The sequence below is a fragment of the Acartia tonsa genome, chromosome 1, assembly GCF_053477335.1.
Source record: "Acartia tonsa isolate MP-2025a chromosome 1, ASM5347733v1, whole genome shotgun sequence".
In the NCBI taxonomy this organism is placed as follows: domain Eukaryota; kingdom Metazoa; phylum Arthropoda; class Copepoda; order Calanoida; family Acartiidae; genus Acartia; species Acartia tonsa.
Genome location: NC_137260.1, coordinates 58,011,571 through 58,083,375, shown reverse-complemented (window position 1 = coordinate 58,083,375; position 71,805 = coordinate 58,011,571). Strand labels below are relative to the sequence as shown.

The 71,805-nt window shown below is 34.5% G+C and overlaps 1 protein-coding gene across 1 annotated transcript; it reads left to right on the top strand.

Moving 5' to 3' along the window:
* The first annotated feature begins 22,879 nt into the window (after positions 1–22,879).
* On the top strand, positions 22,880–58,001 carry LOC145324771 (neo-calmodulin-like). Its single transcript, XM_080167402.1, has 6 exons — positions 22,880–22,997; positions 47,149–47,220; positions 49,505–49,684; positions 50,264–50,341; positions 51,685–51,753; positions 57,828–58,001. The coding sequence occupies exons 1-6, from the start codon at positions 22,989–22,991 to the stop codon at positions 57,882–57,884; spliced, it is 465 nt and encodes a 154-aa protein (XP_080023528.1). The 5' UTR covers positions 22,880–22,988; the 3' UTR covers positions 57,885–58,001.
* Positions 58,002–71,805: the final 13,804 nt, after the last annotated feature.

The following is a 71,805-nucleotide window of genomic DNA, read 5'->3' as shown; positions in this document are numbered from 1 at the left end:
AGATTATTTATCAAATTAGATATTTGAAATAAAAAAGCATATTTTAGAAAAGTGCTCTAGAGGCCTCTAGGGGTCATAGCCGCCAGTAACTCACGTTAAGTAAATTAATTGAGCGGGACCTTCTCCCAATTTTGTATTGGGTCTTTGAAATTAGCTAACAGCATTGGAAATAAAAACACAGCCCTACAAAAGCACAGAAAGCAATTTGCTAGCAGACGCTAAGGATCTCCACCACTTGGGCCATATAGTTATCTGGATTATACATCTATGCGTAACCTTTGTGTAGTTTGGATGTCTTAATGACGCAAAAAGGGTGAAATAATATTCCTATTGTTGTTGACTTATTTGTCTATGCATTGTGCGTTGACCCAAGAATAACAACTTTATTTAACATGCGTAGCTAATGAGAATTTCTCATTTTAATGCTCTATATCTGTTTGGGATATATTTACTGGGTTGAAGGGATGGGACACTGAGAAATATAGAATTAACAAAAAAGACTTTAGACAACAGATCTATTGTATAGATGTATATACAGACAACTACCCCCTTTCCTTTTTCAAAGACCTTTTTTTTTGTATGCTTCTAAATTAATATCTGCTACTTGGCTGTGTTAATATAAGCGACACCATTGGTTGATTTTCAATGATCCAATAGAAAGGTTGCACAAGTTGGTTGCGATGGGGACAGTTATTTAACCCTTTCTCCCTCTAGTGTTTTACTCGAATATTACGCCTGTCCGACCAAGTGAATTAACTCATTTGAATAAAATATGTTGTATGGCTGTTTGTCATAAAATACAGCGCTTTCAAGCAAAGTGCCTGTTGTAAACTGATAATCCCTCCTTTCAAAAACAATAAATTAAAAACTAGGGTTGTGCCGGATACCGGATATTGAAACTGGCCAAAAAAGTATCTGGCCCAACCCTATTAAAAATACACATGAGTACCCCTGATCCTTAGAGGCTAGTACCCAATATAACCTAACCTATTCAGACCTAAATCCACACCCCTTCCATATTTTTTTTCCAAAACAAGGGGGTTGACATTGTGTAGTATTCAATCTTACCCCATTAACCACTCCTTTTATCCCTGGCGATTCGAAAGGGCGTGTATCTTTAGTCAAGGATCTAAAGGGTAAGGCAATGGCCGTTAAAATGATGTACATGCGTAGTGATTATATACAAAATTACCCCTTCTGTAGATTACAATTAGTAGTTGAAACGTTTGGACACTCAACTTAATGACCAACCAGTCAAGATTCAATAAAAGTATCCAAAGTTGTTAATCCAAAGAATAAGAAAACATAATTAGAAAATTTTGGGGACTAGTGTAATAAATATCCCAATGTCCCATCCCTCCCTGAACTTTAGTGCATAAGAAACAGGCAAGCAGAACAATAAAAAGAAAAATAATAATCTATTTACAGGGAAAATTAAATAGAATGTTTGGGAAGCGAACTTTTAAACTTAGGGTGCATTATAATGACACAGATGAAAACAGATTGCAACTAGCATAAAACCTGCAACCTAGTCTGTAGCTAATAAGGATAATTATCAATAGCTATGTAGTTTAAATGAAGCATATAGACTGACCGACCGGTCTCGCAGGCTATACACATAAAAATGTTTATACAATGCGGTAAATTTGTAAATTAATAGAAATATAAAGATATTCTAATCAGCAGCTGCCAAGTTTTAAGTTCACAGACAGCAGCTACAAAAGTATGAATCAGTGGCGTGCAGAGTGTTTTCATAGTGGGATTGTGCGAAGCGCACCCAAATTTTTTTACACCCTCCTTAAACCAGTCAAGGGTGGTGTAATAAAGAAAACCGGAGGGTGGACAGGACATCTAGAGTCGTGTTGAAAATTTCCACATTCTTTAATTTTTCCTAGGGTTGAAAATCTGCTTCCCGATGAGAAGAAAGACAATCACCTAAAAAAACAGGTGGACTAACTCATGTCATCACTCAGCTGCCAGATTTGCAAATTGGTCTGCAATTTTTCATAAAAAAAAGGTTTACTCGGCTGCAGAATATTGAAGGATGACAACATCCATAAAAGAAAAGCTATTAAATCAGACGGTAGGTTCCAGGTAGTTGTCTATAAATTTATTTGTTGGTTGTTGTCTTTCAATTCTGCAAATATGGGAAGGCTATTTTTGTGCTTTATCTCACTTTATTGTGTGTACACCCAACAAAAACTACAATACAGGTATTTAAAATCAAGATTTATCGCCCCATATGTTAAACATTTCATTGAGCAGGAATGCAACGAAAATGTAACCGTACAAAGTGTCTAAAAAATCACCATGTGACGTCATAAAAATGAGGAATTATCCATCTCTTTTTTAGGGGTTTTCTTACCAACTTCTCCTCTCATCTCCCTCATTTTTATGACGTCACGTGGCTGATTTTTGAGACACTTTGTCCGGTTACAACAAAAATTATCACACAAAGATTATTTTTTCATTGCACTTTTTGTTCTAGTATTTAAAATATAATTTAAGTTTTCAACTTTTGTTAAACCCCAAATATTCTTTATTTAGGATTTAAAAAGAAAAAGTAAAAACTTTTTTGAGTGGGAACGTTTTTTACTAGGGATGATTTCTCTTTAGAGGGTGGTGGTGGTGCCATTCTCCAAAACAGTTATAAACCCTCCCAGGACATCTGCGGAGCTACCCCGTAAAAGAGAACCATATTAGTTTAGTGGTTAGCGAGGTCCTTTTGTTACCGACAAAACAAACAGACAGACAAACATCCTGTTACTTTATTATGATGATTTCTATATAATTTCAATCATGTTATCCACAAGTAGCGCAGCATTTTTTAACAAACCTTCTTTGATAGACATATCTTACATGATTTAAAAATTGAAAATAAAATTTAGAATTTTTTTTGTTAATTTGCCTTTTTCTTGACAAACGATACTAATAAATTATAATGCAAATACACCTTTCTAAATTAAATATGCCAAAAAATCATTAAATTCAAAAAAGATGAGCTAATTTACAAGACATTTATGAATAAAATATTGTTTATAATGTATTTATGGCTTTTTTACCTTGTAAAGCTGTAACTTTTATTTATTGCTATGCTGTTTTCGCAAAATTGTAAAATTTTTAATCAAATCATAATTTTATTCTTGGTATTGTTTTTTTTTATGAGTTTATAGTTTTAACGACATTAAATGATTTAAGTTATGTATGTTTTGATACAAATATCATAAGTATTTGCTCTGAAAGGAGAGGGCATAGCTATGTTTTATTACCATTTATTAATACTTCATTCACTATTCTTGTTAGACATAATGTTGACAAAAAATAGGCGTGTCTTTGAACAATAACATGTCGGTTTTATGACCAAGATTACTTACCAGTTTTTTTAGCGTTTACAAAGGGTGTGTTAGGAGGTGTTATCACTATCCTTTAAATAAAAATAAGGAAGATAATGCGTCTTCTTTTTTCATCTCCTCATGGTTTATACCCCTGGCAAAACTCTGCACGCCTATGTGGTAATACGGAAGCAGACGGACGGGTAGTTTACAGAGTTGCTACGCAGTGGCTTATCAAGTCAAGCCTTCTGCACTAATCCTATTATATCACCATTCACCTCATGACCGCAGATGACCCCGTCGCGCAGCGGTCAGATTGGACTGGCTAAATAGGGGAGGGGCACGGACACTTAGCAACCCCGCGCCCCTCAGGCAACTATACAACCGGGAGATGGTGCCTTCCCTTTTACTACAGCTTACCCCACAGATGTCTACTGCCGCGGGCTACGCCCTTGTCTCCCACACCCCCTTCAAACCTAACTTATTGTTATAATCTATTTTGTATATATATAGTAACCACCCATTGTAAATGTATTCAGTTAAATATAATTTCTGTATGAGTAAATCCTGCTAGTTTGTTTTGGTAGAATACTTCAAGGCTAAGGGCTCGTTGGATTCGAACTCGCAACCGGTGAGCTGAAACGCTTCGGCTTACCACAACTTGGTGTCAGCGTGTTTCAATCGAGCCCTGCAGAAACTAGCCAATTCTACCTCTGATTGGACCCTTTTGCAAGTAAGGGGACAGTCAGCTGCCAACTGAGAAGCCAACTGACCCGCGAGATGGCCTTTTTAGGTCAATTTTCCATCATTTTGAACGCATTATGTAGGCCTCTGGCCTACGGCAAGCAGATTTAGCCTGCTAAAAGCGCCAGTTTACGGCGTTTTTCCGTACCGTGTAGGAGTAGCGCTAGGTGCGCAGCCACGGTAATCGGATAATTTAGCTCAGACGGCTACAGAACTGAGTCTAAATTGGCAAGTGTAGCTGGGACAAGCCCCAGGACACCCAGGCCAAACCTACGAGACGGACAGCTAAGTGCTGGTCTCCCTGAGAAGGCAATGTGTGGCTGCGAAGCTTCAGCACACAAGTAAGGCCTACCACTGCGACGGATAGCAGAATTTGAGCCAAAGGCACGGCAGGACGGGACATTCCCTGCCGTTGCCTCCCAGGATTCGAACCCGAGGCGCTGCAGGAAGGGCCATTCCCTGCCGCCATCTGTCTGGATTCGAACCAGCGGCGCTGCAGGACGGGACATTCCCTGCCGCCGCCATCCATCGACCCTTGCAGGACGGACATTCCCTGCTGCCATTGCTTCCAGAATCACACCTAGAGCTCCTAGTGATAACTACACATAAGTGTTTATAAATGTCAACCAAGTGATAAAAAGAAATATAAAATTGTTGACCCAGTGATAATTGATAAGCTCTAGTGATTCGAAGCTACAGTATAAGCCATCACCAGCGGTCTACACACACCATGGTAAGCGATACTACCATAGCTGCGGTTCGGCCACCGCCAAAGTTTCTGCCGACCCCAGCCGAGCGGGAGGCCCCCTTGTCTCAAGGGCAGGACCTCCACTTCCCCTGCCACATCAGGGTGAGGTTCCCTACTCCTGACCCTGCCCAGCACGTACAGGTTGATGCCATGGTAGATTCTGGCAACCGTATACCAGGGTCTGCTGTCATTTCTGAACACCTCATGCACGCAATGGGCGTGCAGCGGATGTTGGTTCCAGACAACACCCAAATCCTGACTGCTAATGAGGAAGGGCAACCCCTTCAGGTAATTGGAAAATTATATGAATTATATATGGCAGTCTCACACACTCTTATACTCCATCTGTACCACGTGACTGTGGTACGGAATCTCTCACACCCTCTGAACCTAGGAGGGTACTTTCTCAAGGAGTTCGGAACTAGGCTCTGTTTCGACATGCAACCCCCCTGCTTGTGGGTGCATGGGGAGTTTATCCCACTCCGTGGCGTCCCCATAGACTGGGAGACAGCCGAGAGAGAGCTGAGTTACGAGGGGCCTCTGCAAGGCCCACTGCGAGAGCAGCCGCGTGTAGTCGAGAAAGGCACGCACTGGGTGGATGCTGCGCTGAACGCCCACAGGGGGACCAACCTGCTAGCCATGGGAGTGCCCCCAGTACCCAAGGTGCCTCTGGAGAGCCTGCCAACGACGTTTCCCTAGATTTCCAGCCCTCCAGAGCCTATCTTCTCCGCCGACACCTTTATCAACGGCCAGCCGTGTCCACCTGGCCCCCTCTATCTGGGGCCCCCAGCAATCCAACCGGCCAAGTCCGAGCCCAGGCCCGTCAAGTCACGGTCTGATGCACTCGGAGCCGCGCCCAGCCCCCAGGAATCAGCCTCTCCCGGCGCCGTGCCCGTCAAGTCGTGGCCGGACGCCCTCGGAGCCACGCATGGCTCCGATGCCTCAGCCTCTCCCGGCGCCGAGCCCGTCAAGTAGCGGCCGAACGCCCACGGAGCCAAGGCTGGCCCCGGCAACCCGGCCTCTTCCAGCGCCGAGCCCGTCAAATCGTGGCCGAGCGCCCTCGGAGCCACGCATGGCTCCAACACCTCAGCCCCTCCCGGCGCCGAGCCCGTCAAATCGCGGCCGGTGGCTCCCGGAGCAGAAGCTGACCCAGTGCCAGCCACTTACAGGCTAAGTGCTGTCACTCCAACCAATGGCCAACCACCCCAACTCCGTACGGCCAAGAGGGTGGTCTTGCCTGGCCGCGGTGTCATGGCTGTCCCTGTTGAGCTAGTGGGACACCGCACCAAGGATGCCATCCAGCTATCTGCCCCAGAGCAGAGGTTTGGGGAGTATCTTGTCATACCAGAAGGCCTGTATGCGCACAGGCCTGGCTCCGCCAGCGTGTTCCGAGTGCTGGTGGTAAATGAGGGGGAGATGCCTCTCCTGCTGAACACCGGCCTCCCCGTGGCTGGGGAGCTGGTAAAGCCCGACATTCTGGAGGTCTCCGACAAGCCTCCCCCTCTCATCCATTCGTTCCAAGAGCCTGTTGAGCCCCCAGATATGCAGCAGCTGTAGGCAGCCCTTGAGATGGAGGAGAACGAATTTCTGCGCAAGGACCCCCTGCTCAAGAAGGAGGTCTGGACCCTGCTGTCGGAGTACAGGGATGTCTTCTCAAACTCTACCCCCGGCTGCACCGATGTAGTAGAGTTACAGCTGCGCCTCAAGCCAGGGACCCAGCCGATCCACCAGAGATTTCGGGATCTGAACCCGCGGCAGGAGGCTGAGCTGGAAAAACAACTGGACACATGGTTGCAAGAAGGAGTCATAGAGCCTTCAGACTCAGCCTGGAGCAGCCCCCTGGTGCCTATCAAGAAGAAGGACAGGAGCACCCGCTGGGCTGTCGACTACAGGGCCCTCAACAAGTGTCTTGAGCTGGACAGCTACCCCTTGCCCAGGATCCAGCAGCTGGTAGAACGAGCTGGGGGACACCGCATCTACAGTGCCTTAGACGCGGTGGCTGCGTACTACACCATCCAAGTGTCCGAGGACAGCCGGCCCTGCACCGCCTTCACCACCCCCAGAGGCTTGTACCAATGGAAAAGGATGCCCTTTGGCCTAGCTACCGCACCATCTGTCTACTCCAGATTTATTGCAGGGGTCCTGAACCCATTGGGCACGGCCAACCTCCAGTCATATCTTGATGACGTCCTGACCTTCCACCAAGACACCTGGGCCCACCTGGCTAGGCTCCGGGAGGTCTTGGAAGCCCACCGCAGGGGAGGAATCCGCCTCAAGCCAGCCAAGACCAAGCTGTTCCGAGCCAAAGTAGACTATCTGGGCCACACCCTCAGCCGTGAGGGGATAGCCATGCAAGAGGATTATATTGACCGCATCCTTGACTGGCCGGCCCCCATCACCCCCAAGGACCTGCTGGCGCTCCTGGGGTTCTTCGGCTACTACCGCTTGTTCATCCCCAAGTATGCTGACCTCACCTATGAGATGAATCGGCAGAAAACGGCCAAGACCCTGACCTGGACAGCCGAGATGGAAGCCCAGCTGGTACAGCTCAAGGACAAGTTTCGCCAAGCCCCCATCCGAGCGCCACCCAGGTTTGACTTACAAGCCGTGTTCCAGCTCACCACAGACTTCAGCAGCCGTGCCATCTCTGCCATACTCAGCCAATGCCAGGACGGCAAGGAGAGGCTCATTGCCGCCGTGGGGCGCAAGACAACCGACCCCGAGACTCGCTACCCGTCCTGGAAGGGAGAGATGGCCGCCATCATGTTTGGAATTCGGAAATTTCACGGCATCTTGTCCTACCGTAGTTTCCAGATCAACACTGATTCCTCAGCCTTGCTACAGATGAAGTCACTGAACACATCCACAGGGATGGTGGCCCGCTGGCAGGAGGAGCTAGCGGCCCTAGATTTCACTGTCTGCCATCGTCCTGGTACCCAGAACACCAATGCTGACGCCCTCAGCCGCCGGGAGGATGATAATATGCCGACAGCCACTGCCGAAGAATTAGCAGAACAGGCTGAATACCTCCACACCCTTTGCCAGCTAGGGGAGCCCGCAGCTGGCAGACCCTCCGCAGCACGGCTGGATCCGGCCCGAGTGTTAGAAGCGCAGACCCAGGATCCCCTCCTGCTCCGTGTCCGCCAGTGGGTGGCCGACGGAAAGGCCCCAACTAAGGCTGAGCTACGAGGCAAGGACCGGAACGAGCAGCAGTATGCCAGCTGCTTCGCAGCCCTGGGACTCGACGAGCATGGCTGCCTCACCACCACCGACCAGACCCTGACAGGGGAGAGGACAAGATACCTGCTGCCTTCGGCCCTCCAGCAGGACGCGTTTTTCCTGGCCCATGGAGCCCCCATGGCTGGGCACTTTGGGATGGACGCCACTATTGCCCCCGTCGCCATGCATTTCTGGTGGCCCAACCTGTCCCGTGACGTCCGCCTGATGGTTCAGACTTGCCCTGAGTGTGTACAGAAGGTCACCAAGGAGAGGCTGAAGTTAGGAATACACGTGCCCTCCCGACAGGGGTATCCACAGCAAGTCCTGTTCATTGACCTGGTGGGGCCCCTACCAGAGACGCCAGCAGGGAACCGCTACATCCTCACCTGTCAGGATGGGTTCAGCCGGTTTGTCAGCCTCTACGCCATCCCCAACAAGCGCACTCTCACGGTGGCTGAAACCCTACTGCACCGCCACCTGGCCACGTTCGGATGTCCCCTGAAGATCCACTCCGACAATGGGATGGAGTTCACTGGCCAGGTATTCAAGGAACTGGCCTCCAAGCTTGAGATTGGCCTGACACATCCACCGCCCTACAACCCGCAGTCCAACCGGGTGGAGAGGTTCCATCAGATGCTCAACACAGGCATGCGGCTGTTCCTGGATAGAGATGACAACAACTGGGAGCCACACTTGCCTGCCATCGCCTTCGCCTACAATACCAAGGCCTGCAGATCCACGGGCGTGACCCCTTTCCTGGCCTACTTTGGGAGAGAGGCCAAGCTCCCGGTGGACTTGGTACTCCGGCTGCCAGACACTGAATATGCCTCAGTCCCAGCCAACGTCCAAACCCTCCTGCAACGATACAACGCCGTGTACGACGCGATCCAGCAGCAAGAGGAGGGAACCATCCGAAGGAGCGCTGCCACTTACGAAGGAACGGCCAAGTACAAAGTTGGAGACCTGGTCTGGTATCTGGCCCCCCGCCTGGTGCCAGGGAAGTCAGCCAAGATTACCAAGAGGTGGACTGGCCCTTGGAAGGTAGTGAGACGGGCCACGGACGTCCATTACGTCATCAAACCTGCCTCTCCAACAGCCTAGATCTCGGAAATCACCGCGCATGTCGGCCGACTGCGCAAATACACAGGAGATGTCACTGCCCAGCAGATTCCAACAGACATCAAAGGCGACCTGGACGGTGACGAGGAAGCCACTGAGCTGCCAGCCGGAGCTGCGGCGTTGCCAGCTAGTGAACCAGGACAGTTTCCAGTGTACCAGCCGGCAGCCGCCGCCCCACAGCCTAGCGGCCAGGATCGTGACCCGGTAGAAGAGAACCTGCAGCACCAACCCAACGAACCACCGCTGGCGCCGCCAGCCCCAGAACCGCCTAGGGATGCAGTCTGGAACCCTGATGCTGACATGGAGCCCCTGCCTGCCAGCAGCGAGCCTACAGGAGAAGAAGCGGCCACTGAGATGGAAGTGGCGGCCCCAGAGGGTGAAGCTGAAGTGATGTGTCCCCTACAGATGACAGCCGTCCCCATCCGGGTGGGAGCTAAGAGACCGAGCAACCTGGACAAGGCAGGCGCCCCCATGGAATTCTACGCGCCTTCCTCCATCGTTGTTCCCCCCTTGGGAGCCTCTAGAGTGAGCCTAGGCCTCCGTGTTCAGTTACCAGCCGAGACAGAGCTAGTCCTGCAAACAAGGCCAAACTTCCAACGACGGGGCCTGGCTGTCGCCAACCCTCAGCTGGAAGCCAACCGGGAGTTGACAATGCTGATATCCAACCACAGTCAGACCGAGCAGCGAGTGTCTCGCGGAGCCTGTATAGCCAGGGCTGTCCTGCACCGAGCCGTGCCCCAGGAAGATGTTGTCGTTCGCAGACAGAGGCTGCCATATCCCCAGGTTCAAGGCCTGGTGGCTCGGGAGCCCCGCAGCCCTTGAAGGGGAGGTTGTGGTAATACGGCAGCAGACGGACGGCTAGTTTACAGAGTTGCTACGCAGTGGCTTATCAAGTCAAGCCTTCTGCACTAATCCTATTATATCACCATTCACCTCATGACCGCAGATGACCCCGTCGCGCAGCGGTCAGATTGGACTGGCTAAATAGGGGAGGGGCACGGACACTTAGCAACCCTGCACCCCTCAGGCAACTATACAACCGGGAGATGGTGCCTTCCCTTTTACTACAGCTTACCCCACAGATGTCTACCGCCGCGGGCTACGCCCTTGTCTCCCACACCCCCTTCAAACCTAACTTATTGTTATAATCTATTTTGTATATATATAGTAACCACCCATTGTAAATGTATTCAGTTAAATATAATTTCTGTATGAGTAAATCCTGCTAGTTTGTTTTGGTAGAATACTTCAAGGCTAAGGGCTCGTTGGATTCGAACTCGCAACCGGTGAGCTGAAACGCTTCGGCTTACCACACCTACATTAATTATCAAGGTCAAGCAGGTTGAAAAAAAAATTATATGGAAGTTTGACTTTAGAAAAGCATTTGTTCAAAATACAAATATTTTAAGTTTAATCAGACGTAGATTCTTAAAAAACTTTTGCCTCACTAAAAAATCTTTGCCTCACTACAATTAGTGAGGCCCGCTAAAAATATAGAGGGGATAATTTTGCCCCACTATACTATTTTGCCTCACTATTTTAGTTAAGCAGTGAGCCACAAAAGTTTTTTAAGAATTTACCTCAGGAGTAAGGTACAACATAAACATTCTAAAATTACTTTTGGGGTCGGATTATTTAATGGGTTGACAATCAGATAGCTGATTTTGAGTATTTTTAATGGGATAATGTATTTTTTTGTGTTTATAGCGCTTTCAACAATTTCTCTTTCTAACTAAAACCTGAAAAATGAAATAATAGTTATTTCTCGCATCGTATTATAAACGGCTTTCCGCAGATATAGCATGTACAATTATAAGATTAATTCTAGTTTTTTAGCCCCGAGGTGCCGAAGGCACCGGCTAGAAAAACTGGTTTTAATCTTATGATTGTACATTTTTATACATATTCGTAGAAAGCTGGATATAATACGATGCTAGACATAGTTTTTTTCGTATAGAGGGGAACGGGTTCCTATCCACCGGATTCGAATGAATACGAGAAAAAAGATTTCCCTCATTTGCTTTATTTAATAATGCATGAAAAATATGTAAATGTATTTTGAAAGAAATCTGATACACAGAAAAAGTAAAAACTACACCTAATTTCTAGCATTTTTCTACCTTCTTAAATAGTTTTTAATTGTTTGGAGGAAAATTATTTATTATCATATATAAAATTAGCGGCTACGCCCCCAGAGGCCTCTAGGGGCCATTGAGGAGGGGGTAGTTAAATCCCAGGGACGATTTCTCTTGAGAGGGTGGTGGTACCCTCCCCCAAAATAGTTATAAACCTTCCCGGGACCTATGAAATATTCTGTTAATGAAAACCTGATCGGTTCAGTGGTTAGCGAGATCCTTCGGTACAAACAAATAGACAGACACACATACAAACACACATCCTGTTACTTTAATATAAGAATTTAATATTTTCTTCTTAATTTTACGTTAGAAAAATGGCATAAAACATGGTGTCAGTTTCAGACAAATCGTTTTCTTTTTTTATCATTAAAAAAGCATCACTATTTAATGAAAATCTTTGGAACATTAGAATGTTAACAATTTTGAACATTTTTAGGTAAAGTTTTCGTATAAATTTATGCAATGCACATGTTTGAAAATGTTTGTTCTAATTTAGTTTGAAAAAGAAGCAACTAATGGGAATAATGTCCCTAAAAACAAGGACAATTATGTTCTATTAGAATATATAAAGAGATATGCACAAAAAGAATAATATGTTAAATATTTAATATAAAAATATGTAAAAAGGGTTCCAGGACAAACACATAAGTCCCAAACGTCGGAGTGGAAAAACACAAAGTATTTCTCTACAGATTAGGTTAGGTTAAGATATTAATTTACAAATAAGACCCCCCCGGGGTTAGGCATGAAAAAAATCTAAAAGATGGTCTAAAATAGGTTAGGTTAAGTGTCCACTCCGACGTTTTGGACTCCTGCGTTTGTCCTAGAACCGTAAAAAGGATTAGAATGGGTGGGTAAAAAAGGATATAAGTAAAGGTTAACTATTTCGGCTAGATTAAAGGTATTAAAAGAGACATACAGACTAACGTCACATATAAAGAAGCTTCTATACAAAGTATTCCTCCTATACATGCATTGCACTCATGCTCTAAATATTTAAGCTTCTAAAATCTTAGCATTCTCTTTTTGTTTTGTAAAAATTTTATGTATGATTTACCTAAAATTTAGCATATTTTAACATTTTGTTTATTATTGTTTTTTAACTTTCATATTTCAGACTAAAATATTATTTTCCAGAAATTATTAATAGTTATTTAACGCATCGTATTATAAACAGCTTTCCGCGGATATACAATGTACATAAATTTTAAAACCAAATTTTTTAGCCCCGAGATGCCGAATGCACGAGCTAAAAAAATGGTTTTAATCTTATGATTGTACATTTTTATATTCGTAGAAAACTGGATATAATACGATGCTAGCATAGGCGTCCAAGGGGGGGGGTAATGGGCCATTTGGCACCCCCAAACGATTTTGGGGGTGCCGTAGGCACCCCCAAAATTTTTTGAACAATACCCCCCCCAAAAAAAATTACCCCTACCTTGGGGGTGCCGTAGGCACCCCCAACGATTTTGGGGGGGGTATTTACCCCCCCCAAACCATTTTGGGGGGGGGTAATTACCCCCCCCAAAATAAATGTTCTTTAAAAAAAATTTTTTGGGGGGGGTATTTACCCCCCCCCCAAATTGAATGTTCTTAAAAAAAAAATTTTACTGAAAATTTTTTTTTTGGGGGGGGATCTATGATGTAATTGTAAAGCACTGAAGATTCCATAAAATAGATACCTAACTAAATTAAATATTTCATTAAATAATGAAAAAGAATTTCTATAGGCGATTTCTTTTGGGAGGATGTCAGGGTGTCTCAAAACTAGTTATAAAACTTACCAGGACCTATAAGACGCTTCACTTTAAAGTATAATCATATTGGTTCATTGGTTAGTGAGTTAATTATTGTATTTTTATGTTCTAAAGAATGAGATACTACTATATATTTGAACTAGCGGCTACGCCCCTATAAGCCTCTAGGGGCACTGGTAGGAGGGGGAAAAGTAGACATCATACCTTTTTAAATATTAGTTTCAAAAGAGTTCTAAAAAATAATTATTTAGGGGGGAGGGGGGTGAAGACACCCTCTCCAAAAATAGTTTAAAACCTTCCAAGGACCTATAAGAAACTTCACTGTAAAGGAGAACAATATTGGTTTAGCGGTTAGCGAGATCCTTCGGGACAGACAAAAAACGCTTACTACTTTATATAATAGGATAGTAGTGGCGCCCTTAGCATCTAAGAACTCGTGTTTTCTAAAGGGTAAAAAGGGAGGAGAAAAATAGCCTAAAACCACTCAAAGGATTGACCTATAATAGTGTGGAACCATCATGGGATCTATGTGAAGCTTTCCTAAAAAGGAGAACTCAGTATTAAAAGTAATGAAATCTGAAGCTATAGTCAAATAAACCTTACTTACTACTTAATTTATGTTATAGGATAGTACTTATTAACTTAATAGATTAGGTAGGTGCTTTTTTTACATAATTAAATTACCCCCCCCAAAAATTTTACCCCCGGGGTAAATTAGTTTGGGGGGGGTAATTACCCCCCCCCAACAGATTTGGGGGGAGTATTTACCCCCCCCAACAGACTTTAGGGGGGGTAATTACCCCCCCCAATCAAATTTTACCCCCGGGGTAAAAATTTTGGGGGGGGTAAAAAAAAATTTCGGCGCGCTTCGCGCGCCATTTTACCCCCCCCAAACACGAATTACCCCCCCCCTAAAATTTTTTACCCCCCCCCAAAAAAAAAGCTTGGACGCCCCTGGATGCTAGACATAGTTTTTTTCGGATAGGTGAGAACCGGTTCTAATCCACTGGATATTATTCGGTTTCGAATGACTACGAGAACAAAATAATCTAAAAAGTTGTGGGGGAAAAAAGTAAAATTTGTCATGTCAGACATATCATTAACTGTTGGAAAAACAACTAATATAGAGTTCAGGTTATTATGAAAAATAAGACTAGAAGGAAAATCTGACACATGGGAGAATAACAAGGACATAACACAATATAAAGTTCAGGTTATTATAAAAAATAAAACTAGAAGGAAAATCTGACACATATGCATGGGAGAATAACAAGGACATAACACTAGTTACTTATCCTTATATAAAAGTAATACGATATCTGTCTGTAGCACAAGATCTCGCTAACCACTTAATCTATAAGGTTACTTTTTACAGTGAAGCTTTTTTTTTGTCTAGGAAAATTTTTTTATTTCCATTTTTGAAATTGAAAAGTGGAAAACGACTTAACCCCTAGGATAGGACACTAGGATAAAAGACTTAAATAACATCAAAAATTGGGCAATAGTGCAATAAATTAAAGTACTTTTCAATTACATATCATCTTTTGTTTTTTTTGCACTACTTATTTATCAAATTATATTAGTCTCTCTCACGAAAAGTTTATCTTCTTGTTTCAAAAGCGACACTACTAAAGTTTTAAAAACGAGCTTGCATTTGCCTTTTAAATTACAAATTACTAGCAAAAAGAACAGAAGTAAATCTAAAGAAACTTATAAAACACGCCTTGCGCGTCAAAAATATAAGAAAGTACGGAATTTCCGAGACACAATTTTTTTTGTCTAAAAAGCAAACACCTTTTCTTATCCACTCTTGTTATCAGCAAAAAGTTCAATTGTTTGTTTAAAATGCTTTAATAGCAAAAAGATACTACGCTTAAAGTTAAGAGTTTAAACAATGCATATTTGATAAAATTTAATTTTTTCTACAGGTCCAAAATTACTTACATTAGGTGTTAAACAAAAGAAAATTTTCTCCAAATGAATTAAGAACTAAACAAGGATGACAACATACATAAAAGCGAACGAAACAAAATTGTAAGTAAATCTGCTGAAAAACTGCGTAAATACAGGATATTGTTTATAGACATACTTACATTTTAGGACTTGGTTATAGAGTTGCTTTGTTATAACAATGTACTTTGTTGTCCTAGGAATCAGTATTATAAAAATTAGACCAATCGGATAATGTTATCACATGATGTTAAAAAAGGTAAAAAAGCATTAGTTTAAATGGACGTACGGAATTTCTGATAACGATTATAGAGTTGCTTCGCTTTCCAACTCGTACCTAACTCCTATAGGAATCATCATGCAAAGTTTGAAATTGATAGGACAATTTTAACATGCCTAAATTAACGAGAAGAGCTACCGTTACGTACAGACGGACGGACCAACCCTAATTATAGAAAAGCTTCGCTTTTAACAATTGGGTGGAGTATAAAGAATGGGTGGAAAGTGGGGAGTATGGGTGTAGGTAAAGTGGGTGTGGAATGTATGTGTAAGCGCCTCGGGAAGCGGGTCAACACATACCTTTGCAGAGAGAGATACCTGACACACACAGAAACAAAAAAAACACTTCAGTTACAATTTAACTACAGTGAACACAAAACTCTTTGTAGTGCACACAAAATCAAACAATATTTTGCAGTTTTTAGTTTTGTGAAAAATATTGTACAGTTATGTAAGCTGTAATATAAGGGTGTTTACACACTTTTCGATTTTATGAATGAATCGTAATATAAAATTCAGTGCTTTTGTTTTTGAATATAAATAAATCATTTAGTAAAACTCATCTAATTACAAATTTTACAACAAAAAAATTTGAAACAACTAAATTTATTTAGCCAAAAAGTTTGAAAAAAGTAGCCTAATGAAAATTAAAAGTCAATGATTTCATTAATAAGAAATAACTAACAAGCGAAATAGATTTAAAATAATATTTTGGTGGCAGATAAAAAGGTCGTCAAATCACCTAAGTTTTGTCTCCCAACGACTGCTGAAAATTACGTATAGGTTTCATGATTTTTTTCCCGAATTAATTTCGTTGTTGTTATAAGCTAAACGAATTTAAACTAAATTCCAACATTAAAATTAATATACGTCAGATCAAAAGAAAAATCAATTAATACTTATTCTGCCTTAAAAGTCGGGCCCTTTCTGCACCTTCAGTTTATCTCAGCTCCTATCAGAGATAGAGGGCTAAAAGATTTTGTCCCCTGTTTGTAAATTGAATAAGTCATATTTCGCTTCCTTCACCCTTTAACTTAACAACCTTTGTTTTTGGGTCCTTTTTTACTTAAAATTTAAAACTGCTGCAAATTCCTTATTTTTTAAGCTAGAAGATCAATTTTTCATGTAGACATGTTAGAAAAGCTTAAATCTAAGGTAATTGTTAAAATTGTCTAAATTAATCAAAAATAAAGACAATTTCTTTTTTTTAAAATACAAAATAAATTTATGAAACATGCATTCTATCGATCAAAAAAAAACAAGGATCCGGAAAGAACAAAAGTATTTGGGAAGATACCTTTGAAAATTTGGGCCGATACACTTGATTGAGCAGATAAATACTATTTAGCCATTGTACTTCAATTATTTATGAAAGAATTTGCTGTCTCTGGTATTTTTAGTGTATATCTTATTTATTGTAGGTCTTAATAAAACAAGAATGTTAACAGTACAAAAAAAGTAAATGCAATGAGGGCCTATTTTCGGATCAATAAAATCCCCTCCCCCCCCTCTTGTTTACAAATGTATAGCTCCTCCATGAGGCTCTAACACGGGGGGCTATCCCTGTGGGATACTTTCTTGTATGGCTCCTGTAACCTAACATAACTTCATACACAAGATAAAAATAAAAATTGTAGTTTTCAAAACTATTGTTTGCAGACCATATGTATTGTATATCTATTGACCAAATACAGTATAATATAATAATATTTACAAATTAAATGCATTTAGATAAATTTTTTAATAAGCATAAAAAAATCATTAAACATATTCACATAGTTCTATTCATGGTTTGGTACTATCATAACCTTGGTTGGCCGTTGCAAACGCTAAAAATACCAATGAATTTTAAAGATAAATGAATATTAAACCAATTTATTTTTGTGTTAATTTCTTTTGTAAAAGTAAACTTTCGTAGATACAGATTATCTTTATTGTAGAAAGCTTCGCTTTTAATAATTTTTATTACACTTTCAGAAGCACGAAATAGAATTATGCATTGACAAATGTTCAGTTGCAATAAAAGCTTTGTCAAAAACAATCCGTATATACATTCAATATTTTGTAAATATACTTATTCAGTAGATAGGATTTTTTTTGTCTAAAGTTTATGATTTCAATAACTTCTGAACTGCTTGATTTCTCATGTTTAGGGAAGCATCACATGGGTCCTGTGATGGAATTAGGCTATTCTAATTTCAGATTTAAACTTTGGCATTGTGTATTCTATTTTCCGCTATTATCTTGTCCCTTTGAATCTAAAGCATCTTACAAATGAGATGCTAAGTAATAGGTGTAAGGAAAATGTCATAATTATGAAAAAGTAGTCAATTTTCTTGTTTATTTAGTAAATATTCATTTCATATTTGGACAGTTCATATAATCTCACGCTGTGCTAAAGTACACTTTAAATCATTATGGATCATCGACCGCTTTTTTCGTAGCTCCACAAAGTGTCTAAAGAACCAGCCATGTGACATCTTAAAAATGAGGGAGATGAGAGGAGAAGTGGGAAAGAAAACATCTCAAAGAAATAGAGATAATCCCTCATTTTTATGAAGTAACAAGCCTGATATTTTTAGACACTTTGACCAGCTACATCCCAAGAGCTTCTAATAAACTATTGTGTATTAATGGAATTTGTATTGAAGGGGCGAAGCTAATCTATAATTAGAAATGTCCGTCTGCCTTTATGTACGTTTGCTTTGGAAGGGTGGAATTGTTGTGAATATTTCAGATATCAGGGAGCATCTAGGATATAATTAACTTGTTCCGTTGGTCAGTCGGCCATGCTGCAAAAGTCCAATAAATATTTGTTGTGTAATTTTTAGTTAACCTACTTATGTTTTTTGTCATCCTGTTTTCCCCTTTATGATAGCTAAATTTAGGTCAGTTTAGTTTATGTTATATTGGGTTGGGTACCCCGCAGGGTTAGAACAAAATGAAAAGCTGATACCCTCCCCCTTATTTTCAATTATTTCAAAAAATAGACATGAGGGCTGTTTTATCAGTGTTCAACCGTCTACTTGTAAGCTATTATTTATCTAATAATAGAAAAGAACATGTTCTAACTTTTGTGATTTTGTTTTAACCCATTCGTACGAGCTCCCAAAGTTCAATGTTTTGATTCACTGTGCTTCAACAAAATAGATTTTATTCAATAATTACTCAACAGAATTTTAAAAAAACTAAGGTGTCAATTAAAGATTTTACTATTTTGTTCATAATGGAAATTTTCTTTTTTTTGTTGCGTTTAAGTACCTTAAATTAAAACCAACTTCATTTTTTTAAAACTTAAATTAAGAGGTCTACAAAATAACAGATTGCATATCTAAATTCTATGGATCATTTTACATCTACTACTTACTAAAAGCACCGACTAGCTATTTTAAAAAAAGTTTGGACATGTCTTTTACAAATTAAAATTGAATATGCTAAATGTAGATGTCCAAAGATGCGGCTGCCGAGCCCTGATTTAAATAACTGTACAGTACTTGCACAAAACCTAAGTTGTCATCTGTTAAAATTCTACACAATTTGTCAACTTTCGTTGCTTCAAATTTATATAAGCTGTTGGGGCATAAATAAATTACTTGGACATTCAGAAATCTCGTGAAGTTTTACATGTATAACCATAGTTTAATCTATTATATTTAGTAGATCAGAAAGCAGGAGTTTAATGTTTATTATAATTATTATGCATTTGAATACAGTATACACGGAGATAGAAATACAAACCTACTTTCAGATGATTTTTAAAAGCAAAAATTTTCTATAACTAGGGTGGGTGTGTCCGTTCGCCCGTAACAGTTAGCTAGCTCTTTTCGTGTAACGGTTAGCTCTTTTTTTATTTAGACATGTTAGAACTGTCCTATCGATTTCAAACTTTGCTTGGTGATTTCTATAACATTTAGATACCATTCAAAAAGCGTAGTAACTCTAAAATCGTTACCAGAAAGTCCGTACGTACGTCCATTTAAAACATGTTCATTTTTAATTATCTTAACAGCAAATTTGTATGTGTTATTTAGTTCTGACACTCTTTAAGTGTTAATGTTCATTTGTCCTACCGTTCCTGAGTTTCTATTTTATGGATGTTTTCATCCTCCTTTTTTTTTTTATAATTTTAGGTAAATTCTAGTAATTATTAGCTAACTAAAAATGTCCATAACTGTACGAAAACACTTTTAATCTTTATTTTTTACTGATTCAAAACAAATAATTTCAAGCTAAAACAACAAAACTAAATGTTTCAATATTCTTTAAAGTAATTTGTTTCTTTGCCCGGTCTTATCATAATAATACTGAACTTATAACTAATACATTCTTTCAATTTATAGCAGGAATAAGGTATAACCAATAAGCGTAATAAATATGAAAGAAGATTTGGGAGCAGATGTAGGATCGTAAATTGTACTATGTGTTGACCCCAACGACAGCTGAAAATCCCGTATAGGTTTCGTGATTTTCCCCCCAAATGAAGCTGTTGGTATAAGCTGGATTTATAGTCTTAGATAGTTTTTTTGTTAACTTAACACCCCTCACCCATTGGGTAATTTATGCGGGTGTATCAAGTGGGTGAAGACCCCTATCTTTAATTTTGCCAGTGCAGTGGGGTGGAAATTACCCTCTACGTCCCCCCTTCTAAACGTTTCTGGATTCAACTATAAATTTTATGGAGTGGGGACAAAACACCTAATTTAAAAATACCTAATTTAAAAATGCCTCTTTTTATAAATGTCTAATGTGACAAAACACCTAATTTATAAATACCTAATTTAAAAATGTCTAATTTAAAAATACCTAATTTTAAAAATGCCTAATGTGACAAAACACCTAATTTTAAAAATGCCTAATTTTATAAACACCTAACTATAAATACCTAAGTTTAAAAATACCTAATTTTAAAATACCTAATTTAAAAAAACCTAATTTTAAGCGTATCTTAAAACTGTTGTTGAATATATAAAACCGGCGGCTATGCCCCCTAGAGCCCTCTAGGGCGATTGCAGTGTGGAGGGGAATTCAATTAGTCTGGGGGGGAAGGGCGGGTTACGACCCCCTCCGAAATTTCAAAATATAGTTTGAAATAGAAAACTGGACGGATGTACGAACGGACCGACCCTAATTATAGAAAAGCTTCGCTTTTAAAAATAAAATTTTTTGATTAGTTTGTGGCACCTTACATGAGAAAAAAATTAATTAGTAAAATCAAAGGTTGAAGGACAAAGAAAATGAATTTTATTTTTTATTGGTTTCTTCCCTAACCTAAGTAGCCGTAGCGCCGCTTTCTTAGGGGGTGATAGTTGACCATCCCCCATTTTAGTTCTAGTTTTATAAAGAAAGATTGAAGAAATACAAAAAAACGGGGGGGAGGGGGGGGGGAGATTTTTTCAAAGGGCGATTTCTCATTGGAAGGTGTTGGTAAGAGTTAAGACTCTAGGGGGCTAGGTGTCGCTTCGGGTACTAGACCTATATCTCCATGCACCTTGGAACATACTTGCAATTGCAATGATTGCGGTGTAAAGCGTCCATTCACCCATCAGACAACCAACTCTCTGAGATGCACGACCTTTGTCTGAGAAGTCCCAACTGTGCACGGTAGCGAGTTGCGCCTGTTTTGGGTCAAGGCATTCCCCCCACTCTAACTATTTACGTCGCGCATCTGACATAGTAGCAGTGGGAACAGTTTTTAACGTCTTTAGTTATGACGCGGTGTCGGACCGAGATTCGAACCTATCACCTTCCCGACGACGAGCGGATGCGCTATGTGTTGAGCCACGGTCGCGGGTTGGTGTTGGTAACCTCCCTAAAAGCGTTATAAACCTTCCCATAACCTACGGGAAGCTTCATTGTAAATATGAACCATATTGGATCCTTCAGCAAGAACAATCAGCCAATTGGATTAATGTTATCAAAATTTTAAGTATTTTAGTGAAAAAAATAGATATTTTAGAATTAGGCATTGTTAAATTAGGCGTTTTGATAGTTTAGAATTAGGTATTTCTAAATTAGGCGTTTTTAAAATTAGACATTTTTAAAATTAGGTATTTTTAGTTAGGCATTTTTAGTTAGGCGTTTTTAAATTAGGCATTTATAAATTAGGCATTTTTAAATTAGGTGTTTTTAACATAGGTGTTTTTAACATTAGGTATTTTTAAACTTAGGTGTTTTTAGTTAGGCATTTTTAGTTAGGCATTTTTAAATTAGGTGTTTTGTCCCCACTCTAATTTTATTACTGTTTTCAGCTATGAAAATGTATTTCAAATGGATGTTATCCCCCTTGTTTTCATACTCTTGTACAAAATTGTAAGCTGATCAAAAAAATGTGCATAAGCGCGACACTTTTCAACACATATCTGCATTTTTTATATAAAATAGCTCTTTTAATCACATGACTCGATCAAGTATGTGTAATTTCAAAACTTTTTTGAGTTGGGTTGTTATTCTACATAACTGGTTGTCGGTTGAGAATTATTACATCATTTATATGTTTATTCATATATATTTAAACAAAGAGGAGTAATTTAGCCAGTACTAACTATATATAATATGATCTCGGTGTAATTTTACAAATTTTTATTAGACATATACTACATATTCTTAAAATTAACTGTGTACCTTATTGTCCTTGTTTATTATGTATAGGAAATTTGTCCTGCCTTTTTATCGTGTGCATCTTTGAAATCAATGAATTTTAACACTTTTTTGGATCTGTGTGCAAATATTTATTGTAAAACGCAATTACAACCTTCTGATCAAAAAATGAAACTATGTCTTTGTATCTTGGCGCCATTATATTTTAAAATTAAAATTTTTGCGTCTATTTGGTTTGAAATATGATAATTTTTCCTGTTAGCTTTGCTTTGAGTTCGGCCACTGTCGCGTCGCTTTGGTGTCACTGACGGCTGTTTCATTTGCGGAGTTTTAACATTTGTTTATCCTTGAGGCTTACATAACTCTCTCATTCTGCAGCCTTTTATAACTGAAGGAAAGAACTTTTTACTACCAGAGTGTGTTTTGAATAGCTTCGATCGTTGACAATTGCTTGTTAGAATTTTACTATAAATGTTTAACCTTGCAAGAATATTCCTGTTAGTATGTGATACAAGTATGTGGTACAGTAGCAACTGCAGTAGATAAAGGAAGGGCTGACGCCCTTCGCATGATATATTTTTTAACAGTCTCTTCTTTTTATGGATGTTTTCATACTTGTTCTTACCATTAAATCGACTCAAAACTAGGTTTGATATTTGAAACTGAGAAGTTTTTGTGATTTCATTTAATTCCAGGGGTATAGGGCCTTTCTTCGTATTTTGAAAGTAGTTTTTCTCATATTTCTAGCCCCTGCGGAGCCAATTGCTTAATCCTGCGGGGCAATCACCTAACCCAATATAACCTAATCTAACCTATTATAACCTATCAAAGGCCATTTTGAAAATACGAGTAATCGCCCCTTAAGAGGTGTTGCCACGAAAGGGACTATACTAAATTCAGGCATTTGTAGAAAATTACTGCACGACTTATTTTTTTTTATATTTTATGAATATCAAGTTTTGACTTTTACCTTATCTTTATGTGAAAACATAAATTTTAGAGAAAAATGTCAGCAGCTTAGTGATTTTAAAATGTTGATAGTTTTGACAGAGGACGGATAGATAGATAACATCAACAAATTGTACAAAATAATTCTACAAAAATGGATAAGGTAATATTTTAGAGGATTTTTAATGCTTATTAAAAGCGAAGCTTTTCTATAATCAGGGTCGGTCCGTACGTCCGGCCGTTCGTCTGGAACGGAAAGCTTTTTCGTTAATTTAGGCCTGTTAGACTTGTCCTATCGATTTCAAACTGTGCATGATGATTCCTGTAGCAGTTAGGTATGATTTAGAAAACGTAGCAACTTTGTATAATCGTTACCAGAATGTCCGAACGTCCATTTTTAACATGCTGATTTATAACTTATATTAGTACTGATTCCTTTTACAATGAGGTACAATATAAGCAACTCTATAATCAAGTCCTAAAAATGTCATTATGTCCTTAAACAGTATTCTGAATTTAAGAAGTTTTGCAACAAACTTACGTATAATTTTGTCAAAACCTATATATTTATATTTTGTATATTAAGTTCTTACACTCTACAAGAGCTAATATTCGTCTATTTCAGAGCTTCGCTTTTATGGATTTTTTCATCCTTGTTAATTTTGATTTTCTTTAAAGTGGAAAAAAATTAATTGTGTCTATTCCTTTAAAATCCGCCAGTCTTTCTGACAGGTCGAATACTAAATTAGTTTTCAAATTTTGGGTTGTAATTTACTTGGCGACTATAATAGATATGCTTCTGAAATTTATTGCGAGGATTTCTTTCGCCCAAGAGCATTTGCTCTTTAACATAATGTTTAAATACAAAAAATTACTAAAACATCATGCTGTAAAAATATCTTTAGGTTGTAAAAAATCTGAATTTCGACTTTTAAGCCTTATATCCTATTTCCGCGGGTATATCTCAAGCTTTTAAGTAAAACCTCTTCAAAATGTAAATGTAAATTGAATGCTGATATTTTGATAAATATCATCTCCTAAGAAATACACACATGTAAACATTGATGCAAAAACTTATTTCTGGATCAAGTTTGAAATGCGACGAAACTATATTAATCGAAAACATAAAATGGTAGTGCGACAAAATGTCTCAAAAATCAGCCATGTGACGTCATGAAAACGATGGATTATCCATTTATTTTTTAGGGGTTTTCTTTGCAACTTCTCCTATCATCTCCCTCATTTTTATGAAATCACATGGATAATTCTTTACCTAATTTGGTCTTGGTCTGAAAGGCTTAACAGTGCACAACTCAATAAAACACCTAAAAGTTACCAAAGAAATATTATCCTTCGTATATTTGGTAATTGGACAAAGTATCTCAAAAATCAGCTATGTGACGTCATAAAAATGATGGATTATCCATTTATTTTTTAGGGGTTTTCTTTCCAACTTCTCCTCTCATCTTCCTCATCTAAAAGTTACAAAAAAATATAATCTTTCGTATATTTGACTTGATCCAAATTTTCTTTGCTAGGTAAATGTTACAAATGTATTGAACTTTTCAATTTACATTTTTCTATCGATGCAAAATAATACAATAAGAACAGACGAACAGATTACACGATGAAAAATTTCTCCTAACTCAAATTTTATGGTTATACCTTTAGATTTGCATATATGTATTTGATTGACTGTTAAATTTGATAATTGGGAATGGATTAGACCTTGGTCATTATGCCGACGCAGAATTATTAATTTTCTATTATGGTAAAATAAATGTTTTTTTGCGAAGATGATTAAAGTCCCTTTACAGATTATGACGTCATACGATATAATGAGAGGCCAGTATACACTGTAATTGACCAATAGTAAAATTTTTGCTGGCTTCTCATTCTCGTATGACGTCATAAACTGTGGATGGACTTTAATCATCTTCTTTTTTTGCGATTATACGAGGATTGAAATAAGTATTCCTACAAATTTTAAGAGGATGAGAAAATTTTCTTCTGTCTTACTGAAAAATGAAAAGAAAATTGAAAGAAAGCAAAGTAAATGAGGCCAGATAATTTATAGATAAAGGAAAAAAAGGTTAAAATAAAGATTTGTAAAGAAAGTCAACATTTATTTTGCCATAAAAATACCCCTAGTAATCTCTGTCTCAGCAATTTACCTTTTTTTGTGCTTATATAAGCATTTTTGTCAGATTTAAGTAGGACGTGCTCACATCGGGAAAGTCCGCACTTTACAACAAAAGTGGCTTACTTAAATCGGACATGTCGGACTAACGAGCCATTTTCGTAGGTTAATTGCTTACTTGAAGAACTATTATTGCCCTATAAACCCCTAAAAAACCCCAAAAATAAGGGTGGCTGATAAGAATCAGCAAAATCGGACGCTTTTGAGGTAAATGTCTTACAGATTAAGATTTTAATCCGGATTATTTTTCCTCAAAATTTAATCCCTTCTCAGCCATTTAGGCTATATTTGTAGTTGATTGCTTACTTAAACAAGCCATTTTTGTGATTAATGTCCTACTTATATCTTCCATTTTTGCTACAAAATCCTTACTTAAACAATCAATTTTAGTGATTAATGTCCTACTTATATCTTCCATTTTTGCTACAAAATCCTTACTTAAACAAGCCATTTTTGGGGTTGATTGCTTACTTAAATCCTCCATTTTTGCTGCAAAACCCTTACTTAAGTAAGCCATTTTTGGGGTTGATTACTTACTTAAATCATCCATTTTTGTTGCAAAATTCTTACTTAAATAAGCCATTTTTGGGGTTGATTACTTATTTAAGTAAGGATTTTGCAACCAAAATGAATGATTTAAGTAAGTAATCAACCCCAAAAATGGCTTATTTAAGTAAGGATTTTGTTGTTATTTAAGTAAGGATTTTGCAACCAAAATGGATGATTTAAGTAAGTAATCAACCCCAAAAATGGCTTATTTATGTAAGGATTTTGTAGCAAAAATGGATGATTTAAGTAAGCAATCAACCCCAAAAATGGCTTATTTAAGTAAGGATTTTGCAACCAAAATGGATGATTTAAGTAAGTAATCAACCCCAAAAATGGCTTATTTAAGTAAGGTTTTTGCAACAAAAATGGATGATTTAAGTAAGCAATCAACCCCAAAAAAGGCTTATTTAAGTAAGGATTTTGCAACCAAAATGGATGATTTAAGTAAGTAATCAACCCCAAAAATGGCTTATTTAAGTAAGGATTTTGTAGCAAAAATGGATGATTTAAGTAAGCAATCAACCCCAAAAATGGCTTATTTAAGTAAGGATTTTGCAACCAAAATGGATGATTTAAGTAAGCCATTTTTGGGGTTGATTGCTTACTTAAATCATCCATTTTTGTTGCAAAAACCTTACTTAAATAAGCCATTTTTGGGGTTGATTACTTACTTAAATCATCCATTTTTGTTGCAAAAACCTTACTTAAATAAGCCATTTTTGGGGTTGATTGCTTACTTAAATCATCCATTTTTGCTACAAAATCCTTACTTAAATAAGCCATTTTTGGAGTTGATTACTTACTTAAGTCATCCATTTTTGTTGCAAAATCCTTACTTAATTAAGCCATTTTTGGGGTTGATTGCTTACTTAAATCATCCATTTTGGTTGCAAAACCCTTACTTAAATAAGCCATTTTTGGGGTTGATTACTTACTTAAATCATCCATTTTGGTTGCAAAATCCTTACTTAAACAAGCCATTTTTGTGATTTATTTCCTACTTTCATGATGAAAATTGGCAAAATTTAACCTATAATTAATGTAAAAAAAAACTTTGTAAGTCAAATTATATTAAACTACATGATATTATACAGTATTACAATACATTCAACAATTTTATATTCTTTTCATGTTTAAAAAATGACTGATGAAAATTTGTTTTAAATTTATACAAATTAGATGTTTAAATCAAATTCACTAGTTTTCTGCATAAATCAATCTTCTGTTTCTGATTTAAAGTTGTGTTATAAAGTTCCAGCAAAACCACTCTAACCACAGACTGAGACAATCTGTCTTTGGAGTGATTCTAATGTACTCTAATGATATATTGACTTATCAACTCTGTTCTCCAATGAAGTAAACTCCTGAGAAAAAATTACTAAAAATAAAATATATTTAATATTGATATGAAATACACAAAACTACTCTTTCTAACATATGTTTCTTTAATATTTACAATAAATATTCATGAATTATTATTAACATTTAGAATAAATAAATAATAGTAAAATATCTAATATAGTATTTGTCATTTGGGTTTAGACTTTTATTCAAAAAAAAATTTAAAGCTATTATATATAAAAACAAGCAATGAAGTGCACTGATGTCTAAGGGGGGAGGGATGTACAGGTATGATAACCCCCACCCCCAATGGAATTTGGCATTTAGGAACTAAGACATCATTGTGGAGCTTCTATGTAATACGGCATGACACACAAAAAGTATTTTTCAGGGTTTACAGACCATATTACTTAGTGTATCAAAAAAAGTAGCATATGTTCTTGATCTCTTAACATTTCCACACAAGAAAAAAATTTTAGAAAGAGCCTAAATTTTGAAAAAGTAACTTAAGAAAAAGTAACTTACATAAGTTTTAAGTAAAAAGTTAAAATAAGTTTTAAGTGAAAGTATTTTTTTGAGTCTTGTAAGGTTAATGATATTTTCATGATCCTAACTTTATTAACAAAAAAAAAATCAACAAAATAAAATTTCATCAAAATGAGTTTTGATTTTCAAAAGCATAATTTACCAGAGATCTAAAGAGATATGTTGAAAAGGGGGCCAAATAAATGTTGGAATTTTTCCCTTATTATACACATTGTGATGAAAAAATTAAGTTTTTAGAGTTAAAAGCATTTTTCTATTATTGGGATTATTTATACCCACAAATTTTAGTTCCAAGGTTAAAAGTTTTGGGAATAAAAAAGATTTACAACCTGAAATGGAAATTACCATTCCTTTCAAAAAAAAGCTTGAAAGTCCTTAAAAATGTAAGAATCGATCTAGCACCCCAAACAATTGGCAAAACTTAATGAAACTTAATGAAAATATGAAGATTATTACCATAATTACCCCTAAAAATTTCAGCTCTGTATCTTTTATAGGAGTTGAAAAAATCATGTTTCACCCTTTCTGTCTCTGACAGATGGACAGATGGACGGACAGACAGATAGACATTGCAAATAATAGAGTAGCTTCACTACTAATTATAGAATAGCTTTGCTACTAAAAATAAGCTCAGAACTCATATTTATAGTTTTAGAGGGGGTCTTTTGCTCCACTAGCCTCTAGAAAGGAAGTCCCGAAATGAAATCTGTAACGGTTAATTAGTTAAGTTATGTTAAAAAAGTTTTCTTTTAAAAAAATCAGATTGATATCTTTAAAAATAAGCTCAGAACTTACATTTTTAGTGTTTTGGGGGATCTTTTGTTCCACTAGCCCCTAGAAGAAAAGTCCCAAAATTCAATTTTTACAGTTTTACAGGTGGATCCAATCAAATAAATGAGCTTACAAGCTATAAAAACAAGCCCAACAATCCAGGGCAAAATTTGGTACTGAATTATAAATATTATTGTAGCATTTGCTGCATAACAAAAACACACACACAGAAAAACTTTAGGGTACCTATATTTTTGGGTACCCCAATGCCATAGAAATGATAAGGGAGTAATAAAAAAAATTATTTGTGTAAGAACCAATTATATTCAGAAAGTTTTTAAAAAACAGAGGGGAAGAGGAATGAGGATACTTTGTTAAATAGTTTAATGTTGCTGCCCTACTTATGGATATACTTATCCTTGTTTTAAATTAGTATAGTATAATGTTGTTGTTTTACATATGTATATAACTGTCCTTGTTAACATTAGAAGGAATAATGTTGCATTACTAATGTCCTTGTTAACCCTTACAGATTGGGGGGGGAGTCATATTGACCCCCCCCCCCTCTAGTTATTTCAATGTCATTTTTTTGTAGGTAAGATAGAGAGTTGTGACTTCATGACTATTTAAGTTTTGTAATTATACGTCGGCAAGAGTTGATCTTATAAGGATATCTGGTCTGTGTCGGTTGTGGCGTCCAGTCAAAGTCAGTTAGGTGGCACCAAATTTAGAAAAAATTTTAAATAAATCTTAATTTCTACATTATGACTTTTGTGTATAAGGAAAACCTAAAAATTTTTTGGTGAATACTTAGATATCAATGACTTCTGAGAAAGGTGGTGTTATGACCGTTTGACCGCTCCCTGACCGACTTTATGACTGTTTTTTGTCCGGCTTTTACTACTGACCGCTAAGACTAGAAAAAGTTATTTTCTCTAAAAATACACATGAACCACCAGAAAAAAATTTTATGTCTCTAACTGTAACAGGAGCCGAGATAGAGGGGGGGGTCAATATGAAACCCCCCCCCCCCTGATCTATTAAGGTGGGAATTGGGGCCTGATCTTTAAGGGTTTAATTTAGATTATCATAATGTTGCTGACAAACTTGTGGATATAAATGCACTTGTTAAAATCAGTAATTTACCACAAAAATGGCACAATTAAGTAAGCAACCTACTTTTTTTCATGCTTACTCCACGAGGAGAGATTACTAGGGACAGCATAATATAATTTTGCCGTTCTATTTATGAATATACTTCAACATTACTTAAACATCACTATTGTACAGCATGACCCTCGAAAAAGTATTTTTAAGCATCTGCAGCCCTTATTTCTCAATGAATTATTAAAAAATGCATATGTCCTTGTTCTCCATAGTATTCCACGTAAGTAGATATAAAAATATTTTTTTTACCTCCATTAACACCGGAGATTTTTAGAGCTAAAGTTTTGAAAAAGTGACTGAGAAAAAGAATTTTTTTTTGTTTCTCTTATTTTTTGGATGGTTATATTATGTTTTTCTGGCAATTGAATAATGAGACACAAAGAAAAACAAGTTAACTAAATATTTCTTTTTTATTCCACCAAAAAATATAAATTTTTAATGGCAAAAAATACTACTGAATGAATTGATTATTTGCAAATTTTAGGTTATTTATTAACCCTTATTTATAGAAAAGGATTAATTATGACAGTTGCTCCGCCTACTTTTCGGACATCTCAATTATTTAATAAGGGGTAAATTAAGGTTTTTAGACTAAAAAATCATTATGTTTTATTTTTATTTTCTTTATAACTTTTTTGTTATTAAAGTTAGGATTGTGAAACAAAAACAATTTTCCTGCTATATTCATAGAGATTTATTTGGTTTTTTAATCTTAAACAATTTTGCCAAATAAGTAAGTTTTTCAAAATATCATTAAACTAAAAAGACTCAAAAAATATGTGTAAAAAAATGCTTTTTACTCAAAAACTAAATTTTTTATTTCATTTTTGTATAAAGTTTCTGCTAGTAACAAAAATAAAAGGATTTCTAGCTTAATTTTGCTAAAAAAGTCGTATCATGTTAAAAGTTACTTTTTCCTCAGTCACTTTTTCAAAACTTTAGCACTAAAAATCTCCGGTGTTAATGGAGGTAAAAAAAATATTTTTATATCTACTTACGTGGAATACTATAGAGAACAAGGACATATGCATTTTTTAATAATTCATTGAGAAATAAGGGCTGCAGATGCTTAAAAATACTTTTTCGAGGGTCATGCTGTATAATATTGCTGCTCTACTTATATTTATACTTGTCCATGTTAAATTCAGTATAGTAAAATAATGCTGTTCTTCTTATGAACATACTTGTCCTTATACCAGTATTACCTCTAGGGGCTCGGTGATGCTTTGGATAAAAGTCCTCTCAACCCCACCTTGAACCTACTTGTGTCTAAATTGCAATGTAACGTGCTCAATCGCCCAAGGGTATTAAGTAAGGTAACACCAAATAGATAGCCAAATCTTTAATTGCACGAATTTTGTCTAGAGGTCCTAACTGCATGGTAATGAGTTGCACCTGTTATAAACCAAGACATTCCCCATACTCAAACTATTAATGTCAAAAACCTCCCTCCTTGTTTGCTCAAACAAATGCATCTTAAAAACATTTTAAGAAATAAAGCCAAACATTAACCCATTGACTAATTTAAAACAAGGAAATTTAAATAACAAAATGATTTGCTCATAAAAAAATTTAAAAGGGTGGGGTCAAAATAGGTAAACAAGGATGACAACTTCCATAAAAGCGAAGCTCTGAAAAGGTGTGATAAATGAACATTAACACTTTTAGAGTGTCAGAACTAAATAATCAGAATATAAATGTTTAAAAGATTAAACAAAATTTTGAGTAAATTTGTTGAAAAACTGCTTAAATAAAGAATAATGATTAAGGACATACTTACATTTTTATAGATGCTACGCTTACAAAATTATACTTTGTTGTCCTAGGAATCAGTATTTCAAAAATCAGATCAATCAAAAAATTATATAACACAAAAATTAGCTGTTTAGAATGGACGTACGGACATTCAGGTAACAATTATAGAGTTCCTACGATTTCTGAAGTCTACCTATCAACCACAAGAATCACCATACAAATTTTGAAATTGATAGAAAAATTCTGTCGTGCCTATTTTAATTTAATTTAATGCATAATTTTAATTAACACTCAAAATATTCTTAAAAGTATATGTCCGTCTGTCTGTCCGTCAGTTTGTCTGTCTGTCTTTCCGTCAATCTGCCCATTTGTCTATCTGTCTCTCCATCTGTCTGTCTGTCCATCTGTTTACGTCTGTATGTCTGTCAATACCTTTTGGTTAATTTAGGCATGTTAGAGTTGTCCTTTAAATTTCAAAGGTTTTAGGATTTAGTGCTCAACAAGGTATCCTGAGTGAAAGTTACAATTTTAATTGGGATAAGACAATGAATGTTTAATTGAAATACATCCCCAATGATGATAATAGTTATTTATTGCATCGTATTATAGACAGCATTCCGCGGATAGTAAATTTAAAAGATTAATTACGGTTTTGTTAACCCTGAGGAGCCGAAGTCCTGGGCTTACAAATCTGGTATTGATGTTATGTTTTTTCATTTTAATATTCATATAAAATTGTTTAGTATGGCTTTGAACCGGTTCTAATCCTGCGGATATAAATAGGTTTCAAAGCCATACTGAAAATAAAATAACCCCTATTGTAGATTAAAATCATTGATTGGGCAATACTTGTCTGGAACCAACCAATCAAAATTAAATAAGGTACCCAAAGTTTTTATGCTAAATATAGGCGAGGATGGTAATAAAACTTTGGGTACCTTTGAAAATATAGTCCACTGTACCCTCCCTCCTTGGGTAAAAATGTAATTTACTGCTCAATGATCCCTACATCCCTGGGTATGGTGTGTCTACAAAAAGGCAGTGTTCAAACTTTTACACCAATTATTTTAATCTACAAAAGTGGTCCCGTTTTATAATTGTAATTGTGCATATTGTAAACAGTTATCGCGCAAGTAAATTTCTGTTTTTCTACAATATAATATTTTTTTTTCATTTTGACTCAAAACATATCAAATCAAGAGGGAAAACTTAGATTCGTAGCCACACTAAAATAGTTATTTATAGCATCATATTATATACACTAAACAGCATTCCGTGGATTTTAAAATGTATAATTGTAAGAGTAAAAATAATTTTAGAATAATGCGTTGAAAACTTCATTTTATTTGCTCAAAGATGTGCCTCAAATTAAAAACGTTTCAAGAAAAATGCCAGCCCCCTTCTCCTTATACAACCTATCCTAACCTGACCCAAAATTGAAGGTTTCAGTGCTCATCAAGGTACTTCGAGTGAAAGCGCCAATATTTTGTTTTAGAGCATTGCAGTTATGGATTTATATTTCTTGTTTTTACTTTAAACTAAATTTTCGTTTTAACTAGGAATCTTAAAGACTAAGACAATGGACGATATTTTGATGAAAATTACCTTTTTACAAACAAGTTTGAAAACTTAACTAATCAAAATTCAATAATCTTTCATTATTATCTTTAGTGTTCAAACGTTTCCAACCCTAATTGTAATCTACAGAATGGGTAATTATGTTTACCATCAATGTGGATGTATTTAAATTTATCGGCCATTGTCTTATCCATTTAGATCCCTGATAAATATCAGAGAAACAAGGATGTCAACATCCATAAAATCGAAGGTCTGAAATGAACATTAACAATTGTATAAGAGTGGCATAACTGAATAAGCATGATACTGCTCCAGGACATCTTACATTGTTAGGACATATTTATAAAGATGCTTATAACATGGTCCCGCGATGGTTTTAAGCTATTATTCTAATTCAAGACTTCAAGATGGTTTTAATCTATTTTTCAAAACCTTTGAATACATAGCCCTTAGATGCTATGGGCGCTGCCGCTAGTTATATTTTAAAATATTGAAAACCTAAAAATAAAAAGTGTCAAAAGCAAATAAAAGGTCAACTTTATTAGAAAATAATGTCTTAACAAGTTTGTCATAAAAGATTTAAATTTTTCTAATTTAGTAAGAGAAAGCTAAATAAAAATTTTGTTAGCTCTGGGCTTGGGACCTTCAGGGCCAACATGTCTTAGATTAATCTTGTAATGTCATGTTTATATTAAAAACGATGTAATAGCCTTTACCAGAGAGTTAGGGGACATTGGACTCTTGATTACACTGGTACCTAAAGTATTATAAATACAGTATTTCATTTGTTGACTGATGTAAAGCTTACCCGAAATAGAGAACTCAATCGGTTTATTAGTTTTTTAGAACTTAAGATTCAGAAGAAAAAAAATTATTACTTTATACAATACTAGCCGCTAAGCCCCTAGAAGCCTCTAGAGGCACTTAGGAAGTAGGGGGAACGTCGATCTCATCCCATTTAAAATTCAGTTTCAAAAATTTTTTAAAAATATTTTTGGGAGGGAGGGGGTGAAGACACCCTCCCCAAAAATAGTTCAAAACCTTCCCAGGACCTATAAGAAGCTTCACTGTAAAGGAGAACAATATCAGTTCAGCAGTTAGCAAGATCCTTTGGTACAGACAAAAAACGCTTATTACTTTATATAATAGGATAGCGGCTACGCCCCCTAGAGGCCTCTGGGGGCACTTGAGGAAGGGGGAGTTTAATTCCAAAACCTATTTTTTTTAATTTAGTTTTTTTTTTTTGGGGGGGGGAGGGTAGGTAATTCTTTTCTAGGGGCGATTTCTCTTGGGAGGGTGGTTGTACCCTCCCCCAAAATAGTTATAAACTTTCCTGGGACCTAAGAAAAGCTACCCTGTAAAGGAGAACCCGATCGGTTCAGTTGTTGGTGAGATCCTTCGGTAGAGACAAACACACAGACAAATACACAGACAAACACACATCCTGTTACTTTATTATAAGGATACATAAGGGTAATAGTATTATTTGTTAAAAAGTAGTTATATTGTTATAAAACTTTGGGTACCAGTGTAATTATGGCAACACCCCCCCCCCCACACCCTCACCTCCTTATACAATCTTACCTAACCGGACCCAAAATTCAGTGCTCACAATGGTACTTCAAGTGAAAGCGTCAATATTTATATTTTTTAATTTTTTTATAGGTGTATTTTTCTTGTTTTTTCTTCAAACTAAATTTTCATTTTAACCAGGAATCTAAAGGAATAAGGCAATGGACGAGAAATTATCAGTTAATGATAAGAAATAAATAAATTATTAGTCAAAACTCCTATTTTAAAACCAAACAATCAAAATTTAATAGAAGTACCCAAAGTTTTTGAGCTAACCAATAAACGAGTTTTTTCATGGAGGGATGGGACATTGGGCTGTTTATTACACTAGTCCCCAAAGTTTCATAATTATTTTTTTTATATTTTTTCGGTTAACAACTCTAGATGATGACTTAAAAATCAAAGGAGAATCCTGCCATTAAGTGGTAAGGTATAATTCAGATATTTTAAGAGATTAGACAATGCTGACAAATAAAATATGGAATAATATCATTAATTGAATTGATTGAAGTTTGGGCACAACAAGTTCGAAACCAACTAAAACTCTATAATTATCAAAATTTATGTACATCAATTTATCGGCTATTATCTTATCCCATTAGATCCCTGATAAATATCAAAGAAAAAACCCATAAAATCGAAGCTCTGAAATGAGCATGATACTGTTTAAGGACATAGTTATATTTTTGGGACTTGATTATAGTGTCATAGTTTTAGATTGATAGGAAAACTCTAATAAGTCTAAACGAAAAGAACCAATATTGACGTACCAACGATCGGAAGGACCCCAATTATAGAAAAGCTTTGCTTTTAAAAATTGATAATCCATTTTCCCGTATAGCTTCGAAACCGATAAATATCCGCTGGATTAGAACTGGTTCTCAGTCAAACTGAAAATTAGGTAAAGCTCATTCTCATTCTAATATCCGCAGAAAGCTGTCTATAATACAATGCGATAAATAACTATTCCTTATTAAATGCGTAGATCTCAGTGTGGTTTATTTTCATAACAAAAATCTAAGTGGAGTAGGGAAAGATTAATGAAAAAAATATTGCCGTAAAGTGTAAGAATTCATTTATTTCATAAGAACGTAAACAACAAATTTATGTTTCTCTATTAATTACTTGACTAGCGGCAGCACTTAACATTTGGGAGCTTGGTATCTTGGAATTCAAAGTGGTAGGGAAGGGAACAAAATAGCATAAAACCATCCTCAAAAAAATAAAATGTGAAGCTTCCATATAACAAAGAACTCAATCGGTTCGGTTGCTTTTAAAATCTTAAGGCAAAAACAAAAAAAACCTGCTTTTTACAGTAGGACAGCCTAGAATAGCTTTAAGTCATGCACCTGACATAGCAGCAGCATGAACCATTTTTAAAATATCTAGATATAAAGTGTAGTTGGGCAAAGACTCGAAGATTTACAAACTAGATCATAATGTGTAATGTACATTGAAAGTTAACATTTTAGTTATTAAAATGTTTGTCTCTATCTGTGGAAATATAAATATAAACAATCCATAAGTCAAATGGTCATAAGCAAAACCAAACCCTAACCTAAGGTTAAAAACCCAAACTTGTTTTCAGGGGTGTCTATGCTTTTTAATTTGGGGGGGGGGTGAAAATTTTTAAGGGGGGGGGGGTAATTTGTCGTTTGGGGGGGGGGGGTATTTACCCCCTCCTAACTGGTTAGAAGTACCTGCAGCACCCCCAAGGTAGGGGTAAATTTTACATGGGGGGTAAAATGAAAAATATTTTTGCACCCCCAAATTCGTAATTACCCCTTTACCCCCTCCCCCCATTGGACGACCTTACTTGTTTTAAATGGTTGTTATTTTAAATTCATTACATTCAAACTTAAAGTTTGTGAATACGAGTAGACAGATTTAAAGATAAACCTAACCCTTCTACTATTTTTTTCAAAATAGATATGTAGCGGGAGTGTAAATATATTTAAAATGTCAAAAAAGTGTATAGGACAATTGAGAATGAAAACTTCTGTTTTTAAAATATATATTTGGCCTGTACAAAGATGTTAGTTTGATAAAGTAGTCTTGGGTTTAGATGGATTAATAGCTTTTAAAAGTATTTTTTTAAAGGGAGGTGGTATTCTAAGTGCTAAAGTTTTTTTGTAATTTTATCTAAAATATGTTAGATATAATTTCTTTCCAATGTTTTAAAATTCAAATAGTACACAAATGAGTAGGTTTTTATCCCCATCCCATCCCATTTCCTTTACTTTATTTCTTTTAACCAAACCCCAGCCTTATATTTTGACTCCGCCTATTTCCTTCCTTACAACCAAATCGTTTACAATAATATCATACGAATATTAAATTAACAAGGATGACAACATCCATAAAAGCGAAGCACTGAAACGGTGGGACAAACGGACATCAACACTTGTACAGTGTCTAAACTGAATAATCAGAATATAAAAGTATAAGAGTCGAAGCAAAATTGTGAGTAATTTTCTTGAAAAACTGCTTGATACAAAATAATGTTTATGGACATACTTACATTTTTAGGACTTGATTATAGAGTTGCTTTGCTTATAATATTGTTCTTTGTTGCCCCAGGAATCAATATACAAAAAATCAGATCAAACAGCTAATTAGATCACATAAAAATTTGTTGTTAAAAAAGTAGAAAAATCAACATTCTGGTAATGGTTATAGAGTTGCTACGCTTTCTAAATCGTACCTAACTACTACAGGAATCATCATGCAAAGTTTGAAATCGATAGGACAATTCTAACATGCCTAAATTAACGAATAAAAGCTATCTATCTCGGACGGACGGAGGGACTGACGTACGGACCGACCCTAATTATAGAAAAGCTTCGCTTTTAAAAATCATAAAATTAAAACCAGTTTTCTTTGTATGTGTGTGTGTGTGTAGCGTTAAATTACAAATAGACTGCATTCCGCGGATAGTAAATCCAAATATTAATTCCCGTTTTGTTAACCCTGAGGGGCCGAAGTCCTGAGCTTACAAATTAAGCATTATTATTGTGGTTTTTCATTTTAATATTCAAATAAAATTGTCTACATTACACATTTTTCCAGTATGGCTTTGAACCGATTCTAATCCCGGGGATATAAATTGGTTTCAAAGCCATACTGAAAATAAAATATCCCCTGTTGTAGATTAAAATTATTAATTGGGCACTACTTGTCTGGAAACAACCAATCAAAATTAAATAAAAGTACCCAAAGTTTTTAAGCTAAATATAAGCGAGGATGGTAATAAAACTTTGGGTACCTGTGAAAATATAGTCCAATATACCCTCCCTCCTTGGGTATAAATGTAATTTAGTTTTCAATTATCCCTGGTGTATCTACATTAGATGAAAAATGTTTTATAAGCGAAGCTTTCAACATTGGGAGGGATTTAATTTCACTGGTACCCAAAATTTAATTTCATCTGTACAAACAGGCAGTATCCAAACTTTTCCACTGCTTATTTTAATCTACAAAAGGGGTCCCATTTCATAATTGGATAATTTTTTTCTGTATGACTAAAAACCTAATTAATCAAGAGGGAAAAATTAGATTCGTAGCCACAACGAAATAGTTATTTATAACATCGTATTATAAACGCAAAGCAGCTTTCCGTGGATTTAAAAATGTACAATTGTAAGAATAAAAATATTCTTTAAAACAATGCTTAGAAAACCGGATATAATACGATACGATAAATGATTTTTCAATATGACTTAGAACCGCTTTTAATCCAGCGGATATTAATCGGTTTCAAAGCAATACTGAAAAGTATTTTACTAGACCTATATATACCCCTACCTTATATATACACAAGAAGTTTGCAACAAGTATATTTGTATTTTTCTTTGTTTGTTATGGTTTATTTCTTTAAAGTGTGATTTTATCAACATTGCATTATTAACATAATAAAACTCAAACAATCTCATTCAATATTTGAATTTTAAAATGTTTACAGCATTGTCAACATAATAAATCAATAATATTAATTTGCTTTCACATACAAGGCTTTGAATTAAGGATTTTAAGGATATAACTTTTAACTTTAACACTCGCTCAATGTTTCACTTTAGGCAGGTATAACCAAACTGAAGATCTGACCCGCACACAGTGGCGTAACACACACTCCTACACACACACACACACACACACACACACACACACACACACACACACAAACACGCATATACAAACAAACTAATGCAACCATCGCATTGAATGCTAAATGTACATTTACATTTTTAGTGCTAACAAAACTCATGGATGGAGTCGTTTTACGGGCGTCATCTTAAAATACAATATTGTAAAACTGACCAAGCCTGACCAAAGTTAAATTCTGTGTCACCTGCCTACAATGCTCCTTTACGGCAATAGCGGCAATTTTGAACGGCGTAAACGCGGTTCGAAACTTTTCAACCCATAAAAGTAGTCTTGGGAGTTATTTTAAGGACTTGACTTAGAAATACTTTTTCAAGAACTTAAAGCGCCCTACAAAAGTTGTTATCTGTAGAATCTACGTAAGACGCACAATTACGGCGTTAGTGGCAGATATAAGTAACGATTTTTTTGTTTTCATCAAATGACGCGCCATGCCACACAAGTACAAGAGCTCAATTATGTGTTGATGTTCATAAATATCCCTAGTAATGTCTCCCTGTGTAAGTAGGCAAAAAAAAGTAAAATGTTATTTATTGTGTCATCTTTGTGGTAAATTACTGATCAGCCACATAAATATAAAATTCTTACTTGTCAGCAATCTACAACAATTTGGTCTGACTTGTGAGTTAAAAGTGGGTAGAGTAAATAAATCCTCAGTCATTTATAGTAAATGTTGCTTATATCATTTGAAGTGAAGTATAATGAGGAGTAATAATTAATCACAAGGGCATCCAAGCTTATTTATTGATTATTGAGTTGATTTATCTATTTATGGAAGCTAGACAATGAATTTTGATTTAAACATTTTTTTATACATTGTTTAGACACACCCAGTACATTGTTTAATTAACCCATTAGTGCCAAGCGCCACTTTTATGGACCGATCGAGCTGAAAATTTCAGGGAAGCTTTATTATGGTAAAAACGGAATTCCATTTTTTTTTTGCTCTAGTGGCGTCCACAGGAAAGTTGCAAATAAACCCGGTTCGGCTTGGTTATAAATACCCATTGGGCATAGGGACCGGTTTTTGGGTGGTTTCCCTCAGTATTCAAACCCGATTTTTACTAAATACTCAGTTTTTTGGCCCAAAAAATAAAAAATGTAATTTTTGAACGTCCAAAATGAGTTGTAGAGTGGCTAAACTTCGATACGATCCGTAATTGAAAACTACATAACCTCATGTAACTTATATAGCTACAAGTAAGATATGAAACGATTTATATCACATTTAGTGTTTTGGCTATAGGTGCCACCCTTTTCAGTTTAAAAAGCCCGTTTCTAGGAGTTTTAAAACTTTCATATCTAATGGTTGAAAAGTTAAAACCGGGTGATTATAACCGAGCCGAGCAGGGTAATAAAACTAGCAGGCTTTTTTAACCAAGTCGAGCAAGCCTATATAGAATGTAAAAAAACGATAAAAAATTCATATAAAAAATAATAATTTGAATAAAACAAATTCACAAATGGATGCACTTGCCAATAAACTTTAGATTTCACGAAAAAAATCAGCAACTTTACTTCATAAACAAAAAAGTTAGGAGGGGTATTTTGAAATCACCTTGTTTTTCTTTGTTTTTAAATTTTGTTGAGCTATACCGGCAAACGGAAGTAAGCAAAACTGCCTGCTCCAGGGGGAAATGAAAACCAGGGTAGTAGAGGGGGGATTCATACTGAGAATGATGCAATTGAGAAACTGGGAACCGGTTATTTTTACGATTTTCTGTAACTGGGCTTTAAAAACCTGTTCGTCACTAATGGGTTAAAGGGCCATTGCAAAACATTTTTATCATGGTTTAGAACTGTTTTAAGCTGGTGGAACTATATAGTCTTTTGTTTTTGGGTGGTGGTACAAATACTTGAAAGTGGAAGTAAAAAAGCACACAAAGTTTGCCAATATTTTTTTACGGATTTTATTTTTGGGGGTTAAATTGGACAGATTTTTAGACGTCCTAAGGCACCACCAAATTAATTCCGGTTTTGTTCATTTTATTCTGAATTTTGATGGTTTATTGAGTTGAGTGTATAAACATTTTAACCACTAATTTTAATCTACAGAAGGGGTAATTTAGCATGTCATATTAAGGAATGTGTCTTATCTATTTAGATCCCTGATTAGTTTCATAATTTTATTTGTTATCTTTGCTTAAGTGAATGCTTTTTATTACACAACAACAACATAAGTTTTAAGTACCATCTATATGTTGTAACATAGAATATAGGCCAACATAAACTTATTGTTGGAGGGATAGGACAATTGCAGATTGATTTTTATACATTTTTATATAAAAAAATCCAATCACAAGCTTGTATTCAATCAGTCAATAGTTAAATAGAAATTGTGAAAGAAAATTCCCTTTCGTGAAATTTTGTTGTATTTTCACTGCAACTTTTCTCCTCTTTCTATTCCTTGTGGGGCCAATTGCCTAACCTTGTGGGGGAACAACCTAACATAACCTATAAAAGCTACTGTGAAAATATGGCAAAACGCCCCTTTGGTGGTTTGCCACGAAAGGGACCCCAAAAATTCTTCTATGCTGGATGTTTCAGACGTTAATTTATTTAACTAATTTACAATAGAATTGTCATTGGTATGACTGCAATCTGATCTTGGACAAAGTAGCCTCCGGACAAATTAGCCTCTAGGGAAAGTAAAAGTTAAGACTGTAGGAGACTTGGTGTTGCTTTAAGTTCTGAACCTCTCCATGCACCTTGCAACATACTCCACTTATGAGTTAGGTGTAAAGTGTTCATTCACCCATCAGTCAACCAACCCTTTGATTGTCTGAGAAGACCTACAAGGTAATGAGTTGCGCCTGTTTTAGGCCAAGGCATTCCTCCTAAGTGCTGTGGACATGACCTTTATTAACAGTGGAGGCTACTTTTCTAAGAGAAACCCTGCAAGAAAAATTATTTTTTAGTACAGTGAAAATTTTGAAAGATTTGCATTGCTCTTGATGGAAATTTCAATATTAAAGCAAAAGTAAAAGCTTTTTTTGTCAGAAACTTGGGCTGCCAGTAACTAATAATATTTTTACAAAAAATACACCTTTTCATAGTCAAAATCTCTTTTAAAAATTCAGTTTAAATTGCATTTGTACTCATAAAGTCATAGCGGGAAAGAATGAAACTAATGTCAGTAATACAGATGACCAGCTGTGATTGGTTGTTCAGGGAACTTAGCGAGGACTTAGACTTCTGATTTGTTCTTGATCTACCTATAACTTTATATTATAAAGGATTCCTTTTTGAACAATACATACGCACACTGGTAAGTTGTACAAAATTATTCAAATGGAATCTAATAGATAGTGATATTTGTACTAAATGTTATGTAAAGAATGATTCAGATCATGCAATTTTTTTCTGCAAATTCCCGAAATACTTTGCCCACTGTCTTGCTATTTTTCTAGATGAAATTTACTTCCAAGGTTGCCCTGGGTTCATTTTCCTTAAAGAAAATTTCTTTCTTTTTAACATCTTTTATGAATGCTTTAAAGGTGACGATTTTGCTCAAATTTCGATGCTCATTTTAGCAGCTAAAGACAAGGCGCTAAAAATTAGTAAAGAACCTTGTCTATTAAGATGGAATGAAAACAATTATTTTTCTCAAACATTGCTTTTAGCTCAATTCTGTTCAAAATTATTAGATAAAGGTCTCCAAATATAACTAGTTAATTTTTTTACAATATATTATAATATCGCTTGTTATTAACAATTTATGTGCTATTTTATAAACTGTATATACTAATAATTCAAGACTATGTGATTTAATTATGTATAGTTTGTCCTTAAAGGAATAAATTATTAAATAAGACAAGACTTAGACTTCTGATTGGCTGGAAAGCCTAAAGGCTGTCATTCTTACATTACAGTACTACCAGTACAATGCAAATTAAACTGAATTTTTTTCAATGATTTTGAATATAAAGAAGGGTGTTTTTATTATGAAAATGATAACAGTTACTGGCATCCTAAGTTTCTGCCAAAAATAAGCTTATAATTTTCTTTCTATGTGATGTATAACTTTTTTGTTATTGAAGCTGGAGGCTTCAAATTTTGGGTATTGGGTCTACTCATGGTGGTCTTTCAGTAGTTAAATTGGTATATTTTGTGCAGGGTTCCTTTAAGTATTTGTCCCAAGCTGCTTTGTCCTAGAAGCTACTTTGTCCAAGGCTACTTTGTAAAAGATCCCAGCATTCACCACTTTTTTTAATAACTCTTTACAGTTGAATATTAACTATATATGTAATATTAACAGAAGATTTTACTTAGAAACCTAGCAACTTTGAGATCTTTACAAAAAGTCTGTAAGTCAATTCAAAACATATTTCAACATTTTTTATCAAATTTTTTGCATTTAATAATTATTCTACTCATCTAATAATAAACAAACAAATAATAAGCTAGCCCCTACCATAATTAAATTATAAATTATTTTCTCAAAACATTTTATTATTAAGGGGAGATGGAGGGTTTTAGTACTCAACAAGGTATCCTGAGTGAAACCACAAATTTTACAATACATCATACAATACAATGGAAATACATCCCCAATGTTATTGCATCATAATATAGACAGCATTCCAGAGATAGTAAAGTGAAAAATTATAATATTGATTCTTGTTTTGTTAACACTTAGGGACTAACAAATCTGGTATTGATATTTGTATAAAATTGTCTAGAATATATTATGTTACATGATTTTCCAGTATGACTTAGAACCGGTTCAAATCCATCAGACATTAATCAGTTTTTAAGCCATACTGAAAATTGAATTACCCCTGTTGTAGATTGAAATTATTGATTAAATTAATTGAAAAATGTGCACTACTTGTTTGAAACCAACAAAATACAATGAAAATACCCAAATTTTTTAGGCTAACCAAGCTAAGAATGGTAAAGAAACTTTGGTTACCTGTGTAAATACAGTCCAATATACACTCCCTCCTTGGGTATAAATGTAATTTACAGATCAAAGATCCATGGGCATGGTTGGTCCACAAATTGGAAAAAGAATGTTAAGGTTTTTATTTAATCTAAATTTTTGCATATTTGACTCATATAACAAATCATACTATTTCTTGATAAATTAATTATAAGCAATCAATAAAAACTTTTACTTATTTGGCTTATATACCAAATCATTATATTTTTTGATAAATTACTTAAAAGTAATCAATCACAATAAATGCTTATTTGGCTTATTTACCAAATCATGTAATTTTTTGATATATTACTTATAAGCAATCAATCACAATAAATGCTTATTTGGCTAATATACCAAATCATGCAATTTTTTGATAGATTACTTATAAGCAATCAATCACAATAAATGCTTATTTGGCTTATATACTAAATCATACAATTTTTTGATAAATTACTTACAAGCAATCAATGAAAATGATTGCTTATTTGGCTTATATACCAAATCATGCAATTTTTTGATAAATTACTTAAAAGTAATCAATCACAATAAATGCTTATTTGGCTTATATACCAAATCATGCAATTTTTTGATAGATTACTTACAAGCAATCAATAAAAATGATTGCTTATTTGGCTTATATACCAAATCATGCTATTTTTTCATAAATTACTTATAAGCAATCAATGAAAATGATTGCTTATTTGGCTTATATACCAAATCATGCAATTTTTGGATAAATTACTTATAAGCAATCAATGAAAATGATTGCTTATTTGGCTTATATACCAAATCATGCTATTTTTTCATAAATTACTTACAAGCAATCAATGAAAATGATTGCTTATTTGGCTTATATACCAAATCATGCTATTTTTTCATAAATTACTTATAAGCAATCAATGAAAATGATTGCTTGTTTGGCTTATATATAGGGATGCATATTCTGCATAACTACTCTGCTAAAAGGGGGAGAGAAAAATAAAAAATAAGTGGTTGGGGGAAAAAAGTTAACTAAAACAGTTTACTATTTTCCTCCCCTTCTTGTTGAAAAAAAAAAATATGTGGGAGAGGGAAAAAAATTAATGAAATATAGAGTTCTTTAAATATTTTTTTCATTCATCATGCAATTTTTTGAAAAATTACTTACAAGCAATCAATTACAATAAATGCTTATTTGGCTTATATACCAAATCATGCTATTTTTTGATATATTACTTATAAGCAATCAATGAAAATGCAAATTACTTATAAGTAATCAATCACAATAAATGCTTATTTGGCTTATATACCAAATCATGCAATTTTTTGATAGATTACTTATAAGAAAACAATCACAATAAATGATTATTTGGCTTATATACCAAATCATGCAATTTTTTGATAGATTACTTATAAGCAATCAATCACAATAAATGCTTATTTGGCTTATATACCAAATCATGCAATTTTTTGATAGATTACTTATAAGCAATCAATCAAATTTATTGCTTATTTGGCTTATATACCAAATCATACAATTTTTTGATAGATTACTTATAAGCAATCAATCACAATAAATGCTTATTTGGCTTATATACCAAATCATCCAATTTGTTGATAAATTACTTACAAGCAATCAATCTTAATAAATGCTTATTTGGCTTATATACCAAATCATGCAATTTTTGGATAAATTACTTATAAGCAATCAATCACATTTGTTGCTTATTTGGCTTATATCAGCCAAATCTTCTCTTTTTTTCATAAACTGCTTACAGGAAGGAAGGGATTAATTATTACTCCTCCTTCTTTTTCTTCACTTCAACTTATATAAGCCACTTTTACTGTAAATGACTGAGTATTTATTTACTCCACCCTCTTTTAACTCACAAGTAAGACCAATTTGTTGTAGAATGCTGATATAAGTAAGCAATTAGTATTCTTTATGGCTTATCAGTAATTTACCACAAAAATGGCACAATGGCACATTTAAGTAAGCCAAAAAAAATGTTAATTGCTTACTTACACGTTTTGAGATTACTAGGGTACTTTACATTTTATCACAATTTTGTCTAAATATTTTAATATCAACAAAAAAGTTAAATTTATACACGGGTCAGTTTAAATAAAAGTTAAATGTGTTTAAAGTTATTTCAATATATTTAAACAAGAATGACAACATCCATAAAAGCGAAGCTCTGAAATGGAAGGACAAACAAACATTAACAATTGTAGATTGTCAGAACTGAATTAGCAGAATATTGATGCATTAGCACAAACAGTATTGTAAGTAAATTTGTTGCAAAACTGCATAAATAGATGATACTGTTAAAGGACATACTTACATTTTTGGGACTTGTTTACAGAGATGCTTCGCTTAAAGCATTGTACCTTGTTGTAATAGGAATCAGTATTCAAAAAATCAGAAGAATCGGATAATTTTAACATACAAAAATTTGTTGTCAAAAAAGTTAAAAATCAACATGTTTAAAATAGACATACGGACATTCTGGTATTAATTATAGAGTTGCTACGCTTTCTAAATTGTACCTTATTACTACAGGAATCATCATGCAAAGTTTGGAATCGATAAGGCAATTCTACCCAGTTTAAATTTACGAAAAGAGCTATCTGTGACGTACGTACGGACGGACCGACCCTAATCATAGAAAAGCTTCGCTTTTAAAAATAGGAATTTAATGGTAATTTTGTTTGTTCTATTGACACTTAGACAGTTTCAAGTCGTAAAATAGTCTAGTAGGAACTTGAGAATAAATAAACAAAGCAAATGTTATTAAAGAATTTAATCAAAACAAAGCTTTCAAATAATTATGGTCTGCACGTCAAAGCTATAAAAGAAAAACGACCATACTTAATTTTCAGTAATTATTTTATCAACATAAGTATGTAAGTCAGTAGAATATCTTTATGTCGATGACATGTCAGCTTTGACCATTTTTATGGAATTATAATTTATTTGAAAACCGTTACAACGTTTTTTAAGGGGTGTTTCGTCGTATTTTCACAGTAGCTTTTCTACTATTTCTAGCTCATACGGGGGGCTCTAACCCTGCGGGTGAATCACCAAACCTAACTTAACCTAACCTAACCCAAAATAACTTTTGAAAGCTACTGTGAAAATATGATGAAACGCCTCTTAATAGGCGTTGTCACGAAAGGGAGTACATGACATTCTCTTTTGATTTTAAAAGAATATTCGAGTTATAATTTATGGATGTTTTCATCCTTTTTTAAAAGCGAAGCTTTTCTAGAATTAGGGTCGGTCCGTCCGTACGTCCGTAACGGATAGCTTTTTTCGTTAATTTAGGCATTTTAGAATTGTCCTATCAATTTCAAACTTTGCATGGTGATTCCTCTAGTAATTTGGTATGATTTAGAAAGCGTAGCAACTCTATAATCATTACCATAATGTCCGTACGTCCATTTTAAACATGTTGATTTTTAAAAATTTTAATGGGATCTAATTATTCGATTTATCTGATTTTTTGCATATTGACTCCTGAAACAACAAAGTATACTGTTATAAGCGAGGCAACTCTATAATCAAGTCCTAAAAATGTAAGTATGTCCATAAACATTATCCTGTATCAAGCAGTTTTTCAACAAATTTACTTACAATTTTGCTTCCAATCTTATACATTAATATTCTGATTATTAAGTTCTGACACTATACAAGTGTTAATGTCCGTTTGTTCTACCGTTTCAGTGCTTCGCTTTTATGGATGTTGTCATCCTTGTTTGTTTTAGAATTTGCCAGGAACGAGTATGGACGAGCTGCTAAATGCGGAGTTTAAAGAAGCATTTGATGAATTTGACAAGGTATTTCACAAATCATTATTATTGCATTTCAACTGCAGACTATTTTCGCAACAAATATGTATCGCAAAAGTTTTTTGTTCAGTTTAGAGATGTTTCGCCGATTTGTATTGATTTGAATCTTTAATATATAGGTACTGAAATCTTGCCTTTCCAAATTCGAAGTAAAAATAGATTTATTACTACTTAAAGTTTTAACCAGATTACCATGTATTCTTCTATATTGAATCTTGTAGCTGGCGAAAATAATGACCCTGTCCCCATTGAATTCCTCTACCCCAGCCCCCAATGTCCATATAGCAACCTAAATTGAAGACAATTTTTCCTTTGTCAAACTTTATTTTATATTCATTGAAGGAAGTAACATATTTGTGTTAGTTTGACTTTAGACTATCATATGATAGACTATTTCTTTGTTTTGAGATATCAACAGATAATTCATTCAAATATTTTAAATGTTTGATATCTAAGAAAAAAGGTTATATTTTTTTGTGTGAAAGAAAGTGTGAAATGCAACGATATGTAAACATGTATTTGTTTTAGTAGCAATGCCACTCTAAAACTATGTCTTAACGCTTTGCAATCTGTCTAACGATCCGTCAATCTGAAAGTTACATAGATATTATCAGAAAAAATAACTGAAATGCTGTTGATTTTAGATAAATTCTAAATATTAAAAAACATAGATTATTCTCTAACAATTTATATAAATTTTATACTGCATATTCATGTTTTGAACAAAATGTTAATATCATTCTTATTTCTGATTATATAGTCCTTGTTAAATATGTGTAGCAGATTTTGCAAGGAAAATAAAGAGAAAAAATGGAAACTTCTTACTACATGGCCATAAAAATTACACTAGAGCACTAATACATTGCAGCTTCAAAACAAGTTCTAACAAGGATGATAGTATTCAGAGGTAGCGCAGTATATAAAAACAACATTATGCCGTTTTACAGTAATATTTTAGTAATAAAAAAAGACCAGTGCATCAAGTAATTAAACGGTTCAACTTGCGACCGTGGCTTAATACATAGCCCATCCGCTCGTCGTTGGGGAGGTCATGAATTCAATTCTCGAATCAGCACTGAAAACTGGTTCCTGCTGCTGCGATTTCAGATGTCTGACATTGGCAGACGGAGTAGGGGGAATGCTTTTGCCCAAAAAGGACCAACTCATTAACTTACACAGTTAGGACTTAAAGTCAAAGATCGTGTAATCAAACAATTATACTGGTACTTAATACCCCAGATGTTTGAACAGAGAAGGAGAGATCAGGCAGATTGAGTACACAGTTGTACTTCTTTGTGTACGTTTGCACGTTTGTAAATGATTTTGATAAGCTTGCGGACATACGGACGGACATTCCCTAGTCATAGAGCAGCTATGATACTAAAAATGCACCATGTTACGCAAATTAGATGGGACATCTCACTTTAATCTTTGAATAAAAAGGCAATTGATAGAATTAAAGTATTTGTTGCTGTTTTTTTTGTTTCAATAGAAGAAAACTTTTTTTGTGATGAAAGGAATTTTTTGTTTTATATTGTGCTCTCTCTTTCTCTTCCCCCCCCCTCTCTTTCTCTCTCTCTCTCTCCCTGTCCTCTCTCTCTCTCTATTTGTTTATTTCCAAAACCTCGCTTAATTATCTATGTTCAAAACTTTTCTTTATATTTTCCTTATTCATATCATTGCTCCATAATTCGATTCAATACTCAATATAACCTAAAAAAGAAACGAAAGAATCAACCCCCCCCCCCACTCCCCCCTACTCATTGTTTTCAATTCATTATCAGTTGCGCGTCAGTCATCTGTAAGGAAAATTAACCTTTTTTAATTTTAAAAATCAGCATGAAGCCTAAACCTGGCCCAAATATGGCAATCCATCTTTTCATAAAATTTTCAAAATCTCCAAAAGGGGTTAAATTTAAGGCGGCGTAGCCCTGTTTTAAAGAGCGATGATTAAATTAAAGTCTAGAATAATTTAGGCCACTCTTTTTCATATATTCTTGGATTGGGTTGAAGAAAAATAATCTTGACATTGATTAACTTAGCACATTAGAGTGAAACACTAAAGATGGAAAAGGTTTAAATAACTGTATTTCCCCATCGCATTGTCCTTGTGCTGACTTTCGATTGGGTCATTAATAATCAACCAATGGTGTAGTGTGTATTAACTCAGCCAAGTAGCAGCAAATAACTTGGTTGCAGACGAATAAGGTCATTTAAAGAGAAAGGGAGGAAGTTATCTGTATATACATCTATACAATAGATCTGTTCGTAGGACGGCAGCGGGACCATCTCCACCAAAGAGTTGTTAGGAGTGATGAGATCCATGGGTCAGAACCCCACAGAGGACGAGCTGTTGGCCCTGGTCATGGAGGTTGACCTGAACGGCGACGGAACCATTGATTTCCCCGAGTTTCTGGAGATGATGAAACAGAAATCCAGTGAAGCAGATCAAGTAAGTTAGTTTATCTTTACAAAGCTTCCCTACAAATATTAAAGTTGTTTAAAATAAAAGATAAATAAGTGCTATAGAAATTCAAATTTATTTTTAAAATTATTGCTAACAAAATATATTTTTCGATTAAAATCTTCGTAAATGTTTTATTTTAATTTACTAGTTTACAAGAATATAACAGTTAATAAACAAAACACTCAAACAGAAATGAATGACCAGGAATTAGAGAATCTGCTCCACAAAATTTTAAATAAATAAATGACTTATACGTAACAAATCCTCCTATTGTTCTTTAGACGGCAATTTTATGTAGGTGCTTACATGAAAGGGAAAATCGAGCACTAAAATCCACCAACCTGCATATTTTTAATTAAATTGAAAACATGGGGATGGGGTAAATTTTTTATATGTCTATGGGGGACCCCTAGCCCTACAGGGCCTTAACTTATAGGGACTTTCTTTGCTCAACAAGGTCCTTTGAGGGAAAACACCACACTACCTCCTATTTATATAAAAAGCTAAAATGTACTTAAGACTCGTATTCAAAGATATTTGAATAAAAAGAATTGAATATTTCAGGAAGCAGACTTAAAGGAAGCATTTAAAATTTTTGACCGCGATAAGGATGGCTTCATTGACATGAAAGAATTGAAAAAGGTAATTCTATCTATTTAATGTATTCCAGGGCTCGGCAGCCTAATGTCAGCAGCGTTTAAATCTCAGTAAAATCGTTATTGTGACTTTAAAATTCTGCTGAATGTCGAGACCTGTTCCTAAACAGACAATTTCTTCTTTTCAGCTGTCGAGCCCTGATATATTCTTTCTTAAAAAGGCAATTTTCTAAGAAAATAAACAAGGATATGAGTTTTAAGATGACGTAGCTATAAATGTATTTTGTTTAATGAAATGCATAATTGAAAACAAGGATAATTAAGTACAGTAGTTGCTAAATAATAACAGAAAGTCATACATTATCTATAATACAAAGTAGAATGATGTCTGCCCGTCCGTCCATCTGTCCGTCCGTCCGTCCATCTGTCCGTCCGTCCGTCCGCCTTTATGTTCCTTAAGTTCTCGGTAACTACTGAACCGATCGGATTCTACTCTCAGGGAATATACCTACTGATCCTGTGGTGGTTTTAGGCTATCTTCTTGGGAGCTGGGACACCCCCCGCAAAAAAAATACCCCTCCAATTTTTTTTCCACTAATATCAGCGAAAATTGGCGACCCATTCGCAATTTTTTCGGCTGGGTAGGTAATAGAAGATGTAATGATTCCCATACTCACATCATTTTTTAAAATTGCCTCTAGTGGGTAGGGGCAAAGATCGCTAGTGAGTTATAAACAAAGAAAGAAAAGTTTTTCAGAACATGTATACTTTAATTTTAATTTTAGATAATGTGATTTCTTATGTAATTTTGTATACAAATTTGATTTTAAATTAACGATTTTGTTTATTTTTCTTTAGACAGTCTTCTGTGAAAATCATTAAAAGATCTTTTGATGAATTGATATTTAGATATTATTATGAGCGAAGTTTGTAAATAACTCCTTCGCAGGTTTAATTCGCTTTGTAATTCTCTTTGTTTTAAAACATTTAAGTGTTTTTCATTCACTTTTATACATGTTCATTAAAGTTTAAAAAATAGTTTAATTTAATGATCATTAACTGGATGTTAAAATTGCTGCGACATCATTATACATTCGAAGACCGACAGAACTAACTGACATAAACAAACAATTATAAAGTAGCTTTGCTATTAAATATCCTGAGGTGGTCAGGCAAAATTTTTTTTTGTGAAAAATCCTCCAAAATCACATAAAAAATCTACAAAATTAAATACAATCATATAAAGGCTATATATATTTAAGATTTTGTTTAATTTTTGTAGATTTTATATATGATTTTGGAGGATTTTTCACAAAAAAAATTTAGCCTCACCAGCGAGCAGCGAACCTATTTTTTTTAAGAATCCACCTCTGTAATAATACTATTTAGGTTGCCAACATGCTAGGAGCAACATTATCTAAAGAAGAGGTTGATGAATTCATGAAAGAAGCTGATATTGTAAGTATATGTATTGTAGACATTTTGAAACTACTCTACAAGTCTAAAGAATTGTCTAGTGTTGTTTTTTTATGTGTAGATTCCGAAGTCTTTACTTAATTACCGTGTGACGGCGAGATTCTACTTCGATTTTTAAGTGATTATATAGAGAATCCAGAGCATCATCCGCTTGTAATGGAATGCGATACTCATAATCCAAGGATATTTGGTTTAGTAACATCCAACAGACAACCAACTCTTTGATTGTACAACCTTTGTCGGAGAAGTCCTAACTGTGCCTGTTAATCAGTTGCGCCTGATTATGGGCCAAGGCATTCCCACTACTCTTACTATTTATGTCGTGCACCTGACATAGCCGCAGTAGGAACCATTTTTAACCATAGGTAAAATAAAAGCATTAAATATAATTTTAGCTGAATTTACTTGGCTTACTTATGTGAATACTCATGATGATTGTTAAGCTTTTCATATCAAGGAAATCTTTAAATTTGAAATGACAGAACAAAAAGGGAATTGAAATGTAATTAGTAGAAAGCAAATTAAAATTTACAGCTTTTAAAAATGTAGGAAAGTGTCCAGTCCTATTTTTGTATTGCGCAGCAACTCTAAATATTTTCCATAAAAATTTTAAATGAAATTTTAAATAAATCCGTGACGGAAAAACATTTATTGTAGGATTTATGAAAATCATGGAAATGGTCTTAGCTGCTTTGTAATAAAATCTGTCAATAAATTTTAGATAATATTAAATTTGACAAAGATAAATCTCTTTTAAGACGAAAAAACTCTAAATCTCTAAAATTTCAAATAACGATTCAATGAAATATTTGCAAACAAACAATTTTACAAATGTTTTTTTAAATATAACTTACAAAATACTTTTCAGTACTAGCTCCGATAACTCCGACAATAGACCTAACAGAATAGCAACTACAGTATACTGCATGCGGTTGTGTAATTTGCAAGATAGTTTTAAATTTGCAAAAAATTGAGTGACTTCTAAGGACTCAACTTTAGTAAATACACAGCATAAACAAAAATTTTTTTAGCGTGTCTCTAAGATAGGGTCTAACTTTTTAAAATGCTTTTTGTGTGAAAGTGGGGATTGAGTTTAATGTTTCACCACTCGAAAAAAGGAGTCACTACCCAAATATTTCACAGAAAAGAAATGAGAAATATCAATTTATTTTTTATCCCAATACAAAATTTGACAAATGATGATGGGTTGTCCCGCGCTTGCATTGGCATGAACAGATATGCTTGCAGTTTCCCTTATACAACAAGTATACTACCCACCACCCTTCGCACTTTATTTTTTAACTAGCGGCTACGAATCCTAGAAGCCTCTAAAAGGAGTTGAATTCAATATCCATTTTATTTTCATTTTAGATTTAAAAAGAACTTTTTTTGAGGGGAGGAGGTTAATTTTTTTCTAGGGCCATTTCTTTTAGTGGTACCCGCCACTAAATAGTTATAAACCTTTCCAGCACCTATGAGAAGCTATCATGTAAAGGAGAACCATATTGGTTCAGCAGTTATTGGTTATTTCAGCGAAATCCTTCGTTACAAACATACAGACAATGAAACAAACAAGCAGATAGACATCCTGTTACTTTATTATTAGGATAGCAACATTAATGATGTTATTTTTAGGTTAGTTTGAGTTATAGAGATTACAAAAACATATTTCAAGATTAAAACTCTAAAATATAAAGGGGGGGGGGGTGAATTATCTACAGTCTACTTGTCCATTTAAAGGCACAAACCAATATTTTGAAAGAATTTTCCTTAAGTTGTCATCATTCATGAACTCACACGGTCAATACTATAATTTCATTTCTATTGTTTTTAAAGGCATTATGTATAATTTAGTGACACATCTAAATATATGAATTGTATGGAAAAAACTTATAGTCAAACCGAAAGTTGTAAATCTTAAAGAGTTTTCAATATTTACAAGAAGTGAGACTAATGTTTTTGTATAACCTTATTTGACGAAAAACAAAAAGGGTGTAAATTAATAAAGAGAGAAAGACCAAAAAAAAAGATTTTGCAATACTGAAAGCACGCAGAACAGAAATACAGAACAGCTTTGCTTACAAGTATGAAAGATTATTTTAAGAGTACAATGCGAAACGGTAATGAGCAAACTAAATACTGACATGACCGATTAATACAGAGATTATAACAGGATTGAAATATGGATTGATTTGATAACCGCGCAAGTTTAACCATTTCGATGGACAGTATTAAATGCCATTTCTTGAAGTCGTACGCAATCATATGCATGTTGGAAGGGTGACACAGATTTCAGATTGATTTTCTTATTTTCTCTATAGATAAAAGCGATGCTTACAAGATTTATATGAAAATGAACTTTTCTCAAATCACGAAAACTGAGATTTGAAATTTGCGCAACTCTTCCAACATTGAACCAACCAATCAAATTTCAGTAAAATTCACCAAAGTTGTTAAGACAACGAATAAGAAATCATAAAACTTAGGGGACTAGACATGTATTAATACATATAGATTAATAGTATTATAGATGATGACAACCACATGACCAATTAACTAAAAGATAGCATAGAGGTCAAAATAGGATTTTTGTTGATATGAAAACCGGATGACCGTAAAATGGGTTGATATTATGACCGGAATTTTCGATCAAAAGGTCAACAAAATTATGATCAGGGAACTAAAGGGATAAGACAATGGCCGATAAATTGTTGTACATCCCCAATGATGATACATAAAATTACCACCTCTGTTGATAATAATTTATGGAAACTATACTTAATGAACCAACCTATTAAATTTCAGTAAAAGTCCCTAAAGTTGTTAAACCAACGAATAAGAAACGTTATTATACATAAATTGTTGGGGACTAGTGTAATAAATAGCCAAATGTCCCCTCCCTCTCTGTTTAATATTTAGATTGAAAATGTGCGTGAGGGGGAGTACAACAACCACATGACCGATTTACTAAAAGATAGCATAGAGATCAAAATAGGATAATTGTTGATATGATAACCGTATGACCGTTAGGGATAGGGAGGTCAAAAAGGGTAAAATGGGTTGATAATATGACAGGAATTTTTTATTAAAAGGTCAACAAAATGAAACGTTTGGAAACTCCACTTAATGAACCAACCAATCAAATTTCAGTAAAATTCTCCAAAGTTGTTAGGCCAACGAATTAAACTTAATGAAATAAACTACGAAACCTTTTAAAAAATCAATCTAGCACCCCAACCAATAAGCAAATTTCAATGAAACTTAATTGGTGGAAACATGTAGAATGAAAACTTGTACAATTTCTAAAAATTTCAGCCGCCTATCTTGCATAGGAGCAGAGAAAATTACGTTCCCCCAGAGGGTTACGGGCGGACGGACATACAAAGTGAATTATGGAGTAGCTTCACTACAAAAATCAAATAGGTTTCTAACCGAAAAAAAAGTATGCGTTTGTCCTGTATTATGTTTTGCTTGTTACGTAAATTTTATTTGAATCCTCAAATATGAATGCTTATAAAATTAAAATTATGATTCACAATACAATAATTCACATTGGCCCTTCAAAAATTCACTAAATTCTTAATATTTTGACCAGTTTTTGTAAAAATTTAAAGGTGCATTGTTTACAATTTTTAATTACTACAAATTCTTAGTTGTCAAAGCTAAATGTTGTCTGAAGTACTACAGGGATGAAGGGATCAAGGAATTGTTTAAATCTTGCAAAATATTTAAAACACTTTTTTGAAAACAACTATTTGATTTAAAAGCTTTTGAACTAAAGGTATGTCATGTATTTTTTGAAAACTCTAGTATATATAAAATAGGTTTGGCAATCCGTCTAATTTTTGGACCAAATTCGGATTCTTACAAGAATCCTTTAAAAAAAAAACGGATTCTCCGCGGATTACGGATTCTTCTTTTTGGACGTGGTTGAAAGAAAAAACTCAAGACGCTAATTTTAGCCTAACAATTAAGGATCCGAATCCGGATTCTGGATTCCAAAAATTGGGCGGTTTCCGGATCCCCGATTCGGATTTGGATTGCCAACCCTAAATTAAAAATTGAGGATAAATTCAAAAACTTTTACCCAAAGTATCTCTAATGACGTCATATGATAATAATCCATTATTATAATATAACGTCATTTATCCTCTTTTTTATAGGCAATTTAAAGAGCTTCATTTTTTCCAAGTACATTATCGGAAAATAGCACAAATGTATTTTTTTTCTTTTTTGGGGTTGGGGGCGGTTGTTCACTTTTTTGAGCTTCTAAAAAACAATAGGACTATAATATTACTGTTATAAATATTTTCTTTCTAAATGTCTGTATCTATATAACTCTGGAATTGCTGCTATAAATAATTAACAGGTCCATACTACTACTGCATTCCTAATAGGAACATTTTCTTTCTGAAAATATCATTTATGTGCCCTCATACAGTTGGGTGGATCAATTAATATATCTTTACTTAAAAAATAGAATCAAATAAGACTTTTCTCAATTTCAACCTGATTAAAAAGTTTGAGTATAGTCCCTTTCGTAACAGCGCCTCTTAAGGGATGTTTCGTCGAATTTTCACAGTAGCTTTTGATAGGTTATTTTAGGTTAGGTTAGGCAATTGCCCCGCAGGGGCTAGATATAGGGGAAAAACTACTGTGAAAATACGACTAAACGCCCCTTAAAAGGCAATGTCACGAAAGGGACTATAGCTATAATCAAATTTGTAAAGCAGATAGCAATAGATTTAGGTTTGTTAGAGTTGTCCTACCAATTTTCAAATTTAGCATGATAAATCCTGTATCAGTTATGTAAAATTAACAAAGCGTAGCAGCTATATACATCAATACAAAAAGTCCACATGTCCTGTTATCATTTGATGATTTTTTATCTTTTGTAAAAATTATTTTTTATTTATCATTTGTTAACTTTGTGTTGGGTTCCTAAGTAGCATCTCCAAATTAAGTATGTTTATATCAAGCATAATGTTTTAAGATAACGATTTTTACAGAATTTAATGTTGATCATTAATATATGTCAATGTCCATGTAATTTCATTAGAATGATTTATTTTTTCGAGAAGGCTAAAACCTTTTTTTCAATCTTAACGAGAAGAAACTTTTTCGTCTTTTTAACTGTTCTATCTTTTTGCTTGTTTTCCTTGAAATGCGAATGGAATTTTTTAATTTTTACAAATGACAAACTTTATTTATTTTGTTGCGCAATTTAGTTTTTAGAATTTAGTTTTCATTTTGTTAAATAATAAATATATACAAAAGTAGCTGTATGTATGTGTCTTGGTCTACAATTTTTAGAGTATCTTTGGATAGTTTGCAGTCAGGTTTTAGGTTATTTTGTGAAAGGGGTTGGTGATGGGGGCACGTCTACCCCCACTGAGGGTATATAGTTCTGTAAATGTTTGTAATACCCTCTCATCATATTAAGTATGGGGGAGCATATATCAACGCCCCCCCCCCCTTCTCTAAGAGAAAAGCCCCTCGATGTGGTGGGCTTGATAATTAGACACAACTAGAGACAAGAATATTGCTTTGAAAGAAAAACTATTTTGTTTTTACCTTTTTTCCTATCAATACAAGTTATTTTGAATGAGATACATAAAGTCAATAAATGTTTTATTGTTTTGAATTACCTTGTAAGGGTGGGATTCTCCTTCGATTTTAATGATCATCTAAGGAATCAAGAGCATCATCCACCTGTAATGGGATGCGATACTCAAACACCCAAGGATATTAGGAGAAGTAACATCCATCAGACAACCAACCCATTGATTGCACGACCTTTGTCTGAGAAGTCCTAACTATGCATGGAAGTGAGTTGCGCCTGTTTATGGGCCTGGGCGTTCCCCTTACTCTTATTATTTATGTCACGCACCTGACATAGCAGTAGTATTAACCAGTTTTAACGTCTTTAGTTATGACGCAGTAACGAGATTCGAACCTATCACCTTCCCAGCGACTAGCGGATGCGCTACATGTTGCGCCACGATCGCGGGTAATGGTAGGCAAAATAGTTGATCTTATTATTTTATTATTTACAGGATGGTAATGGAAAGCTGGACTATGATGAATTTGTCAAGATGATGCTGCAATATTAAAATGAGTGAAGCGAAGCTTCAAAGAAACACGCGTTGCGTGCAATCAAAACATTCAGTGAAAACAATGACTTGAAAATGCAAGTGAAATAAAAAAAAACACTTAAATTAAGTGAAAAACATAAAATATACAAACTTTGATAATACCTTTAATTAATCATAATGATAAATTATACATTTAACAGCTTAGATAAAGATTTTAATTATTTACATTGAAAATATCTCTTCTTAATTTGTGTATCTGCATGTTTGCTCATAAAGGGGTAGATGCACGAAGTGCATTTAAACTCAAAGTTAGTAAACTGCATATTTATTTTCTGTCCATTAGTTTCATCTAAATCTATAGGACATGTATTTGAAAGAATTTCAATTTTCTACCAGGTAGATTTTAAAATATTAAGACTTAAAAATCATTTTTTTTTTGGATATATGCAACTTAAATTGCTGTCCTGTTTTCACAAAAACAGCATGATGGCTACTTTGGTGGTTCCTAATTGATTGCTATTTATTGTAGTACAAAATTTTATAGGATTCTTGTAACTTATGCTTGCAATCAAACTCGTTAAATGCACTTCATGCAACTATCCCTTTAACAAGGAAAATTGTGTTCATAGGCAGCTCAACAAATAGCAACATTAAAGAAAAATTCAAACATTTTTTCAGTAATTAGTTTGTCAGTTATTTTACCATTTGAAAAAGATAATCTTATAAGAAATTCACAACTATTAAACTAAGATCCCAGTTATGGAAAAGCTGCACTACAAAGAATTTAGTGTATTGAATTAGTGTTTGAATTAAACTAAAAAAAACTTTGTCAAATTTGGAAGTGGGACAAAGGGTAAAAAAAATCGGCCATGTGACGTCATTAAGATGAGGAAGATGAGAATAGAAGGGGGAAAGAAAACCCCAAAAAATAGATGGAAAATCCCTCATTTTTATGACGTCACATGGCTGACTTTTGTGTTTAAATTTCTATAGAGTATTTAAGTTATATTTGATAAAATTTGAACAATATACGTGGTGTCTGGAATTGAAAAGTTCTTTGGCAAATATTTGTAACAATGTGTGCGTTAGGGGGGTGTGGGAGGTGAATAACACCCTCTTATTTGAAATCAGAGTTAACATTGGGGGGTGGGGGGTGAGATGTACTCATTTACACGCGTCTTTTACCGGTTTTAGAGAGTTGTCAAATTAAACAAGCTTGGTAGATTTTAATTTTAATTAAATCGTGTTTTACAAATGTGCGCGAAGCGCGCTGCAAACTTTACAACAATTCGAACATGAATTTTAGAGGTGAGGGTTGGGTTATCTTCTAAGAAGATTAAAGATTAAAACAGCTAAAGAAGAGTTACAAAGCATCCCCATTCCCTTGACACACGTCCCCGAATCAAATACATTTTAACATTTCCAAATTGGAAAATAGAAAAACAATAAGAAATTTTTTAGCCTTGAATATTTTAGGTCCTGCACTGCAGACTTTCCACCTAACATTTTATTTGCTAATACACGTGAACTTTTAAATGTTTGGAGTAGGGTTGGACCGGATATCTGGCCGGATACCGGATATTAAAACTATTTGGATACCGGATATCCGGCTTATTTATAATGCCGGATATCCGGCCAGATATCCGGTAATTTGCCGGATATCGAACGTTGGTCAGATGTCCGGCCAGATACCGGATATACGGTGTTAGAAATCAGCCGGATATCCGATATCCGGCCAAAAAAGTATTCGGCCCAACCCTATTGTTTGGAGATTGTGCCTTCAAAATATCAATTTTATTTATAACAAAAACACTTTTTTTGTAAAGATGTCTGTTTCATTTCATTTGAATTTTAGATTTAAATGATTTGTTAGTTTATAAACAAACAAAGAGTGAGTTTGTGCATTATTAGCAAAGTTAAAAAAATTTTGATTTAAAAATTAAAAAATTAGATTTTCTTTTTCTTTCTCAAATCCAACAATAATTTTGTAGCTGAACAAAGTGTCTCAAAAATCAGCCATGTGACGTCATAAAAATGAGGGATTATCCATCTCTTTTGTAGGGATTTCTCCAATCATCTCCCTCATTTTTATGACGTCATATGGCTGATTTTTAAGACACTTTGTCCCGCTTTATAATTTTTCAAAACGGACGGACAGGTAAAGTTTTAGATTATCAGCTAAACTAAATTTTTTTCCTAGTATACAAATCAAAAGTTTATCAAAACTGTTTATATAAAAATGATATTTTGAAGTGTTTATAATTGTCTTACCTGTGATTTTAATACATTATTGTATGGTATCATTTAAATGTAAGGGTGTAGTCCCTTTTTGTGACAACGCCTCTTAAGGGGCATTATGTCTTATTTTCATAGCAGCTTTTCTCCTATTTCTAGCCCAGTCGGAGCCAATTTACTAACCCTGCGGAGCAATCACCTAACCAAACCTATAAAAAAAAAACTATTTAAAGCTACTTTGAAAATATGACGTAACGCCCCTTAAGAGGCGTTGCCACGAAAGGGACTATACCCAAATGTAGTTTATATATGATATAATTATTATAAAAAAAACTAAGCTCACTTTGAAATATTTTTGAAAATTCAAAAGTTATTTGATACAACCAGTTAGTCTCTTTTGAATGTGGGTATTACAAAAATATTATCGGCTATAAGATGATATCATTATAAAGTAGGGGTAAAATGTTTTTAAACGTTTAAATAATTAAGATTAATATATTTCTATTTCTTCTTTAAAACTGGTTATACTTCCTAAGTGAATAAGGTTAATAAATTTGATATGTCACCCTACAACTTTTCTTATGTATTATTAAAAGAGAAGCTTTTCTATTTTGAAGCCCGTCCGTCCGTAACGGATAGCTTTGTTCGTTAATTTAGACATGTTTAAATTGTAACCTAAAATTATAAGCTTGGTATTAAAGACCTAAAACTATACGTCGGATTTAGAAAGCTCTATATCTTTTTCCCAAAACGTGTGCATGTTCTGTGTATGTATATTTTGACCTCAAAAATATAATGGATATTAATTTCTTTTATGGATTGGTATGTTGTCGTTTTTTTTCATAATGGAAGTTGCCGTTCCTGTTTCATTGCTAAATCTATTATTTAGAAATGTGCTGTGATTAAAAGCCCCAAGAAAACCACAACAAAACAATGTGGTTGTTTATGTTCTGACATAAATTTTTATGGAAGTTTTAAAATGGTTTATAATAGGTTTTAAGTGGCACCCTCCCCCCCTCCCACCCCCAATTTTTTTTCCAATGCAAACCCAACCACCCAACTAGTACCAAGAACAGTTAATTTAAGCATACAGCTAATTTTAAAAATGTGAAACTACAAATTTATTGTGACTAATTAGCGGCTGCCGAGCCCTATCTTAAAATGCAGGAAAACTAGACTTTCTAATTTTAATTTACGGACAAAATTTTCAGAGAATTGAAAATTGTATATTTCCTACAATTTTCAAGAGAATATTGTTAAAAAAGATTAAAATATTTGGGAAAGCAGCACTTTTGGGCTATTTTTTTGTATTCTAAAATTATTTTTATATTTTTTACTACAAACATTTATACGCATATTTTATTATTTTCTGTCGTTTGATATTTTTGTCATTAGGTTATCAATCCTTACATAAAATTTCAGAATAAGAGCATTAGACCATTTGTAGTATTAGAACTTTTGTAGGCTTAGACCTTTTGTAAATTAGACCTCTCTCATAAAAATGCCTTATTTTGATCGGTAATATGATATGTTATTCTGTTATTTGGATGTCTTTGCCTTTTTTTCTCTTGTCAAAATTATATAGCGTTTGTAAGTGTGGACTTTATGACAGAGGAAAAATTGTTGCCAATTTAAGTTGTTCACATGGACATCATTTATTGGTCAGTTCGTTCATCCAGTAGTATGGTAGGGAATGTGGTAAATGGGGTGGCTGGGATGGATGGAGGGATGATTATTTAAGCTACCTACAAGTTTCACTTTATTAGAGTACATGATATCTGGTGTTAGATCCAAGTAATAATAAATCAATTAAGATATATTACTGAGTATTTTTTTATAACGAAATGGTCAATTAAAGTCAACTTACAGACAACAAAAGAGTAAGATTAGCTGCGCTACCAACCACTTGACCGATTAACTAACAGATAGCAAAGAGGTCAAAATAAGTTTTTTGTTCATACGATAACCGTATGACCGTTAGGGATAGGGATGTCAAAAAGGGTAAAATGGGTTGATAACATGACCGGAATTTTTTATTAGAAGGTCAACAAAATTAAGATCAGACATCTAAAGGGATATGACAATGACCGATAAATTTATATACATCCTTAATGATGATACACGAAATTACCCCTTCTGTGGATAACAATTTGTGGTTGAAACGTTTTGTCACTATACTTAATAAACCAACCAATCAAAATTCAAGTTTAAAATTAAACTACTTATAGACATTTTAAAGCTTTCCTGAAAAGAACCATTCATTTGGACATGTACTTTCCGAGATCTAAATGACCAGACAAAAAAACTTTCCTACTAAATATTTTAGGATTAATCTACTCTAAATCTCCGTAAGTCAAATTATCAAATATTAACCTCAAAACGATTTAATTTACCTATACATTTAAAAATATTTTCCTATGCTAAAATTCTTTATTTTGAAAGAATATAATATTTCATTGACCTCTTTTTGTCTGTCTTTAATAAACAAGAGAATTTTGTTCTTGGCCAACGAAGGAAAATATTAAAGAAATGGGAATAGGTAACTAGAGGATAAGAAAATCTTACTCTCAAACAGATACGTGACCAGAAATTTGCTAAGCAAGTGTGAGCTTTGATGGGATGAGAGTTTGGGGAAGGTAGATCCCTCTATTTCTTTCTAAGTTAATCTATCACGCCTATTATCTTATTTTGAAAAGTTGATATTTTTTCAAAAAGAAACTAGGTCAATTAAGTCTTGTTTTAACCCATTAGTGACGAACCGGCTTTTAACGCCCGGTTCCAGAAAATGCCGAAAAAAACCGGTTCTCAGTTTTAGGATTGCATCATTCTCAGTATGAATCCCCCCTCTACTACCCTGGTTTTCATTTCCCCCTGGAGCAGGCAGATTTGCTTACTTCCGTTTGCCGGTATAGCTTAACAAAATTTGAAAACCAAGAAAAACAAGGTGATTTTAAAATACCCCTCCTAACTTTTTTGTTTATGAAGTAAAGTTAGTGATTTTTTTCGTGAAATTTAAAGTTTATTGGCATTTTCATTCATTTGTGAATTCGTTTTATTCAAATTATTATTTTTTATATGATTTTTTAATCGTTTTTTTACGTTCTATATAGACCCGCCTCGGCATATGGGGGGAAAGTCTGAAATTTTCATTACCCGGTTTTACTAATAGATCTTTTTTACAACAACAACAAAAACCGGGTTTATTAACCAAAAAGGGGTGGTACCTATAGCCAAAATCTTAAATGTGATATAAATTGTTTTGTATGTTAGTTGTAGCTCTATCAATTACATGAGGTTATGTAGTTTTCAATTACGGATCGTATCGTAGTTTTAAAAAGTGTTCATCTCACTTTGGGCGTTCAAAAATTACATTTTTAATTTTTTGGGCCAAATAACCGGGTATTTAGGTCGCAAACGGGCTTTAATGCCGGGGGAAAGCACCAAAAAACGCCAAAAACGGTTATTAATGCCGCAAGGTTTTTTTACTCGCGCCGAACCGGGTTTTATTGCAACTTTCCTGTGCACGCCACTAGAGCAAAACAAAAAAATTGGAATTCCGTTTTTACCATTATAAAGCTTCCCTGAGATTTTCAGCTCGATCGGTCCATAAAAGTGGCGCTCGGCACTAATGGGTTAAGAACATTAATAAAAACGACAAGTGAAGTTTTTTATAATAAACAACGTCGTGCTCATTAACCCCTTACAGTCGGGCCCCTTGCCGCACCTTAATCAGTCGGGGGGGAACATGTTATCTCAGTTCCTATTAGAGACTTTTGTGTAAGTCCCCTGTGTTATACTGAATTTCCGACCTTAAGTAAGTCAAGGTCAATTTTCGCTTCCTTCACCCTTTTATTTAACAACCTTTGTTTTTAGGTCTTTTTTTACTTAAAAATTTCAAACGGCTGTAATTTTTTTTATTTTTGAAGCTAGAATAAAATTTTTTTGCAGAAAATGTTAATCTTTATGTAAATTTTATATTTTAAATATCATAATATAAATTTCAGCGGCCACAGCTGTACTTGGCAGCTGCCAGTCGCCGCAGTCGGCGGTCGGCGGAAAAACGGCGGCGGATCTTTATGAAATTTTAATACGTTATGTAGACATGTAAGAAAAGCTTAAGTTTAAAATTTGAAGTCTCTAAGTCAAAAATTGCGGCCACAGGAGCCATTTTAAGATTTCTGGAGACCTGGAGGATCAGGACCTGCAGGATCATACCTGGAACCTGAAATTGACTTGAACACCTGTATTTGATATGAGGATGTACTACTAGAGGATATTTTAGTATTTTGGTAAGATGAAATGTTTTTTTTAAGTCAAAAAAATATTTTTGCTCTTTACCTGGATGACCCTGCCAGGTTTGCTGGCATCCTGTGCCCGCCAGGATGGAGATATTCAAAAAATTCCAACTCTCTGTTATGTGTCATACCCAAACTTAAAAAGTCACGCAGTTTAGGCTGTTTATCTTTCACACACAGAAAATGAGATAGAAAAAACCGGATGGGGGTGGGGAGGGCGTTCAATGCCCCCCCCCCCCCGACCGTTAAGGGTTAAGCAAATTTTATATTGTTAGTAGTTTAGACCATTGGTGACATTTCATAATTAAAGCTATAAAAGTGACTGTCCGACCTGTTTTCCATTTACCATTACCTCGTAAGGGCGGGATTCTCCTATTAGTAATCATCTAGAGAATCCAGGGCATCATCCACGTGTAATTGGATGCGATGCTCTAACACCCAAGGATATTAGGTTAAGTAACATCCATAAGACAACCAAACCTTTAATTGCACGACCTTTGTCTGAGAAGGCCTAACTGTGCATGGTAGTGAGTTAAGCCTGTTTATGGGCCAAGACATTCCCCCTACTACTATTTTTTATGTTGCGCACCTGACATATCAGCAGTAGGAACCATTTTGAACGTCTTTATTTATGACGTGGTGTTGGCCCGAGATTCGAACCTATCACCTCCCCGGCGCCGAGCGGATGCACTACGTTTTGAGCCACGATTGCGGGTTTTTATTCTCCATTTACATATCCTTGTATTCATGAAGCAATGTAGAGATGATAAATTTCTTTATTGACTAGAGGCAAAAAGTGTTTTGACAAATTTGGATACACGGCTTATTTATTTTCTAGCTGTTCACGCCCCTCCCCACTCCCCCATAGCTATCAGAAAGGGAAGGGGACAATGGGCTGTTTATTACACTCGTCCCCAAAATTTTTAATTTGTTGGCTTAACAACTTTTAATGAATTTTGATTGGCTGATTTATTAAGTTGAATGTCCAAACGTTTCAAGCAATAATTGATATCTACAGAAGAGTGAGTTTTATGAATCATCGTTGGGTATGTACATCAATTTATCAGCCATTGTCGTATCCCTTTAGTTCCCTGCATAGCTATTCTGCAATACAGAGCGAGTCTGTGTGAGACATCTGTAGTTGTTGTTTATGAATAAACAATTCTATGACAATATACATTACTAATTTTGTTATAAAAATTACATAAAATGAATAGAATACAAAGATTTAATTAGTATATGAATTTATAAATGCGTCAATAGTGCATATAACAAATAATGTCATACAATACAATAAATGATCAATAATAGTCCAATACACATACTAAATTAACAATGTCAGGACAGTATAGATTTTAATTGACCATTGGAAAGCCAATATGACGTCATTTTTATATGCACTTTAAAAATCTTCGAACTTATTTTCTTTTTTTACCAATAATCCCATTCACCTTAATATATAATTATCATAATCGTAAAAGGATCAATGAACGCATCAAAGAATACTCATAATTGCATCCTTAAAGCTATAATTATAGGTAAAAAAGAAATATTTAACGTTACAACAGTTTGAAACAGTTTTTTAGTTTATAGCGAAAGATCTCAAAAATAATTTCAATAGAAAGATTATTATATGTCAAGCGATGCGATAATTTTAAACTATTTAATGTTCGAACGTTTCAACCCATAATATTAATCTACAGAAGGTGTAATTTTGTGTATCATCATTGGGGAAGTACATCAATTTATCGGTTATTGTCCTATCTAATTGCATGAAGCCCTAACTCTTATGTGTTGATCGCCCCTAGAATACAAGAATATAAAGTATTGTATATTTATAAAGATTATTAAGATTGCATGAAAACTAAGCTAGAATTACATAAAAATGTGAAATATGATCACATTTTTCAAAGTGCACTCAATTAACAAAACAGGAGACAGTTATTAGGCGATATTTTTACTTGATATCAATTTTGGTATTCTTCGATAATTTAGTACAATTGCTCCTATAAAACCCTATAACTAAAAGAAACTTTAATATCCTTTATACTAAAGTAACAGGATGTTTGTTTGTCTGTGTGTTTGTGTGTCCGTTTGTACCGAAGGATCTCGCTAACCGCTGAACCGATCGGGTTCTAATTAACAGGGTAGCTTCTTATAGGTCCCGGGAAGGTTTATAACTATTTTCTTGGAGGTTGGGACATCCCCAACCTCCCCAAAAAATGAAAAATACCCCCCCCCCTAAAAAAATTGCCACTCCCCCAAAAAATTTTTTACTTTTTCTTTTAAAATCTAAAATATTATATTGGTTTATCAAATTCAATTACCTTCTCCTCAAGTGCCACAAGAGGCCTCTAGGGGCGTAGCCGCTAGTTTTATATATAGTACTTGGTATAAATTCTAGTCGGTAGTTTTAATATGGTAATAATTATTAGGAAAATAATTGTCATTTTCCAGCAATTTCTTCTGTTGGTGATATTTCAGCTTCTAAAAATATTAATCAAAGAATTTATTTAAAATCATTGAATTTCTTTCCCTATTCCTGATTACGTAGGAAAAAAATTCTAAAATTCAACTTCCTGTTAATTCGCTTTTCCTGTATTTTTGTTGTACATAATGAGCCACCTAAATATATTATGCTAAATAGAATATTTAAATCATTAGTGTTCAGATAAGCCTACTAAAATTTTGTAACTTTTATAATTCCGTAAGGAAGTTTTAAATATTTTTCTCGTATTCATTCGAATCCGGTGGATAGAAACCGGTTCTCATCCATACGAAAAAACTATGTCTAGCATCGTATTATATCCAGCTTTCTACAAATATAAAAATGCACAATCATAAGATAAAAAGCAGTTTTATTCTCATAATTGTACATTCTATATCCACGGAAAGCTGTTTATAATACGATGCGAGAAACTATTTTCGTATAAAAGTTTAAATGCTACAAATAAAGTGATATAATGTTTCACCTAAAACTAACAAAAACCCTGCAAAAACCTAATGATCATGCTAGGCTTTCTAGTGGTACGAGTAAAAGTGAATCTTTAGAAATCCTTTAATACTTTAATTAACATTAATGATAAAAATAGTGCTGAATTTAAAGAGTTAATTTTAAATGGTTGGGGTTACGGCAGTAAGATTTTTACTAGTTGTCAATTATCTTATTTCGGAATATTTATTAAATTAACTACAAAAACTAAAATTAAGTAATTTAAATGATGCTGTGAGTATTGGTGCAAAAAATATTACGTAACAAAAAAAATTAGCCAATGAGAGGCCGTTATTGACCAATGGTAAAATTTATAGTGGACTCTCATTGGCTAATTTTTTTTGTTATGTCATATTTTTTGCACCAATACTATAAATGTATCTAACAGAATTTAAAAACACTACATGTAATGATAAAAGTGTGAGTTCCGGTCAAACGCGTTGACCGCGTGTCATATCACCTCAGCGTAAGATTTAAAAGTGGGCGGAGTCGGTTTTGGAGGGCAAAATCGGATATAAGAATGGAAATAAGGGGGGGAGGGGATTAGGAGAGTCATGACCGGAATTTTATCAAATTTATACATGGGGGGGGGGGGGTTAAAGTGTTAAAGGTGGGCGGAGTTTCTATCACCTACGCAATAACCTCCTTTGACCGGAAGAGACTTAGCGAACATGAAATGGTAAATAGGTTTATGATATAAAAATCAGTTGACTCTCAACGTTAAAGATGAAAAGTTTAATTTCCTCCATCCTGATTACAGGAGCTACAGCGGCCAACCTGCCTATGTTTGTTTTTGATCAAGTATTTGTCCTGGACAAATATGATGATCCTAGCTTTTCACCTTATGATTTTAATCTACTTCAAGAAAAATTTGAAGCTAAAAGCAAAACTATTGCTGAAGAATATACTGCCGAAAAGAATGATGCTGGTTTTACCAGCCTTAACGTGCAAATTCCAATTTTTATCATCCTTTCCTTGATCCTGATTGTTCTTGTTGTCCTATACAAGAAATGCTACAAGACTGGAAGTGAACCATTGAAGGCCACCGCGTCTGTTGCCACCATTTCTGAAATGGTGTCAACAACCAACTCCACTGAAAATATCTACAATCAAATTCCCGAAGATACTGTGGCCCGTGTGTTTGACAATAATGGTTACAAAAATTCTGCTGAAAATTTATCTGTTTACAATACAGCTGACTACGTGGTTGATTTCAAAGAAACTCTGTCAGTGTATAAAACAGCTGATTATATTGTGAAGCCTGCTGCTGAGCCTATCTATTCCAATAAAACTGGCGCGGCCAAGCCCCGTGACGACAAGGACACAGCTGATTATGTTGACATGGCTGCGCCAAGAAAATCTTACTCTACCATGGTTTAATTTTGTAAAATACATGAAAATTGTAAATATTTTGTATGTTTTTATTCTATCCCGTGATAATAAATTGTGTTTTTCCTGGAACTATTCGCATTTTTTTCTTTTATTTTAAGATCTAAATTAACTACTAATATACCATAATGTAAAGAGTAATATTCAACTAATGAAGAAAGTATATTTAAATACATATAAATAAATGTTAAACCCTTTCAATTTCTTCTGCAAAGTTAATTTTATTTAGACGATCAATATTATTATATCCTCACACGAATCTACAGCAAAGATTTTTATTCACATGAAAATTCATTTAATTTTACAGAAAAAGATTCGTTTTTTTTAACTGTTTTAAAGCCTCGGTTTTAAATGTCGTCTTAGTATAAATATATCTCAATTCTAAATAAAAACAAGGATGACAACATTCATAAAAGAGAAGCTCTGAAACGGTAGGACAAACGAACATTAACTCTTGTAGAGTGTCAAAACTAAATAATCAGAATATAAATGTATAAATACAAACAAAATTGTAACTAAATTTGTTACAAAACTAAGAATATTTTTATACTTACATTTTCGAATTTAATATAGAGATGCTTCGCATTGTACTTTGTTATCCCAGGAATCAGTATTCAAAATATCAGATAACTACATCACATTAAAGTTTTTTGTTAAAACGTTGAAAATTAACATGTTTTAAATAAACGTACGGCTATTCTGGTAACGATTATGGAGTTGCTACACTTTCTAAATCATAACTAACAACTACGGGAATAACCATGCAAAGTATGAATTCGATAGACAAATTCTTACATGCTTATATTAAAGAAAAAAGCAATCCGTTCCAGACGAACGGACGTACGGACCGACCCTAATAATAGGAAAGCTTCGCTTTAAAAAAAATAATAGATATTATTTTAATTATAATAATTCCTTTAGATCTCTTCTGTAAAATCTTGTACCTTCACATTAAAATAATTTATCTTTTTATGGTTCAATATCCCTCCTGCCTAAAACTACCACATAACCTGAAAAAAAAACAATCTAGCCTGTAGACTCTGGCGTTTGGGGTTTCCTCATAATTTTCTGTTGATTTAAATATTTTTTATTTCCAGGGAAGGGATTTATTGGCTTGGAAAGGATGGATTGGTAGCGCAACCCCCACAAAATAGCCTAAAACCTTCTAATACAGTCCAGCTGTTTATAATGTCATATATGACATATCAGAAAAATTGTATGAAATTATCCAAATATAGGTATTTTCTTTGGTTATTTGACTTCTTTTACGTTCTTACTTCCTTTTTTAATTCTTCTCAACTTCCCTCAATGAGAGTATATCTATCTATGTCATATATTTCTCTGTGTCTATTTCTTCTTTTATTTTTTACTATTTCCTTTTCTTTATATCCTTTTTATTATTTTCTCTCTGTCATTTTTCTCTCTGTCTAACTTTTGACCCTCCCCCTCTGTTTTTATAATTCCTTTCTTTGCAAAGGGCCTTAAACTACCTCCTCTCTCTCTGTCTGTGTAACATATCTGTGTGGCAGGCCCCTCTCTTCCTGGTGTCCTTTACCCTCTATCTGTTTGTAGAGGCTCTCTGGTATCGTGGAGGCTGTGTGTGAGTGAGTGTGTGTGTGTGTCTCTGTAGGCCACCAGCAGCTGTACACACACACACACACACATACAGTCCAGCCAACATCAAACAGAGAGAGAAAGGGAGGTTATGTGGGACGGTGGCAAAAAAGGAGGCATTGGGGTAACAGTAAACAAATGTAGTTTGAGTGATATGGGCCCTGAGGCTCTTTACAGTCTATACTATATATGCATATGATAGTATGTGTGTGTAAATACGTGTGAATATATATATATTGTGAATACTAGATTTAGGCTTTTACATCAATAGTAGTTAACAGGTGCCATACCAAATAATATCTTTTAAACTACAATTTTCTAATATAAATCTATAAAAAATAATTTGTTATACCTCTCGTAATTAAATAATCAATTACTGAATCCTTTTCCTCTCTCTCTCTCACTCTAAGTATCATTTATTTTTATAGACATTAATGGATGGGCTTGATTGACTATATGCAAATTGATATTGATATTGCTGAGGTCCTCAGCGCATATATCCGCATATATATTTTGTATAACAAGGATAATCATATTAGCAATAACAAGCTTTCAAAAAGTATTAATCTAAAGGGATAGACAATGGCCGATAAATTGATGTACATCCCCAATGCTGATACACAAAATTACCTCATCTTTAGCGTAAAATTAGTGGTTGAAACGTTTGAATACTCAACCTTATGTATGAACCAATCAATATTCACTGAAGTCCCCAAAGTCGTTAAGCCAACAAATAGGAAAATGTTATTATGAAACTTTGGGGACTATTGTAATAAACTATTGTCCCCTCTCTCTCTGTCTTTTTGTACTAAAAGATCTTGCTGTATTTGATTCTCTCTTACGAAGAAATTTTTGGTAGTTATTATCAATAAAACACTTTATATGACATTTCATCAATTAAAAAGGTATTTATACTTTTAAATCAATCAATAAAGAAGTATATTTCATCCGCCCTGCTAAGTTAACGTTGTGGGAGGTGTGTAGACTGATTAAGCTTATTCCTAGAGTAGCCACGCTGCTCATAGATGCACGTTATATTTGTCAGAGAGAGAAGGGACATGAATGGATTGTTTATTACACTAGTCCCCAATGTTTTATAATAATGATTTCTTATTCGTAGGCTTATCAATTTTGGGGATTTCAGTAAAATATAATTGGTTGGATCATCAAGTTGAGTGTTCAAACGTTTCAACAAATAATTTTAATCTACAGAAGGGGTAATTTTGTCTATCATCATTGGGGATGAACAACAATTTATCGGCTATTGTCTTATCCCTTTATATCTCTGGCTTTGGACTATAAAAGCATATATACAGTGTGTTTTTTTTATGAGAACTTTTTTGAAAGCAATTTTACCCCACTTATAGTTATCAGAATTTAATGATTAATGGCTTATTTTCTTCGTTTTTTAAGG

Bases quoted from the DNA above. Each gene is read 5' to 3' on its own strand.
- LOC145324771 (XM_080167402.1), top strand. The intron at 47,221-49,504 runs GTATTTCACAAA...ATCTGTTCGTAG, and splicing joins CATTTGATGAATTTGACAAG to GACGGCAGCGGGACCATCTC. The intron at 51,754-57,827 runs GTAAGTATATGT...TATTATTTACAG, and splicing joins TCATGAAAGAAGCTGATATT to GATGGTAATGGAAAGCTGGA.